General features: G+C 44.7%; 1 long non-coding RNA gene across 2 annotated transcripts; it reads right to left on the reverse strand.

The window, feature by feature from the left end:
- Positions 1–12,102: 12,102 nt before the first annotated feature.
- Positions 12,103–32,333, reverse strand: LOC120043055. Of its 2 annotated transcripts, none has more exons than XR_005476305.1 (3): positions 31,958–32,333; positions 30,299–30,437; positions 12,103–12,132 (listed from the first exon to the last, which is right to left on the reverse strand). It is a non-coding gene; the product is annotated as an uncharacterized LOC120043055 (long non-coding RNA). The 2 variants fall into 2 exon arrangements; XR_005476304.1 differs by lacking the exon at positions 12,103–12,132 and adding an exon at positions 29,902–29,952.
- Positions 32,334–72,089: the final 39,756 nt, after the last annotated feature.

Below are 72,089 nucleotides of genomic sequence, written 5' to 3' on the forward strand. Positions count from 1 at the left end.
TGGGTTGGTCTACTATTATCCTACTGAACAGTACAGCTTGGGTTGGTCTACTATTATCCTACTGACCAGTACAGCTTGGGTTGGTCTACTAGTATCTTACTGAACAGTACAGCTTGGGTTGGTCTACTATTATCCTACTGAACAGTACAGCCTGGGTTGGTCTACTATTATCCTACTGAACAGTACAGCTTGGGTTGGTCTACTATTATCCTACTGAACAGTACAGCTTGGGTTGGTCTACTATTATCCTACTGAACAGTACAGCTTGGGTTGGTCTACTATTATCCTACTGAACAGTACAGCTTGGGTTGGTCTACTATTATCCTACTGAACAGTACAGCTTGGGTTGGTCTACTATTATCCTACTGACCAGTACAGCTTGGGTTTGTCTACTTTTATCCTACTGAACAGTACAGCTTGGGTTGGTCTACTATTATCCTACTGAACAGTACAGCTTGGGTTGGTCTACTATTTTCCTACTGAACAGTACAGCTTGGGTTGGTCTACTATTATCCTACTGACCAGTACAGCTTGGGTTGGTCTACTAGTATCATACTGAACAGTACAGCTTGGGTTGGTCTACTATTATCCTACTGACCAGTACAGCTTGGGTTGGTCTACTATTATCCTACTGAACAGTACAGCTTGTGTTGGTCTACTATTATCCTACTGACCAGTACAGCTTGGGTTGGTCTACTATTATCCTACTGAACAGTACAGCTTGGGTTGGTCTACTATTATCCTACTGAACAGTACAGCTTGGGTTGGTCTACTATTATCCTACTGAACAGTACAGCTTGGTCTACTATTATCCTACTGAACAGTACAGCTTGGGTTGGTCTACTATTATCCTACTGAACAGTACAGCTTGGGTTGGTCTACTATTGTCCTACTGAACAGTACAGCTTGGGTTGGTCTACTATTATCCTACTGAACAGTACAGCTTGGGTTGGTCTACTATTATCCTACTGAACAATACAGCTTGGGTTGGCCTGTAACAAGTAATTAAAGAGTAAAACGTAATTAAAGAGCAGCAGTAAAATAACAATAGCAAGACTATATACAGGTGGGTGCCTGGCTCTCAAGAGAAGACAGGCTATGTGCACACAGCCCACAAAATGAGGTGGAAACTGAGATGCACTTCCTAACCTCCTGCCAAATGTATGACCAGTTCATTCATACTGTATGTTGTAGTCTGTCCAAGAGGGGAATCACACAGACTGATCTCAGTTAATTCATACTGTATGTTGTAGTCTGTCCAAGAGGAGAATCACACAGACTGATCTCAGTTAATTCATACTGTATGTTGTAGTCTGTCCAAGAGGAGAATCACACAGACTGATCTCAGTTAATTCATACTGTATGTTGTAGTCTGTCCAAGAGGGGAATCACACAGACTGATCTCAGTTAATTCATACTGTATGTTGTAGTCTGTCCAAGAGGAGAATCACACAGACTGATCTCAGTTAATTCATACTGTATGTTGTAGTCTGTCCAAGAGGAGAATCACACAGACTGATCTCAGTTCATTCATACTGTATGTTGTAGTCTGTCCAAGAGGAGAATCACACAGACTGATCTCAGTTAATTCATACTGTATGTTGTAGTCTGTCCAAGAGGAGAATCACACAGATTGATCTCAGTTAATTCATACTGTATGTTGTAGTCTGTCCAAGAGGGGAATCACACAGACTGATCTCAGTTAATTCATACTGTATGTTGTAGTCTGTCCAAGAGGGGAATCACACAGACTGATCTCAGTTAATTCATACTGTATGTTGTAGTCTGTCCAAGAGGGGAATCACACAGATTGATCTCAGTTAATTCATACTGTATGTTGTAGTCTGTCCAAGAGGGGAATCACACAGACTGATCTCAGTTAATTCATACTGTATGTTGTAGTCTGTCCAAGAGGGGAATCACACAGACTGATCTCAGTTAATTCATACTGTATGTTGTAGTCTGTCCAAGAGGGGAATCACACAGACTGATCTCAGTTAATTCATACTGTATGTTGTAGTCTGTCCAAGAGGGGAATCACACAGACTGAGCTCAGTTAATTCATACTGTATGTTGTAGTCTGTCCAAGAGGGGAATCACACAGACTGATCTCAGTTAATTCATACTGTATGTTGTAGTCTGTCCAAGAGGGGAATCACACAAGACTGACAGCCTGTAATTTTATTAAAAGCATTCAGTTGATTACATGGCAGTTTAGAGAGAAACATCATAACAATAATCTACATCATAATCAATAATCAATATCATAACATTTATAATCAATAACATCATTATCTATATACTACTAACAACATCATAACAATAATCTACATCCTAATCAATATCATAACATTTATAATCAATAACATCATTATCTATATACTACTAACAACATCATAACAATAATCTTCATCATAATCAATATCATAACATTTATAATCAATAACATCATGAGATGTAAACAACAACAAACCCCTTTATTTAAAAAAAATTCAAAACACAAAGAATGACCAGATGATTATAATAATACATGAACTAATAATGGAGACACTTCAAGATAAAGAATCTAAGAGACACTAAATAAGATAAAGAATCTAAGAGACACTAAATAAGATAAAGAATCTAAGAGACACTAAATAAGATAAAGAATCTAAGAGACACTAAATAAGATAAAGATTCTAAGAGACACTAAATAAGATAAAGAATCTAAGAGACACTAAATAAGATAAAGAATCTAAGAGACACTAAATAAGATAAAGAATCTAAGAGACACTAAATAAGATAAAGAATCTAAGAGACACTAAATAAGATAAAGAATCTAAGAGACACTAAATAAGATAAAGAATCTGAGAGACACTAAATAAGATAAAGATTCTAAGAGACACTAAATAAGATAAAGATTCTAAGAGACACTAAATAAGATAAAGAATCTAAGAGACACTAAATAAGATAAAGATTCTAAGAGACACTAAATAAGATAAAGAATCTAAGAGACAATAAATAAGATAAAGAATCTAAGAGACACTAAATAAGATAAAGAATCTAAGAGACACTAAATAAGATAAAGAATCTAAGAGACACTAAATAAGATAAAGAATCTAAGAGACACTAAATAAGATAAAGAATCTAAGAGACACTAAATAAGATAAAGATTCTAAGAGACACTAAATAAGATAAAGAATCTAAGAGACAATAAATAAGATAAAGAATCTAAGAGACACTAAATAAGATAAAGATTCTAAGAGACACTAAATAAGATAAAGAATCTAAGAGACAATAAATAAGATAAAGAATCTAAGAGACACTAAATAAGATAAAGAATCTAAGAGACACTAAATAAGATAAAGAATCTAAGAGACACTAAATAAGATAAAGAATCTAAGAGACACTAAATAAGATAAAGAATCTAAGAGACACTAAATAAGATAAAGAATCTAAGAGACACTAAATAAGATAAAGAATCTAAGAGACACTAAATAAGATAAAGAATCTAAGAGACACTAAGTAAGATAAATAATCTAATAGACACTAAATAAGATAAAGAATCTAAGAGACACTAAATAAGATAAAGAATCTAAGAGAACACTAAATAAGATAAAGATTCTAAGAGAACACTAAATAAGATAAAGATTCTAAGAGACACTAAATAAGATAAAGATTCTAATAGAACACTAAATAAGATAAAGAATCTAAGAGACAATAAATAAGATAAAGAATCTAAGAGACACTAAATAAGATAAAGAATCTAAGAGACACTAAATAAGATAAAGATTCTAAGAGACACTAAATAAGATAAAGAATCTAAGAGACACTAAATAAGATAAAGAATCTAAGAGACACTAAATAAGATAAAGAATCTAAGAGACACTAAATAAGATAAAGAATCTAAGAGACACTAAATAAGATAAAGAATCTAAGAGACACTAAATAAGATAAAGAATCTAAGAGACACTAAATAAGATAAAGAATCTAAGAGACACTAAATAAGATAAAGAATCTAAGAGACACTAAGTAAGATAAAGAATCTGAGAGACACTAAATAAGATAAAGAATCTAAGAGACACTAAATAAGATAAAGAATCTAAGAGAACACTAAATAAGATAAAGATTCTAAGAGAACACTAAATAAGATAAAGAATCTAAGAGACACTAAATAAGATAAAGACAAGAAGACAAAAGTAAAAGCAATACATTCTGGAACACAAAACAGACGTAATTGAGCTACTCACTTAAAATAATCAAACCCCCAAGTTTACCCAAAACCCCATGTTACCCAAAACCCCATGTTACCCAAAACCCCATGTTACCCAAAACCCATGTTACTAAAACCCCATGTTACCCAAACCCCATGTTACCAAAACCCCATGTTACCAAAACCCCATATTACCCAAAACCCCATGTTACCCAAAACCCCATATTACCCAAAACCCCATATTACCCAAAACCCCATGTTACCCAGAACCCCATGTTACCCAGAACCCCATGTTACCCAAAACCCCATATTACCCAGAACCCCATGTTACCCTGGTGGTAAAAACTAAACTAAAAGGAATAATGGTGGTTGCAGTCACTCATTTCAGATTTCTTCCAAGGTTCTAGAAAGATAAACTAATACTGAACTTGTTATTAAAATTAGAACCACTTCAGGTTTGTCACCACATTTTAAACACCAGTCCACTGCTGACCATCGATTTAAAACACAAAACTGATCTAAGATCAGCATGTAGGGTCAGCTTCATTCTACTCCTACTCCGTCCCCTGGGCTGCTCTCTCCTCTCCCGGTCCAGCTTCAGCTCTGGAGCTCAGAGAGACCATCTCCATGGCATTGACATCAAGATCCATGCTGCTCACCCTGTTCACTCTCTTCTGCCTCCTGGTGGGCTAGGGAGACACAGCACCAACAGATAGTCATTTACTCTGTAGTATCTCCATTCTCTCTCCCTCCCTTTTCTCCTCACCCTCTCCCTCTAGTTTAAATGACTTGTAACGTCTGAGTAAATGTCTTTACCTTGTAGTACAGGTAGGAGGTGGTGATGGCTGTTAGTAGGATCAGCAGCACTACAACGTGTCTGATGATGAAGGCTGGCAGAGGAGAGGCTGCAAACAGAAACACCTTTGATGAGGGGACTGATCATCATCACATAGATCTGTGGGAAATCTGTCAATGACAAAGTTAAGTCTGGTTCATGTTCAGTTACCTGTGATGGTGAGGGAGAGGAGCTCACTCTCAGAGGAGAAGTTATGAGAGAAAACATAATTGTCATAAACACAGCTGTAGTTCCCTTGGTGGGAGTCATCTGCAGCAGGGAAGAGGAAGGCAGCAGAGTGATTGACAGCTGGCTGGGTCTGGGTTCTGTTGGAGCCGGTGAACGTGAGGAGGAAGGAGCCTCCTGGGTACTGTGGCTGAGTGGAGCAGGTGATGGTGAAGCTGTAGCCCCTGAACATCTCGGGCCCCTGGTGGCCCCTGGAGACCCCTCCCATTGAGTCAGTCAGGGAGATATCAGGCTGGACCAGGAGATCTGTAACAGTAAAAGAGAAGAAGAAAAACCTCTTCAACTAGTTTCCTATAGATATGACAATAACATCAGCGTGTAACAGTGCCAGCCACCCTCCCTCACAGGGCAACATGAGTAGTGGGCCTACAGTCACTGAGACAACATATGTTGATATCAGGCTTAAGCAGGACATCTGGAACAAGAGGAGAGAAAAAGAAAACGTAGCTCCTCAACTACTTTCCTCATTTAGATATGACAATAACATGACATGTGACAGTGGTAGTGAGTAGAGACGTTCACTGAGAACACTCAAATACAAAAGCATTCTGGGATATTTAAGTTGTATTTGATTCCTACTTGACTAAGTGATCTATTTTGTAAAGCAGACTGACAAGTTAAACAGTCATCATGAGATGTGCAGAAGAAGTTGTATGAATGAAGGAAATCAGTTGAATATAATGATAATATGTTGATATGTCCTTAGCAGATCACTGTGAGTCCAGGAAGGAGATGTAATACATGGACTAGACTATGGGGATATTTTATATATGAATGCTTCCGCTAAGTGTTTGAGATCAATTGACACCCTTTACCATGTCACTCTGAGATTTATTTTCAACTGCAAAACCCTTGCGCACTTTGTATACCAGGACTGGCCTTCTCTAGTTCATCGTAGACTCAGTCACTTTGTATACCAGGGTTGGCTGGCCTTCTCTAGTTCATCGTAGGCTCAGTCACTGTGTATACCAGGGTTGGCTGGCCTTCTCTAGTTCATCGTAGGCTCAGTCACTTTGTATACCAGGGTTGACTGGCCTTCTCTAGTTCATCGTAGGCTCAGTCACTTTGTATACCAGGGTTGACTGGCCTTCTCTAGTTCATCGTAGGCTCAGTCACTTTGTATACCAGGGTTGACTGGCCTTCTCTAGTTCATCGTAGACTCCGTCACTTTGTATACCAGGGTTGACTGGCCTTCTCTAGTTCATCGTAGGCTCAGTCACTTTGTATACCAGGGCTGGCCATCTCTAGTTCATCATAGGCTCATTCACTTTGTATACCAGGGTTGGCTGGCCTTCTCTAGTTCATCGTAGGCTCAGTCACTTTGTATACCAGGGCTGGCCATCTCTAGTTCATCATAGGCTCATTCACTTTGTATACCAGGGTTGGCTGGCCTTCTCTAGTTCATCGTAGGCTCAGTCACTTTGTATACCAGGGCTGGCCATCTCTAGTTCATCATAGGCTCATTCACTTTGTATACCAGGGTTGACTGGCCTTCTCTAGTTCATCGTAGGCTCAGTCACTTTGTTTACCAGGGTTGACTGGCCTTCTCTAGTTCATCGTAGGCTCAGTCACTTTGTATACCAGGGTTGGCTGGCCTTCTCTAGTTCATCGTAGGCTCAGTCACTTTGTATACCAGGGTTGACTGGCCTTCTCTAGTTCATCGTAGGCTCAGTCACTTTGTATACCAGGGCTGGCCATCTCTAGTTCATCATAGGCTCATTCACTTTGTATACCAGGGTTGACTGGCCTTCTCTAGTTCATCATAGGCTCATTCACTTTGTATACCAGGGTTGACTGGCCTTCTCTAGTTCATCGTAGGCTCAGTCACTTTGTATACCAGGGTTGGTTGGCCTTCTCTAGTTCATCGTAGGCTCAGTCACTTTGTATACCAGGGTTGACTGGCCTTCTCTAGTTCATCGTAGACTCAGTCACTTTGTATACCAGGGTTGGTTGGCCTTCTCTAGTTCATCGAAGGCTCAGTCACTTTGTATACCAGGGCTGGCCTTCTCTAGTTCATCGTAGGCTCAGTCACTTTGTATACCAGGGCTGGCCTTCTCTAGTTCATCGTAGGCTCAGTCACTTTGTATACCAGGGCTGGCCTTCTCTAGTTCATCGTAGGCTCAGTCACTTTGTATACCAGGGTTGGCTGGCCTTCTCTAGTTCATCGTATGCTCAGTCACTTTGTATACCAGGGCTGGCCTTCTCTAGTTCATCGTATGCTCAGTCACTTTGTATACCAGGGTTGACTGGCCTTCTCTAGTTCATCGTAGGCTCAGTTACTTATATATTTTTTATTTATAAAGCCATTTTGGGTTTACTACCTTTTTATTTGGGCATTTTTATTGTTCAGAAATGTGGTGGGTACTCTCTTCGTTCGCTGGACTTTATCCTGCTAACTGTTCCAAATGTCGGAACTGAATTTGGTAAAAGGGCTTTTATGTACTCTGCGCCATCGTCTTGGAACACCTTACAAAATACTTTTGAACTGGAAGAACTTACCGATTGGTATTTTTAAATCACTGATGAATGATCTTGAGACTGATTCCCTGACCTGTCAATGTTTTTAATTTGCTGTTTTTGATTTTGTTACTCTTGTGAATTCTATGGTTTTTACTAGATTACTTGAAGTTTTTCATGTTGTCTGTCTGTCATTTTTGTAATGACTTGGTGCTGCCTATCTTGGCCAGGACGCTCTTGAAAAAGAGATTTTAAATCTCAATGAGCCCTTCCTGGTTAAATTAAATAAATAAAAATAAATGGACAAAAGTATGTGGAACTCAGCAGTGAGTTTTACAACAGAGGATTATTTTTACGCTCTACGTGGTTCAACACCCGGCGGTCCGTTCTGTGAGCTTGTGTTGTCTACCACTTCGCGGCTGAGCCGCTGTTGCTCCTAGACATGCCACATTAAGTCCCTGAGATCTTCAGTAAGTCCAATCTACTGGCAATGTTTGTCTATGGAGATTGCATGGCTGTGTGCTCAATTTTTTACACCTGTCAGCAATGGGTGTGGCTGAAATAGCTGAATCCACTAAAGTCCACATACTTTTGGCCATATAGTGTATCTTGTTATTACCTGAGCAGATCACTCTGAGTCCAGGACGGAGATAATACATTCTCCTACACTCCCTCAGTGAAGACTCAGACCCGGAACAGATGAATCCAAACCCTCTAGTGGTGTTTCCAGATGGTTCTGAAACAGTGGAGCCACAACCCAGCTGTCTACACACTACTGCAGCTACATCCTCCTGGTCCCTGTCCTCAGCTCCCACAGTCCTCCACTCTCCCTGGTCGTACCACTCCACTCCACCAGCACAGCGACTGCCTCCTCCCACCAGCCTCACATCATCAGGCTCTGTGAAAAGAAAAGAGAGAGACAGTAATCTTACTATTTTCTCACTAAAACACACCTACAGTGGGGAGAACAAGTATTTGAAACACTGCCGATTTTGCAGGTTTTCCTACTTACAAAGCATTTAGAGGTCTGTAATTTTTATCATAGGTGCACTTCAACTGTGAGAGACGGAATCTAAAACAAAAATCCAGAAAATCACATTGTATGATTTTTAAGTAATTAATTTGCATTTTATTGCATGACATAAGTATTTGATCACCTACCAACCAGTAAGAATTCCGGCTCTCACAGACCTGTTAGTTTTTCTTTAAGAAGCCCTCCTGTTCTCCACTCATTACCTATATGAACTGCACCTGTTTGAACTCATTACCTGTATAAAAGACACCTGTCCACACACTCAAACAGACTCCAACCTCTCCACAATGGCCAAGACAAGAGAGCTGTGTAAGGACATCAGGGATAAAATTGTAGACCTGCACAAGGCTGGGATGGGCTACAGGACAATAGGCAAGCAGCTTGGTGAGAAGGCAACAACTGTTGGCGCACTTATTAGAAAATGGAAGAAGTTCAAGATGACGGTCAATCACCCTCGGTCTGGGGCTCCATGCAAGATCTCACCTCGTGGGGCATCCATGATCATGAGGAAGGTGAGGGATCAGCCCAGAACTACACGGCAGGACCTGGTCAATGACCTGAAGAGAGCTGGGACCACAGTCTCAAAGAAAACCATTAGTAACACATTACGCCATCATGGATTAAAATCCTGTAGCGCATGTCCAGGCCCATCTGAAGTTTGCCAATGACCATCTGGATGATCCAGAGGAGGAATGGGAGAAGATCATGTGGTCTGATGAGACAAAAATAGAGCTTTTTGGTCTAAACTCCCCTCGCCGTGTTTGGAGGAAGAAGAAGGATGAGTACAACGGCAAGAACACAACCCCAACCGTGAAGCATGGAGGTGGAAACATCATTCTTTGGGGATGCTTTTTTGCAAAGGGGACAGGACGACTGCACCGTATTGAGGAGAGGATGGATGGGGCCATGTATCGCGAGATCTTGGCCAACAACCTCCTTCCCTCAGTAAGAGCATTGAAGATGGGTCGTGGCTGGGTCTTCCAGCATGACAACGACCCGAAACACACAGCCAGGGCAACTAAGGAGTTGTCACGGTTCTCTAAAGTAGAACCCAGAAGCAGACCAGGACAAGGAGAGTAAGACGAAGGTGAGTATTTATTTACAAGTTTAAATGTAGTGATAGAAAAATCCAAGTAGCGGAGCGGGCAGCGGAGGTGAGTTGATGGAATTGAGTAAGCAGATCCAAGGAAGTAACTGAAGTCACCGACGACCAGGTAGGGATGGGATGAGTGTTCCGGGTGAATGACTGTAGACAGAAAAAACGGAGGTAAGTTCAAGGCAAGCAAGACGTACAAAACAAACTCTATCAAACTGGAGGCTGATACGCTGGCACAACATACTGTTCATGGCTAACGATCCGACAGGGAATGGATGTCAGGTCAGCGCTTATGAAGTGGAGGGGTGATGATCAGGACCAGGTGTGCAGATAGCTGATGGGATACAGGTGCGGGTACTCAGAGATCCTCCAACTAGCTACGTCGCCCGGCAACCAGACAGGGTGCGTTCCAGGACACCGGAAAAAACACTCCAGGACAGAACACAGGCAAAAACAGACTCAGGAAGCGGGATTCGTGACAGGAGTGGCTCCGTAAGAAGCATCTCAAGGTCCTGGAGTGGCCTAGCCAGTCTCCAGACCTGAACCCAATAGAAAACCTTTGGAGGGAGCTGAAAGTCCGTATTGCCCAGCGACAGCCCCGAAACCAGAAGGATCTGGAGAAGGTCTGTATGGAGGAGTGGGCCAAAATCCCTGCTGCAGTGTGTGCAAACCTGGTCAAGAACTACAGGAAACTTATGATCTCTGTAATTGCAAACAAAGGTTCTGTTTTTCTGATGTATCAAATACTTATGTCATGCAATAAAATGCTAATTAATTAATTAAAAATCATACCATGTGATTTTCTGGATTTTTGTTTTAGATTCCGTCTCTCACAGTTGAAGTGTACCTATGATAAAAATGACAGACCTCTACATGCGTTGTAAGTAGGAAAACCTGTAAAATCGGCAGTGTATCAAATACTTGTTCTCGCAACTGTATATTGTCTCTCATATTCTTCACTCCAGGTGAGAAACAATGTTGATTGAGTGACAAACTGTTTCTTACCTGAGCAGGTGAGTCCAACAGCATTACCAGGTAGGCAGGTGTTGTTTTTTCTGTCTGAGGTGTCACAGTCCAGGAGAAGGGACTCATTGCCTTTACACTGGAACTCTTTATCCCAGGTCTGACCCTCACCTTCTCCATAGAGCCCCCCCTGTAGAGCTGCAGGAGCCCCACAGCCAAGCTCCCCACAGACTACCTCTGCATCCTGCCGGTCAAAGTCAGCTTCACACACTGAGGCCCAGGACTGATTGGACTTCACCTCCACTCTCCCAGAGCAGAGACCAGCTCCATCCACAAGCCGCACAGACTCTGGAGAAAAAGAGTTGGTTGAACATTCAGTCAGTTTTGTTGATGACACTGTCAAGGACTAAACACAAATATGTTGGATAAAAGATTGTAGTTTGCTATGTTTGATACTGTAAGAGGTAGAAATGGGTTCTTAGTCACTCAGGATAGGGTTGGGAATAATGCAGGCAGGAGACAGGAATAAGTTCACTTCACTTTATAGAAAATAAACAGCTGGACATCCAGCAGGCAGCTTCACTTCAGTACCATCTGAACTACAATGATCTGCCCATGAACATCTCCCATAAACCAATATGACAAACACAAATATAATGTTTAAATACATCTAACATCTCTCCCTCTATTTAAATGAAATAAAAAACACACGATACATGTTAATATTGTATAATGTACAAATAAATCTCTCAATATGACCAGTCTCTTACCTGAACAGATCACATGATGATAATATCTACCATCACAGTCACCAGGTCCTCCTATGTTGTCACACTGTCTAATAGTAGACTCATTTCCATCACATCTGCTAAATAGTCTGATTCCTCTTCTTCCCTCTTCAAATAGAGGTCCTCTAGATTCAGCTACAGGATTCCCACAGTCCAGCTCTCTACACACAACCTTAGCCTCTCTCATGCTCCACCACCCAGTACATAGACCCAACCACTCTCCTCTGGAGAAGACTTCCACTGTCCCAGAACAGGAAGTGGTTCCATTCACCAGTCTGACTGAGAGTTCAGCTGTAAACAGCAGAGAGGAAAACACAGTGGTGAGGACAGATGATGACAGTGATTCTGTTATTCTAACAGCAGTTCCATAAAACAGTACTTGTTTTTGGGTTTTAGAATGGTTTGTATGGACACATGAATTTCTCCATGTGGGATAATAAAGTTGACTAATATTGAACTACTATAATCACTGTAGATTTATACTCTACCTACCTGGTGGACTGACGCTTTGAGCCTGGAGATCTGAGGAGAAAGAGAGAGACAGAGGAGAAAGAGAGAGAGAGACAGAGAGAAACAAAGGAGAACGAGAGAGATAGAGACAGAGAGACAGAGAGAAACAAAGGAGAAAGGGAGGAGTCAGGGGAAGAGAGAGACAGAGGTTAAATGAACATCAACATGACCTTTCATGATGTGATGGGGAAGACAGGCTTATCGTTGGTATGGTGCAACAAACCCATGTGTACATACACTATATATACAAAAGTATGTGGACACCCTTTCAAATGTTGTCCCCATCTGGCCATGCTGCTGCTCCAGTTTCAACTGTTCTGCCTGCGGCTATGGAACCCTGACCTGTTCACCGGACGTGCTACCTGTACCAGACCTGCTGTTTTCAACTCTCTAGAGACAGCAGGAGCGGTAGAGATACTCTAAATGATCGGGTATGAAAAGCCAACTGACATTTACTCCTGACCTGTTGCACCCTCGACAACCACTGTGGTTATTATTATTTGACCCTGCTGGTCATCTATGAACATTTGAACATCTTGGGTTTTAGGTTTCTGTACAGCACTTTGTGACATCACCTGATGTAAGAAGTAAATAAATAAATGTGATTGATTAGTGATTGATTGTATGTGGACACCCCTTCAAATTAGTGGATTCTATTTCAGCCACACCCCTTCCTGACAGATGCAATCTCCATAGACAAACATTGGCAGTAGAATGGCCTGTTTGGGCTAGGTGTCAGCATTTTCACTTTTGGATGAAAAGCGTGCCCAGAGTAAACTGCCTCCTACTCAGTCCCAGATGCTAATATATGCATTTTATTATTAGTATTGAATATAAAACACTCTGAAGTTTCTATAACTGTTTGAATGATGTCTGTGAGTATAACAGAACTCATATGGCAGGCAAAAACCTGAGAAAAAATCCAAACAGGTAGTGGGAAATCTGAGGTTTGTAGTTTTTAAACTGAGCCCCTATTGAATATACAGTGGGATATTGGTTATGTTGCACTTCCTAGGGCTTCCACTAGATGTCAACCGTCTTTAGAACGTTGTTTGATGCTTCTACTATGAAGGGGGGCTGAATGAGAAGGGAATGAGTCAGAGGTCTGCCAGCAGCCTCGAGCTCAGTCATACGCATTCACATGAGAGGTAGCTCTCGTTCCATTGCTTTTCTACAGACAATGGAATTCTCCGGTTGGAACATTATTGAACATTTATGATAAAAACATCCTAAAGATTGATTCTATACATAGTTTGATATGTTTCTACGACCAGTAATATAACTTTTGGGAATTTTCGTCCAACCTATCCGCTGGTTTCGATTTGTTTACCAAACGCACGAACAAAAGAAGCTATTTGGACATAAATTATGGACTTTATCGAACTAAACAAACATTTATTGTGGAACTGGGATTCCTGGGAGTGAATTCTGATGAAGATCATCAAAGGTAAGTGAATATTTATAATGCTATTTTTGCAGATATTTCTTTTGGCTGGTTTGGGCTCTGAGCTCCGTACTCAGATTATTGCATGGTATGCTTTTTCCGTAAAGTTTTTTTGAAATCTGACACAGCAGTTGCATTAAAAAAGAAATTCTTTAGATTTTTATGTCAATTACACATGTATAAGAACTGTATGAACATACTTTTGTCAAATTTTATTATCATAATTTAAAAAATAATAATACTTGTCCATAAGGCATATGTTTTGTCTATTTGCAATATGATTTCATAGGAAGTCAAAAGTCAAAAGTCGAAAATTTGAACAAATTTGAAAAAAATTATCACCCCTTTAAAAAAGTGCTTTCTGGACCGTTTTTCGAAATTCTTTCGATTTTTATGTCAATTACACATGTATAAGAACTGTAAGAACATACTTTTGTCAATTTTTATTTTCATAATTATTAGATTTTTTTTTTTACTTGTCCATAAGGCATATGTTTTGTACATTTACAATATGATCTATAGGAAGTCAAAAGTCGAAAATGTGAAAAAATAATCAAAAACGTATCACCCCCTTAAAAAAGTGCTTTCTGGACCGTTTTTTGAAATTCTTTCAATTTTTTTGGTCAATTACACATGTATAAGTACTGTATGAACATATTTTGTCAAATTTTATTATCATACTTTTGGTTATGTTTTACTTGTCCATAAGGCATATGTTTTGTCCATTTGCATAATGATCTCATAGGAAGTCAAAAGTCCAAAATGTGATTTTTTTGTTCAAAAACGTATCACCCCATTAAAAAAGTGCTTTCTGGACCGTTTTTGAAATTCTTTCGATTTTTTTGTCAATTACACATGTATAAGAACTGTATGAACATACATTTGTCAAATTTTATTAACCTAATTTTTATTGTTTTTACTTGTCCATAAGGCATATGTTTGGCCATTTGCAATATGATTTCATAGGAAGTCAAAAGTCGAAAATAATGTTTTTTTTTTTTTTAAACGTCCAAAATGACAAGGGGCACGGATGGGGGGTGCTCTCTACCCAACCATTGACCCCTTGCTCCCCTAAAGGCATTGTAATCACCAGGTGCATGGTTGTCCATTTGCAATATGTTTTAATGGGCAGTTGCCACCTCTCCATCGCTCATTGGTGTTGATTTCAGAATGTCATTTTGGTGATGGTACATCACTGTTTAAACATATTGCAAATGTACAAAAGTCAACTAGCAAGTCAGTGTCCATCAGTCAATTAGATATTTTCAGACACCAAACTGATACCATCAGACACCTAACCCACTTTTTCCAACTCATTTAGAAGCCAACTATCACATATTTCAGAGCAGGCCCATAATTCACAGCGCCTTCAGTTTAAAACATAATAAAAACATAAAACACACAGTTACGTTCTAGCTGCGGGTCCAGTTCTGACATTATGTGTAGACCTATGTGAGGTGACCCCGCCCGAGTTTCGGCTCGATAGGTTATTCGGTGCCCGAGCAAGACCTTAATTGGTGCTGAAAATCCACTTTTTTTCCATGCCATGCTACGGGGTCCTTGAATGAGCTATCGGACAGAAACGTTGGGGTCCGTCTCTATGGGCCGAGCCGGTTTCAATGCACCTAGTCTTGCGACTCTGGGACTTTTCTAAATGTCATCATTTTCGTAATGGTCCAAATGAATTGAAGTTATTGCAAATGTACGAGACTGTTTATCGGTCTGAGAACCTTCTAGAGCCACATAAGTCACCGTGCACTATCGACATGAGCTCTATAACAGGTTTCTAAAGTTTCAGAGCTCTAGGTCTAACGGTTCTTTAACCTGTTGAGGACAGAGGGCGCTATTTTCACTTTGGGGGAAAATCGTGCCCAATTTAAACGGCCTCGTACTCAATTCTTGCTCGTACAATATCATATTATTATTACTATTGGATAGAAAATACTCTCTAGTTTCTAAAACCGTTTGAATTATATCTGTGAGTAAAACAGAACTAATTTTGCAGCAAACTTCCTGATCAGGAAGTGGAAAATCTGAAAACGACGCTCTGTTCTAGGGCCTGCCTATAAATGGGCTTGATATGTATTAGTATACATGCACGTCATACACCTTCCACTAGATTTCAAGAGGCAGTGAGAGAAGAAATGGAGTGTTTATCTTGGTCTGAGGTGGAATAAAACCTCTTGGCATGACGTGTCACTCATTTCCTGTTTTCTGTAAAGCGCGATGGGGGACCTTGGATTGCCTTCTGAAAAGCTGTCGTTATAGGCGACTACTATCTCCGGCTTTGATTTTATTTGATAAATGTGACAATATCATCGTAAAGTATGTTTTTTCAATATAGTTTTATTAGATTATTGACATTTATTTGGGACGTTAGGCGTGTTGCGTTGTGTGCCTTTGTTCAGGAAGGAGAGCTTCGCGCCACTTGGCTAGTGTGCTTGCTAATTCAAGAGGGAAAAAGAACGTTCTAAAACCAAACAACGATTGTTCTGGACAAAGGACCCCTTGTACAATATTCTGATGGAAGATCATCAAAAGTAGGACCCATTTTATGATGCTATTTCATATATCTGTCGAACTTGTGAACTATTAGTTTTGCGCCCAGGTTTTGGGCACTCTCTCGCCATAACGTAAGCCTTATGTCGTAATGAAGTTATTTTTAGAATTCTAACACGGCGATTGCATTAAGAACTAGTGTATCTATCATTTCCTATACAACATGTATTTTTTAGTAAAGGTTATGAATAGTTATTTGGTCAGAATAGGTGAGAGTCTAATAGAAATATCCGCACATTCTGGGAAAAAGATGCTACGTTAGCACAATGTATAACCACTGATTTCAGCTCTAAATATGCACATTTTCGAACAAAACATAAGTGTATGTATAACCTGATGTTATAGGACTGTCATCTGATGAAGGTTTATGAAGGTTAGTGAAAATTAATATCTTTTGCTGGTTTATTCGCTAACGCTAACGTGCTTATTGCTATCGCTAACGTGCCTTGATGAATGAATGCGGTAGTGTGGTAGGCTATTGTAGTAAGCTAATATAATGATATATTGTGTTTTCGCTGTAAAACACTTAAAAAATCAGAAAAATATTGGCTGGATTCACAAGATGTTTGTCTTTAATTTGCTGTACACCATCGATTTTTCAGAAATGTTTTATGATGAGTATTTAGGTATTTCACGTTGGTCTCAATAATTACTCTGGCTGCTTCGGTGCTATTTTTGACGGTAGCTGTGATGGTAGCTGCAATGTAAAACTGATTTATACCTCAAATATGCAACTTTTTCGAACAAAACATAGATTTATTGTGTAACATGTTATAGGACTGTCATCTGATGAAGTTGTTTCTTGGTTAGTTTGGTTGGATCTTGGTTAGTTATGTTGGTTTTGTGCATGCTACCTGTGCTGTGAAAAATGTCTGTCCTTTTTTGTATTTGGTGGTGAGCTAACATAAATATACGTGGTGTTTTCGCTGTAAAACATTTTAAAAATCGGACATGTTGGCTGGATTCACAAGATGTGTATCTTTCATTTGCTGTATTGGACTTGTTAATGTGTGAAAGTTAAATTTAAAAAAATATATATTTTTTGAATTTCGCGCTCTGGCTTTTCAGTGGAATGTGGGAGGAGTTCCGCTAGCGGAACCCCGGAGCCAGACAGGTTAATAGTTTGAACAAAAGTAACTATTGCAGGCACTGTCTGTCTCTAAGCCCACAGTATGTCACTCCATCCTTGCTGTGTGGGTGTGTGAGTTTTTCTTGGAAATCTGATGGGATTAATGACTGATTTACAGTTCATGAGGGTTGCCTAATCACACATATGAAGTTTTGGAAAGATCAGACTTTTTTAACCCTTCGAAACAGCCCCTTTGACCCCAATTATGGCACTTCCGGTTGGCACAGGAAGCTAAAAGTTAAAAACATATTCTCATTATGGTTGGCTTTTACAGAATCCTGAGTTTTAATTATTTACGTTAAGAACTGAAGGATTTACACAGGGTTGAATGCACTATTTCACTCAAACTGCAGGTTGGGTATGGCAAAACACTTTAGGGTGATTTTAACCACTTCCGGTTGCTCCAGGAAGCTTAGAATCAACACAGGTAGACCTCATAGTGGCCTGATGGATTGTCATTGAAGACAGGTTCATAAAGCATTCAAAACCCACATAGGCTTCAGGTTGAATTTAGAGGAGCAGGCAATGTATTCCTATGGGGAGAGATGTCATTGTAAACTCTGAGATAAAAAAAACCTGTTTTCACTGTTAAGGGTTAATGCCACACGGTCAAGGTTAGGCTTGCACAGATCGGGAGGACCTCAGGAACATTCCTGAGGTCAAATTGTGCTTCTAACCTTAACGGTTCTCTCTCCCTCTCTCAAAAGCAAAATACTTGAAATTTAGGTCCAGGCTTCATTTTGGGCCTTCTCTTGTCACTGTCGCTGCGCTCAGATCGAGCGAGCTTTGGTCAAGCGGGGCATGTCGTTGAACTCGGCACAGCCTAGAGATAATGGTAATGCCATTGCAGGCTCTGTGTGTCTTTAAGCACCGCACTTTGTCACTCCATCCTTGCTGTGTGTGTGTGTGTGTGTGTGTGTGTGTGTGTGTGTGTGTGTGTGTGTGTGTGTGTGTGTGTGTGTGTGTGTGTGTGTGTGTGTGTGTGTGAGAGAGAGAGAGAGCTTTTCTTTGACATCTGTTTGGAGAAATGACTTATTTACAGTTCATGAGGGTTGCCTAATCACACATATGAAGTTTTGAAAAGATCTGACCTTTTTAACCCTTCGAAACAGCACCTATGACACCATTTGAAGGCATTTCCGGTTGGCACAAGAAGCTATAAGTAAACACATATCTTGATTGGGGTAGGCTCTTACAGAATCCCGAGTTTCAAGTATTTTTGTTAAGAATTGTCTGATCTACACAGGGTTGAATGCAGTGATTTTCACAATTGCAGGTGAATGTATATCAAAACACTTTTAGGGTGAATTTAATCACTTCCGGTTGCTCCAGGAAGCTTAGAATCGACACAGGTAGACCTCATAGTGGCCTGATGGATTTTCATCAAAGACAGGTTCATAAGGCATTCATAACCCACATAGGCTTCAGGTTGAATTTAGAGGAGAAGGCAATGCATTCCTATGGGGAGAGATGTCATTGTTAACTGTGAGATTAAAAAAAAAACTGTTTTCACTGTTAAGGGTTAATGACACACGGTCAAGGTTAGGCTTGCACAGATCGGGAGGACCTCAGGAACATTCCTGACGTCAAATTGTGCTTCTAACCTTAACGGTTCTCTCTCTCTTTGTCTCCCAAAAGCAAAAGACTTGAAATTTAGGTCCAGGCTTCATTTTGGGCCTTCTCTTGTCACTGTCGCTGCGCTCAGACCGAGCGAGCTACGGTCAAGCGGGGCGTCTCGTTGAACTCGGCACGGCCTAGAGATAATGGTAATGTCATTGCAGGCTCTGTGTGTCTTTAAGCACCGCACTTTGTCACTCCATCCTTGCTGTGTGTGTGTGTGTGTGTGTGTGTGTGTGTGTGTGTGTGTGTGTGTGTGTGTGTGTGTGTGTGTGTGTGTGTGTGTGTGTGTGTGTGTGTGTGTGTGTGTATGTGAGAGAGCTTTTCTTTGACATCTGTTTGGAGAAATGACTGATTTACAGTTCATGAGGGTTGCCTTATCACACATATGAAGTTTTGAAAACTCACTTATTTAAATGAGTGTGTGTTATTTCAGAAAATCACAGACAATCACAGAATTCTCGCAGAACTTCATGTATGGTAGGGTACAGGCCGGTGCTGATGGACTACGATAGCACCCAGCAACAGTCAACAAAGAGCTATTTGAAAGTGTCATGTTTAAAACCAGCAAATCAATTTGTTTGGGGACAGACTTGGTAGAGACAACCGAGCACTGAAGGTGATCCTTGATAAAGATTGCCACTCCACCACCTTTGGAAGATTTGTCTTGCCGAAAAAATGTTATAACCAGAAAGGTTAACATCAGTATTCAAAATACTCTTCCTTAACCATGTCTCAGTAATGACCAACAGATCTGGATTGGAGCTGTGAACCCACATTTTCAATTGATCCATTTCAGGTAATAAGCTTTGAGTGTTAACATGCAGAAAAACAGGGTTTTACGAGAGCAGAAATCAGTGAAGCAGATATCAGAACACAAGTCAGAATTGGGGCTAGCAACAGCAGATGGGCCAGGGTGTACATGCATATTTCCAGACATCCTCAACAGTAATACAATCAAGGCACGGCATAGGACAGGGAGAGCTCTGCAGTGCTGATTTATGACATCTGAATGTGACATGCGAATGTGCATCACATGGTAACAAGATTATGTTGTATATTGTTTCATCAGCTAACAAGTTATGTACTAGACTGGTGGGGGTCGGGGAGAGAGTTGAGTTATATACTAGACTGGTGGGGGTCGGGGAGAGAGGTTAGTTATGTACTAGACTGGTGGGGGTCGGGAAGAGAGTTGAGTTATGTGCTAGAGTGGTGGGGGTCGGGGAGAGAGTTGAGTTATGTACTAGACTGGTGGGGGTCGGGGAGAGAGTTGAGTTATGTGCTAGACTGGTGGGGGTCAGGGAGAGAGTTGAGTTATGTACTAGACTGGTGGGGGTCGGGAAGAGAGTTGAGTTATGTACTAGACTGGTGGGGGTCAGGGAGAGAGTTGAGTTATGTACTAGACTGGTGGGGGTCGGGAAGAGAGTTGAGTTATGTACTAGACTGGTGGGGGTCGGGGAGAGAGTTGAGTTATGTACTAGAGTGGTGGGGGTCGGGAAGAGAGTTGAGTTATGTACTAGACTGGTGGGGGTCGGGAAGAGAGTTGAGTTATGTACTAGACTGGTGGGGGTCGGGAAGAGAGTTGAGTTATGTACGAGACTGGTGGGGGTCGGGGAGAGAGTTGAGTTATGTACTAGACTGGTGGGGGTCGGGGAGAGAGTTGAGTTATGTACTAGACTGGTGGGGGTCAAGGAGAGAGTTGAGTTATGTACTAGACTGGTGAGGGTCGGGGAGAGAGTTGAGTTATGTACTAGACTGGTGGGGGTCAGGGAGAGAGTTGAGTTATGTACTAGACTGGTGGGGGTCAGGGAGAGAGTTGAGTTATGTACTAGACTGGTGGAGATCTGGCGTCCAGGCGGCCCTGCAAGCAGCATTGGGTTCTGGGTAAAATCACTGGGGAAGCCAATCCAGATAAAAGCCATATTACAACCTATGTGTTGTGATAATTGTGTTGTTTGCTCTGTTAGTTTATATGCCTTGACACTGTGATATATGTCTAAAACTGAGATTGTAAGAAGACACAGTGGCAGGATATATTCAACCCTATTTTTGTTTCATCACAAAACCAGAGAGCAACATCTGTCCGGTGAAGTCCACAAAACATATTACCTGTAACAAACAGTTACATGACCTACAGCATGGTCAAGCAAGGTCATGTTTCTGACATTTTCTGACTACTAAACAACTATTGATTTAGAACCACAGAGTTACAGCAAGTCACAAAGACAACAGGAGCTGCCTCCACTATTCCAGCACCATTTCAACTTCAACATTTCAACATCATCAAATCACCTCTGCTTAGTCTAATACGGTGACAACTAAAAGATACCAAAAACAATTTAGTCCAATCAGACTGTCTGCCACAGTGAGCACCGTTTGAGCTATCAAAATAAAAATAAAAATTGACATACCAATTAGAACCTCACACAAAATATTCAAATTTACAATTGAACCAGTTGCCCTATATGGATGTAAACTGTGGTGTACACTAACCAACCAATTTTTTAATATGGACAATGTACAGACTCAGTGAGCATAGCCTTGCTATTGAGAGAGGTGGCCACAGGCAGAGAGAAGACAGGCGATGTTCCCAGTGCCACGAAATGAGGTGGAAACTGAGCTCTACTTCCTAACCTCCTGCCAAATGTACAACGATATAAGAGACACATATTTCCCTCAGATTACAAGGACCCCAAAATGATTTGAAAACAAATATAATATTGACAAGCTCCCGTATCTGTTAGGTGAAATACCACAGTGTGCAATCATGTCAGCAGAATGTGTGACCTGTTGTGATGAGAACAGGGTAACCAGTGGAGAACAAACACCACAGTAAATATAACCTAGGACTAGATTTATCACTTTAGTTCATTTCCCTTGACATTTGTACTTCTACTTTTTGTACACACATCTCACACTCTCCTACACACACCAGCTGACTGAGAGGGCCCTAGTGGAGCCATCTGGCTGAGAGGGCCCTAGTGGAGCCATCTGGCTGAGAGGGCCCTAGTGGAGCCATCTGACTGAGAGGGCCCTAGTGGAGCCATCTGACAGAGAGGGCCCTAGTGGAGCCATCTGATTGAGAGGGCCCTAGTGGAGCCATCTGGTTGAGAGGGCCCTAGTGGAGCCAGCTGGCTGAGAGGGCCCTAGTGGAGCCAGCTGGCTGAGAGGGCCCTAGTGGAGCCAGCTGGCTGAGAGGGCCCTAGTGGAGCCAGCTGACTGAGAGGGCCCTAGTGGAGCCAGCTGGCTGAGAGGGCCCTAGTGGAGTCCTTCCTTGACACTTTCTCTCCTCCACAATAATCCCCTCCCCTCCTCTCTCCCCTCCCCTTCTCTTTCTTTCTCTCTACTCCACACATTTCACCTCCCCTCCTCTGTCCCCTCCCCTTTTCTCTCACCTACCCTCCTCTGTCCCCTCCCCTCCTCTGTCCCCTCCCCTCCACTACTCTCTCCCCACCACTCCTCTCTACCTCCCTCTCACGCTGCTCATCTCTCTCTCTCTCCCTCTCACGCTGCTCATCTCTCTCTCTCTCTCTTTCATCTCTCTTTCTCTCTCTCTCTCTCTCTCTCTTGCGCATGTTCTCTCTCTCTCTCTCTTCTTGACGTATAGTGTTGGACCTGTTGATCTTGACTCAGCTCATAGACCTCTATCATCTACACCCCTCCCTTCTCCTACTCTAACATAACACCAATATAATATATACTCTCATTAATTTACATAGAGACAGATACAATCAATCATTGACACACTGAATATACAACAGTCAGATGCATGACACCATCACATCTTAACTGACATTAGTGCCTGTCCCCAGATGGACAGTTAGGCTACAGTAAAGTACATTTACAGGTGATCACATCATTGTCCTGCTTTGAGACACATTTTTACTGTCTGCTTCCAGTTGCATGTTATTTTACTAGCCCTGCAAATGGTAATATATCTTACAATATCAAAACATATCTCAGTAACTGTCACAAGTGTATATCAACATAACAGCCTCCTACCTGTGCTCCACAACAGGGACATCAGTATCACTGCAGGTATCATATCTGTCTCTAACTGGGGTCACTGTCATGAAGAGAGGACTGAAGTGTGGAAAATACTGCTTGGCTATATGACTTCTCTCTCATTACTTCCTGACTTCTATGATGTGACAAACTTTTAAGCAGATAAGATCAGTTAAACCCACCTACCTACAGGAAACACTGACATTAGAAAAACTCCACAGGAAACTGCTGACAGAGCAGCAAAGTTCACATAGTGTGTCCTATAATATCAGCTCTAACTTTCTACTGCTTGAGTTCACCTCTTATACAATATTGGCTTAATGTTCCAGCACATCAATATAAACAGTACCAGCACCCAAACTGAGTACTGATGAGGTCTCATGTTAGAGCAGGAGAAGGGGGGATGTGGTGTAGAAGCTAGAGGTCTATTACCCAAGTCAACTCAACAGGCCTGATGCTATATGTCAGGGTCAGGCTGGGCTGGGACAAGAGAGGAACAGGTTACTGGTTATGATGACATCACTGGTGAGAAGTCAGTGATAAAAATATATTCAGCTGGTTTAAATGTCAATCTATCTCCCCCTCCCCTGTCTCCTTCTACCAACCCAGTCTGTCAATAAGTCATATCTCTCTCTCTCATCTCTCTCTCCCTCCACCCCCGTCTCCTTCTACCAACCCAGTCTGTCAATAAGTCCTATCTCTCTCTCTCATCTCTCTCTCCCTCCACCCCTGTCTCCTTCTACCAACCCAGTCTGTCAATAAGTCCTATCTCTCTCTCTCATCTCTCTCTCCCTCCTCCCCTGTCTCCTTCTACCAACCCAGTCTGTCAATAAGTCCTATCTCTCTCATTGATCTCAACCTCCACCCCTGTCTCCCTCTACCAACCCAGTCTGTCAATAAGTCCTATCTCTCTCTCTCATCTCTCTCCCTCCTCCCCTGTCTCCTTCTACCAACCCAGTCTGTCAATAAGTCCTATCTCTCTCTCTCATCTCTCTCTCCCTCCTCCCCTGTCTCCTTCTACCAACCCAGTCTGTCAATAAGTCCTATCTCTCTCTCATCTCTCTCTCCCTCCTCCCCTGTCTCCTTCTACCAACCCAGTCTGTCAATAAGTCCTATCTCTCTCTCTCATCTCTCTCTCCCTCCTCCCCTGTCTCCTTCTACCAACCCAGTCTGTCAGTAAGTCCTATCTCTCTCTCTCATCTATCTCTCCCTCCTCTCTTGTCTCATTCTACCAACCCAGTCTGTCAATAAGTCCTATCTCTCTCTCTCATCTATCTCTCCCTCCTCCCCTGTCTCCTTCTACCAACCCAGTCTGTCAATAAGTCCTATCTCTCTCATCTATCTCTCCCTCCTCCCCTGTCTCCTTCTCCCAACCCAGTCTGTCAAAAAGTCCTTTCTCTCTCTCTCTCATCTCTCTCTCCCTCCACCCCTGTCTCCTTCTACCAACCCAGTCTGTCAATAAGTCCTATCTCTCTCTCTCATCTCTCTCTCCCTCCTCCCCTGTCTCCTTCTACCAACCCAGTCTGTCAATAAGTCCTATCTCTCTCTCTCATCTCTCTCTCCCTCCACCCCTGTCTCCTTCTACCAACCCAGTCTGTCAATAAGTCCTATCTCTCTCTCTCATCTCTCTCTCCCTCCTCCCCTGTCTCCTTCTACCAACCCAGTCTGTCAGTAAGTCCTATCTCTCTCTCTCATCTATCTCTCCCTCCTCTCTTGTCTCATTCTACCAACCCAGTCTGTCAGTAAGTCCTATCTCTCTCTCTCATCTCTCTCCCTCCTCTCTTGTCTCCTTCTACCAACCCAGTCTGTCAATAAGTCCTATCTCTCTCTCTCATCTCTCTCTCCCTCCACCCCTGTCTCCTTCTACCAACCCAGTCTGTCAATAAGTCCTATCTCTCTCTCTAAACTCTCTCTCCCTCCTCCCGTCTCCTTCTACCAACCCAGTCTGTCAATAAGTCCTATCTGTCTCTCTCATCTCTCTCTCCCTCCCCTGTCTCCTTCTACCAACCCAGTCTGTCAATAAGTCCTATCTCTCTCTCTCATCTCTCTCCCTCCTCCCCTGTCTCCTTCTACCAACCCAGTCTGTCAATAAGTCCTATCTCTCTCTCTCATCTCTCTCTCCCTCCACCCCTGTCTCCTTCTACCAACCCAGTCTGTCAATAAGTCCTATCTCTCTCTCTCATCTCTCTCTCCCTCCCCTGTCTCCTTCTACCAACCCAGTCTGTCAATAAGTCCTATCTCTCTCTCTCATCTCTCTCCCTCCTCCCCTGTCTCCTTCTACCAACCCAGTCTGTCAATAAGTCCTATCTCTCTCTCTCATCTCTCTCTCCCTCCACCCCTGTCTCCTTCTACCAACCCAGTCTGTCAATAAGTCCTATCTCTCTCTCTCATCTCTCTCTCCCTCCACCCCTGTCTCCTTCTACCAACCCAGTCTGTCAATAAGTCCTATCTCTCTCTCTCATCTCTCTCTCCCTCCACCCTTGTCTCCTTCTACCAACCCAGTCTGTCAATAAGTCCTATCTCTCTCTCTCATCTCTCTCTCCCTCCTCCCATCTCCTTCTACCGACCCAGTCTCTCAGTAAGAACTAAACTCAGCAAAAAAAGAAACGTGAGACAAAACCGCGACTCGTCAGTGAAGAGCACTTTTGCCAGTCCTGTCTGGTTCAGCGACGGTGGGTTTGTGCCCATAGGCGACGTTGTTGCCGGTGATGTCTGGTGAGGACATGCGTTACAACAGGCCTACAAGCCCTCAGTTCAGCCTTTCTCAGCCTATTGTGGACAGTCTGAGCACTGATGGAGGGATTGTGCATTCCTGGTGTAACTCGGGCAGTTGTTGTTGCCATCCTGTACCTGTCCCGCAGGTGTGATGTTCGGATGTACCGATCCTGTGCAGGTGTTGTTACACGTGGTCTGCCACTACGAGGATGATCAGCTGTCCGTCCTGTCTCCCTGCAGCGCTGTCTTAGGCGTCTCACAGTACGGACATTGCAATTTATTGCCCTGGCCACATCTGCAGTCCTCATGCCTCCTTGCAGAATGCCTAAGGGACGTTCAGGAAGATGAGCAGGGACCCTGGGCATTTTTCTTTTGGTGTTTTTCACAGTCAGTTGAAAGGCCTCTTTAGTGTCCTAAGTTTTCATAACTGTGACCTTAATTGCCTACCATCTGTAAGTTGTTAGTGTCTTAAAGACCGTTACATAGGTGCATGTTCATTAATTGCTTATGGTTCACTGAACAAGCATGGGAAACAGTGTTTATACCCTTTACAATGAAGATCTGTGTAGTTATTTGGATTTTTACGAATTATCTTTGAAAGACAGGGTCCTGAAAAAGGGGCATTTATTTTTTTGCTGAGTTTCTCTCTCCCATCTCTCATCCTCCTCCTTTGTCTCCTTCTCACAACCCAGTCTGTCAGTAAGTCCTATCATTCTCTCTCTCATCCTCCTCCCTTGTCTCCTTCTCCCAACCCAGTCTGCTAGTAAGTTCTATCATTCTCTCTCATCCTCCTCCCTTGTCTCCTTCTCCCAAACCAGTCTGTCAGTAAGTCCTATCATTTTCTCTCTCTCTCATCCTCCTCCTGTGTCTCCTTCTCACAACCCAGTCTGTCAGTAAGTCCTATCATTTTCTCTCTCTCTCATCCTCCTCCTGTGTCTCCTTCTCCCAACCCAGTCTGTCAGTATGTCCTCTCTCATCTCTCTCTCTCTCCTCTCCCTCCCCCTTCTGAGAAATACTGCTAGGCTATATGACTTTTATATCATTACTTCCTGACTTCTATGATGTGACAAACTTTTAAGCAGATAAGATCAGTTAAACCCACCTACATACAGGAAACACTGACATTAGAAAAACTCCACAGGAAACTGCTGACAGAGCAGCAAAGTTACACATAGTGTGTCCTATAATATCACCTCTTATAGAATATTGGCTTAATGTTCCAGCACCTCAATATAAACAGTACCAGCACCCAAAATGAGTACTGATGAGGTCTTATGTTAGAGCAAGAGAAGGGGGGGGGTGTGGTGTAGAAGCTGGATTTAAATGTTTGTCTCTCTCTCTCTCTCTCCTCCCCTGTCTCCTCCAAAACCCAGTCTGTCAGTGAGTAAGTCATATCTCTCTCATCTCTCTCTCCCTCCCTCCTCCCCCAGTTTCTCTCTTCCTCCTTCTCCCCCCTCTTCGACAGATCTGATGCTGTATGTCAGGTTGGGGTCAGGTTGGGGTCAGGGTTGGGGTCATTGTTGGGGTCAGGGTTGGGGTCAGGTCAGCCTACAGCTGTGTCTGTAAACAACGACCCTATATGGAAGTAAATGACTACAAACTACATTCAAGTCTTGAGTTTATTCAAGTAGAATAAGAAAAGGACAAAACAACATCAAGGTGTATCTGTTAGAAATCATCACAACATCACATCAACTCACAAGTATCACAGTAGGATAGAAATTAACACTTGGTAGAATATATAACTTAAACATCCATGGTGGTGACATTAACACTTGGTAGAATATATAACTTAAACATCCATGGTGGTGACATTAACACTTGGTAGAATATATAACTTAAACATCCATGGTGGTGACATTAACACTTGGTAGACTATATAACTTAAACATCCATGGTGGTGACATTAACACTTGGTAGAATATATAACTTAAACATCCATGGTGGAGACATTAACACTTGGTAGAATATATAACTTAAATATCCATGGTGGTGACATTAACACTTGGTAGAATATATAACTTAAACATCCATGGTGGTGACATTAACACTTGGTAGACTATATAACTTAAACCTCCATGGTGGTGACATTAACACTTGGTAGACTATATAACTTAAACATCCATGGTGGTGACATTAACACTTGGTAGACTATATAACTTAAACATCCATGGTGGTGACATTAACACTTGGTAGAATATATAACTTACACATCCATGGTGGTGACATTAACACTTGGTAGACTATATAACTTAAACATCCATGGTGGTGACATTAACACTTGGTAGAATATATAACTTAAACATCCATGGTGGTGACATTAACACTTGGTAGACTATATAACTTAAACATCCATGGTGGTGACATTAACACTTGGTAGAATATATAACTTAAACATCCATGGTGGTGACATTAACACTTGGTAGACTATATAACTTAAACATCCATGGTGGTGACATTAACACTTGGTAGAATATATACCTTAAACATCCATGGTGGTGACATTAACACTTGGTAGACTATATAACTTAAACATCCATGGTGGTGACATTAACACTTGGTAGAATATATACCTTAAACATCCATGGTGGTGACATTAACACTTGGTAGAATATATAACTTAAACATCCATGGTGGTGACATTAACACTTGGTAGAATATATAACTTAAACATCCATGGTGGTGACATTAACACTTGGTAGACTATATAACTTAAACATCCATGGTGGTGACATTAACACTTGGTAGACTATATAACTTAAACATCCATGGTGGTGACATTAACACTTGGTAGACTATATAACTTAAACATCCATGGTGGTGACATTAACACTTGGTAGACTATATAACTTAAACATATTGGTTGTTCCTGTTGGGTAGCAACTTCACCAGCTTGTTGTTGTTGTCATGGTTGTTCCTGTTGGGTAGCAACTTCACCAGCTTGTTGTTGTTGTTGTTGTCATGGTTGTTCCTGTTGGGTAGCAACTTCACCAGCTTGTTGTTGTTGTTGTTGTCAGGTTTGTTCCTGTTGGGTAGCAACTTCACCAGCTTGTTGTTGTTGTCATGGTTGTTCCTGTTGGGTAGCAACTTCACCAGCTTGTTGTTGTTGTCATGGTTGTTCCTGTTGGGTAGCAACTTCACCAGCTTGTTGTTGTTGTCATGGTTGTTCCTGTTGGGTAGCAACTTCACCAGCTTGTTGTTGTTGTTGTCATGGTTGTTCCTGTTGGGTAGCAACTTCACCAGCTTGTTGTTGTTGTTGTCATGGTTGTTCCTGTTGGGTAGCAACTTCACCAGCTTGTTGTTGTTGTTGTTGTCAGGGTTGTTCCTGTTGGGTAGCAACTTCACCAGCTTGTTGTCGTTGTTGTCATGGTTGTTCCTGTTGGGTAGCAACTTCACCAGCTTGTTGTTGTTGTCAGGGTAGTTCCTGTTGGGTAGCAACTTCACCAGCTTGTTGTTGTTGTCATGGTTGTTCCTGTTGGGTAGCAACTTCACCAGCTTGTTGTTGTTGTCAGGGTAGTTCCTGTTGGGTAGCAACTTCACCAGCTTGTTGTTGTTGTCATGGTTGTTCCTGTTGGGTAGCAACTTCACCAGCTTGTTGTTGTTGTCAGGGTAGTTCCTGTTGGGTAGCAACTTCACCAGCTTGTTGTTGTTGTCATGGTTGTTCCTGTTGGGTAGCAACTTCACCAGCTTGTTGTTGTTGTCATGGTTGTTCCTGTTGGGTAGCAACTTCACCAGCTTGTTGTTGTTGTTGTTGTCATGGTTGTTCCTGTTGGGTTGCAACTTCACCAGCTTGTTGTTGTTGTTGTTGTCAGGTTTGTTCCTGTTGGGTAGCAACTTCACCAGCTTGTTGTTGTTGTCATGGTTGTTCCTGTTGGGTAGCAACTTCACCAGCTTGTTGTTGTTGTCATGGTTGTTCCTGTTGGGTAGCAACTTCACCAGCTTGTTGTTGTTGTTGTTGTCAGGGTTGTTCCTGTTGGGTAGCAACTTCACCAGCTTGTTGTCGTTGTTGTCATGGTTGTTCCTGTTGGGTAGCAACTTCACCAGCTTGTTGTTGTTGTCAGGTTTGTTCCTGTTGGGTAGCAACTTCACCAGCTTTTTGTTGTTGTCATGGTTGTTCCTGTTGGGTAGCAACTTAACCAACTTGTTGTTGTTGTCATGGTTGTTCCTGTTGGGTAGCAACTTAACCAACTTGTTGTTGTTGTCATGGTTGTTCCTGTTGGGTAGCAACTTCACCAGCTTGTTGTTGTTGTCAGGTTTGTTCCTGTTGGGTAGCAACTTCACCAGCTTGTTGTTGTTGTTGTCGTCATGGTTGTTCCTGTTGGGTAGCAACTTCACCAGCTTGTTGTTGTTGTCATGGTTGTTCCTGTTGTTTAGCAACTTCACCAGCTTGTTGTTGTTGTCACGTCCTGACCTTAGTTCCTTTTTATGTCTCTATTTTGGTTTGGTCAGGGCCTGAGTTAGGGTGGGCATACTATGTTTTTCATTCTATGTTTTGTTCTGTGTGTTGTATTTCTATGTGTTTGGCCTGGTATGGTTCCCAATCAGAGGCAGCTGTCAATTGTTATCTCTGATTGAGAACCATACTTAGGTAGCCTGTTCCCACCTGTGTTTGTGTTGTTTTCTGTTTTGTGTATTGCACCTTGCGGAACTGTTCGTCTGTTGTTTTTGTACAAGTGTTCATATTTATTAAACGTATTCTGAATACTTACCACGCTGCACCTTGGTCCTCTTCTCCTTATCCCGGCGACATTCGTTACAGTTGTTGTTTTTCTGAAGCATCTTGTGTGATGTAGGTCTTGAGGGTAGAGGGTGAGAGAAGATGGATTCTATTCATATGCTGTCCAGCTTCTGAGAACATATTGTGCTAGAATGGAGAGGAGATCAGTAAACAACAGAATATATGGTGCTAGAATGGAGAGGAGATCAGTAAACAACAGAACGTATGGTGCTAGAATGGAGAGGAGATCAGTAAACAACAGAACGTATGGTGCTAGAATGGAGAGGAGATCAGTAAACAACAGAATGTATGGTGCTAGAATGGAGAGGAGATCAGTAAACAACACAACGTATGGTGCTAGAATGGAGAGGAGATCAGTAAACAACAGAATGTATGGTGCTAGAATGGAGAGGGGAGGAGGTCAATAAACAACAGAACGTATGGTGCTAGAATGGAGAGGAGATCAGTAAACAACAGAACGTATGGTGCTAGAATGGAGAGGAGATCAGTAAACAACAGAACGTATGGTGCTAGAATGGAGAGAAGATCAGTAAACAACATATTTCGATTCTCTTCACAACTAGACAGTACATTTGACTCATGTTGGTTCCATGAAGAACCCTCTGTTAAATGGAACCCAAAAGGGTTCTACCTGGAACTAAAAGGGTTCTTCAAAGGGTTCTCCTATGGGGACAGTGGAAGAATCCTTCTAGGTTCTAGATAGCACCTTTTATTTAAGAGTGTAGGCCTATATTCAAATTCCCGAGCTGCCCCTGAACAAGGCAGTTAACCCACTGTTCCTAGACCGTCATTGAAAATTTGAATTTGTTCTTAACTGACTTGCCTTGTTAAATAAAGGTTAAAACATAAATAAAACAACTAGACAGTTAAATTACATTTGACCTTAAAGTAAAATTGTATATATACTTACCTATATAGACACACTTCCCATGGTTTGACAGTAAAAAACTAGCTACAAAGACTATTTTCCTGACTGTGTCTACTGATGGCCTCTAACAGCAGAATAAAATCAGTGGGATATTTAACCAGCACTGAAACAGAGTAGGTTGCTAGTTGACTATGTGTTGGAAATTGTTTCAATGCTGCCGTCTACAGATCTAATGTATTGTAATACCACATGTACCAATACAGTAGAATTGACAGTGACACTGTGTAATGATACAATGACCCTCCATCCAATGTTCTGCTGCTGTTGTGCAACATTGTGACACCACTGACATGTTTACAGGTTGCCATGCCGACGAAAGAGAAGGTGTTTTCATTCTGTAATAAGGCCTTCACTTCAGTCTGGATGGCTGGTTGACTGCAGACAGGTTACACAGTATCAGCGTAGGTGTTAGGCTGTTTCTGCTCTCCTCCCAACTACTAATGGAATTGTCCTGCCAATGCAACATATGAAAATGTATCCACTCACTACTGTAAGTCTCTCTGGATAAGAGCGTCTGCTAAATGACTCACATGTTCAATGTAATGTTCAGTTTGACAATATCAATGGAATAGACCAAAGCAGAGCCATGTATTTAGATATGAATACATGACTCTGGGCAAAAACACAAACAGATCTGGGACCTGCCAGGCTACACAGTTGACATCATAGGGAAACCCGACTAGCTTCTGGTCCAATACTTACTGACTCGGAGTAGGGCGACATAGAGGAGAAAGTTCCTGACCGAAGACACCACATCTTCCTCTTCATCTCTTCCGGGTCCATCTTCGGCCCGAGTCCCTCCATTTCCAGCATCTTTAGTTAATTATCTGGCGGTGATGTGATCTGATTAGCGGCTGTCTGTCAACCAATAGCCTACTATGCTGTGTTATTAGCTAGAGCTAGACAGTCTGAGTACACTACATCCTGAATGGCCACGAATATGTGTGTCTGAAATGAACCTTTAAGTTCAGTTGGAGCTGAAACGACGGACATATATCTCGATTGAGGATAATGTCAGTATTTAGCTACGTTATTAGCTGTTTTGCTCACCAAAGGTGTAACAAAGTGAAACAGTAGATCTCAAAGCCTCAGTTCCGGGAGAGTAGTGGGTGAAACCATTCACCTCAGGAAAAGGGGTGATGTAAATATTTATGTTTCCTTTCATTATGTGTTACTGAATTCATAAAAATATTTGCTGCCATTGTAGTAAGGTTGATAATACGAGAGGTCTTCGGACTTACCATTTTTGTATTATTTTCATTGAAAGAACAACTAGTGGGTTTTGAGTGCTTCTCCCCTATTTGGGAAGTTGGTCTGCCGGCTCCTCAGTCTGAGAGATATTCTGAGAGCAGGTTCGAGTCCTCTTCCTCTGTACATAAAAACTGTTTAAAACTGTATAACACAATAGTGGTTTTGGAAAACTGGTTCATATATCCTAAAGTCAATAGCGAATGTGGCTATGTATATTTTTATTTTGCCGTTCATGAATTGAAGACCTATTTCAGCCAGTTAACTAAGTTTTTGCTGTCTTAGCTAGCCGTGTTAATGACGAGCTAATAACTATAAGCTAGTAGGGCTTCTAATGCATTAAAGTTTGAATTGCTGACTCCTGCATTTTCCATTGTTCTCACTTTTACCAGTGCTCAGGGCCTAACCATGAATATCAGCCTGAAATGTGTGTGTGTTAAAAGGAGAGAAGCAACAAATGTATCAGTAGTGTGAAGCTGTACTGTGTGACCGAGACTGTGCTAATCTTAGAGAGACACAGGAGGGGGGTTAATCAGGAGACTGCTGACTATGGTGTATAATAGACAATAATAACCCAATACTATAACACATGTGATTGAATATTGTTGCAACTGTTGGCCTTGGAGCCTGGGTGTCTGTGTGTGTGTGTGCTGGAAGTAACAGTTAGCTCAGATAAGAGTGCTGGGAAGCTGTGGTTAGCCTTGAGCGAGAACAGTGGCCATTGTATAACAGGTGTGAATAGCTCAGACAATATTACAGAACTGTCTGACCTCAGTCTTTGGGGTGAAGGAGCGTAATCTACACAGCAACAGCGTCGGGACATCACATGCGCTAAGGGGCCAGGACTGGCTTAAGGCGCCAACACCAACGATAGGCTGGGTGAGTCTAAACCACGCCCAGTCTCTACTCTGACAGGCTGGCTCGGAAGCGGGAACTATCTCTGTCATGAGTATATATTATAATATCTTTGTCAGGAACAAGTGTCTTCTCTGTTTTTCATCCTGCGTGATGTTACAGTGAACCTGTATATACGGAAATTGCATTTGCCATTTATTACTTAGTTAATAAAAAGTACATAGCATACAATTAGTGACTCATTGTCATACTTGTCCTTATACCAGATTGAATTGACGCAACCCTAACACCAGCAGGTGATTTACTAGCAGGTGACTTATTGAAATATTAAGTGAATGTTTATTTTCTTACTACCTTAAAACGTTTATATAAAAGGGTTGTGCTCTGTGTTTATGGATTAATATCACTTCACATTGAGGGTGTTGTAGCGACCCGCACAGACAGCGGTGTGTTAGGCTATTAGTGGGTTGTGTTGTACCAGTGTTCGCGGGGTCCGACATGCTAATCAACCTGCTAAGTGTCAATCACGGGAATGCCTGGTGGTTGGCGGAGTGGCGTGGAGGGGGGTTGGGCAGGGGGATGGAGCATTGGAAGTTAAGACCAGGTTTAGCCATTGTTCTTTCCCTTACGCCTGACCTTCACAAGAGAAGGTCACGTTTGGCGTGGGCTACGGCCAAACAGTAGCCTGTGTAAAGTTGGGTTAATCAACTCAATCCTCTGTCTGGACATTTGTTCCTTTATGATCTAGTCAGTATGTATCACTAAGGTTACTGTTGCTCCTATCTAACAGATATCTTGTGTCCTACCTCACCATGTATCACTACTGTTGCTCCTATCTAACAGATATCTTGTGTCCTACCTAACCATGTATCACTACTGTTGCTCCTATCTAACAGATCTTGTGTCCTATCTAACCATGTGTCACTACTGTTGCTCCTATCTAACAGATATCTTGTGTCCTATCTAACCATGTATCACTACTGTTGCTCCTATCTAACAGATATCTTGTGTCCTACCTAACCAGTGAACGTGTGACTGTGACCGTCCTCTCAGTGCCTGTCATCACTATTTGATTTATTTTACTGCAGGTATACTTTTCTGTATTTTTTTTGTTATTTTCTAAACACATCGCATGTATACTAAACAATCACTTTGTCGATTCAGTCTGAGAGCAGTGAACATGTGACTGTCCTGTCAATGTCTGTCATCACTGTTTGATATCTTTTACTGCAGATAAAAACTGAGTCAACCTGAAGTGTGGGTGTCCGTGTGCCTTTCTTCTGGGGGGCTATGTGAAGTTGGTTACACCAGGTGTCTGTACTATATAAACACTACTAATCCAACAATAGTGCTAGGTGCCTGTACTACAGAAACACTGCTAATCCAACAATAGTGCTAGGTGCCTGTATTACAGGAACACTGCTAATCAAACAATAGTGCTAGGTGCCTGTACTACAGAAACACTGCTAATCCAACAATAGTGCTAGGTGCCTGTACTACAGAAACACTGCTAATCCAACAATAGTGCTAGGTGCCTGCACACTTGAATTAAAGGGGAATTACTCTCAAAAATGTAAATTTCTTCGATTTTCCTCACACCTCAAACGTGGTCTCCTGATGTGGTTTAAGCATTGTTATGGATTTAGAACATACAATTGTATTGTTTTTCTGTTTAAAAAAGTCTGACTTTGAGAACAAAAACCTGAGAAAAAAAAAGAGAAATTCTGAAACCTGTGAATTTCTGACTCAGTTTCTGTTTCAATAATAGTAATACTATTATCCTACTGAACAGTACAGCTTGGGTTGGTCTACTATTATCCTACTGAACAGTACAGCTTGGGTTGGTCTACTATTATCCTACTGAACAGTACAGCTTGGGTTGGTCTACTATTATCCTACTGAACAGTACAGCTTGGGTTGGTCTACTATTATCCTACTGAACAGTACAGCTTGGGTTGGTCTACTATTATCCTACTGAACAGTACAGCTTGGGTAGGTCTACTATTATCCTACTGAACAGTACAGCTTGGGTAGGTCTACTATTATCCTACTGAACAGTACAGCTTGGGTTGGTCTACTATTATCCTACTGAACAGTACAGCTTGGGTTGGTCTACTATTATCCTACTGAACAGTACAGCTTGGGTTGGTCTACTATTATCCTACTGAACAGTACAGCTTGGGTTGGTCTACTATTATGCTACTGAACAGTACAGCTTGGGTTGGCCTACTATTATCCTACTGAACAGTACAGCTTGGGTTGGTCTACTATTATCCTACTGAACAGTACAGCTTGGGTTGGTCTACTATTATCCTACTGACCAGTACAGCTTGGGTTGGTCTACTATTATCCTACTGGGCAGTACAGGTTAGATTATCCTACTATTATCCTACTGAACAGTACAGGTTAGGTTGGCCTACTATTATCCTACTGAACAGTACAGCTTGGGTTGGTCTACTATTATCCTACTGACCAGTACAGCTTGGGAAGTCTACTATTATCCTACTGAACAGTACAGCTTGGGTTGGTCTACTATTATCCTTCTGAACTGTACAGCTTGGGTTGGTCTACTATTATCCTAGTGAACAGTACAGCTTGGGTTGGTTGACTATTATCCTACTGAACAGTACAGCTTGGGTTGGCCTACTATTATCCTACTGAACAGTACAGCTTGGGTTGGTTGACTATTATCCTACTGAACAGTACAGCTTGGGTTGGTCTACTATTATCCTACTGAACAGTACAGCTTGGGTTGGCCTACTATTATCCTTCTGAACTGTACAGCTTGGGTTGGTCTACTATTATCCTACTGAACAGTACAGCTTGGGTTGGCCTACTATTATCCTACTGAACAGTACAGCTTGGGTTGGTTGACTATTATCCTACTGAACAGTACAGCTTGGGTTGGTCTACTATTATCCTACTGAACAGTACAGCTTGGGTTGGTCTACTATTATCATACTGAACAGTACAGCTTGGGTTGGTCTACTATTATCCTACTGAACAGTACAGCTTGGGTTGGTCTACTATTATCCTACTGACCAGTACAGCTTGGGTTGGTCTACTATTATCCTACTGAACAGTACAGCTTGGGTTGGCCTGACTGTGAAAGACCAATATGGGATTCATCATTTTAGGTCATTCAGAGTGTATATCACTGTTTCTCATGCTTTTCACACAGGGTGCCTTTCCTTCTCTGGGCCGTTTGGAAAATGTTTTACTAAATTAGAGTACTGTGTACCCACTTCTCCAGGCACCACTACACCACTGACCTACACAACAGCTTTCAACATACCAGTATTTAGTTTGGAAACTTTCAAAAGAAATGCTGGTCTAAATAACACAATATCAAAATATGTAAATTTATCCATTTATTTGTTTAAAAAGTGGTTGCAATGCTGTGAAAAAGTGTTGTACTCCACTACAGCAGTAAAATAATCGCTATTCTCAAAGTTGAGCTTGTCTGTGCAGGGGGACTCTTATTTAGAAGAAAATAATCTTCTGTTGTGCTGCCAGCATATTATCCTGCTGCTAGCAGAACAGTAATATAAGAGTTTAACCTCAAATATTTGTACAGTGTTCTGCGAGGTACAAACTGCAGAGATCTCTTTATAGAGCCAAATCAATAAGAGGTTATTTCCACAAGGCGGCGACAAATGCCAGTTATTATTCCAGAATAGAGCACCACAGAATTTATTGGCTCCCTTTGCCAAGTGGTCAATTTGGAGTACCTCCGGCCTGGGCCAAGGGTGCGTCCCAAAAGTATTTACTGCTTCCTGACATGTGCACTCGTTCACTACTCCCCATAAAGTGTAAAAGCATTGGATTGGTGAAGGCGTAGGTTATAGCACGAGTTTCCAAAATAATCAATTCTTGTCAAATCCTGTCCTTGAGGGCAGTGATCAAGTGCACACTTTGGGAGGAAGGAGAGATTATTGGGGTACAGCCCAGGTGTGCAGACGTTTCCCCAGCCCAGGTATGCAGACATTCCCCCAGTCCAGGTATGCAGACGTTTCCCCAGCCCAGGTATGCAGACGTTTCCCCAGCCCAGGTATGCAGACGTTTCCCCAGCCCAGGTATGCAGACGTTTCCCCAGCCCAGCACCACTTCAACAAATACCTATCAATCAATATATCATCAAATCCTTTATGATTAGACAATTTTACTTCAGGCGTTTCACTGGTGGTCTGGAACAAAATCCTGCAAACCCTGTATCTCTCCAGGGTTGGTGGGTGACTGTATCTCTCCAGGGTTGGTGGGTGACTGTATCTCTCCAGGGTTGGTGGGTGACTGTATCTCTCCAGGGTTGGTGGGTGACTGTATCTCTCCAGGGTTGGTGGGTGACTGTATCTCTCCAGGGTTGGTGGGTGACTGTATCTCTCCAGGGTTGGTGGGTGACTGTATCTCTCCAGGGTTGGTGGGTGACTGTATCTCTCCAGGGTTGGTGGGTGACTGTATCTCTCCAGGGTTGGTGGGTGACTGCTGGACCCTGACCAGACATGGAGTAGTTGGCTCTGCATTTACACACACAGCACACCCACCTATCACCATCAATCACCACACACACACACACACACACACACACACACATAGTCTATGTGGAGGATAAATAACTACACACCAGGACAACAATACATCATCGTCTATGTGGAGGATAAATAACTACACACCAGGACAACAATACATCATAGTCTATGGAGGATAAATAACTACACACCAGGACAACAATACATCATAGTCTATGTGGAGGATAAATAACTACACACCAGGACAACAATACATCATAGTCTATGTGGAGGATAAATAACTACACACCAGGACAACAATACATCATAGTCTATGGAGGATAAATAACTACACACCAGGACAACAATACATCATAGTCTATGTGGAGGATAAATAACTACACACCAGGACAACAATACATCAGTCTATGGAGGATAAATAACTACACACCAGGACAACAATACATCATAGTCTATGGAGGATAAATAACTACACACCAGGACAACAATACATCATAGTCTATGGAGGATAAATAACTACACACCAGGACAACAATACATCATAGTCTATGGAGGATAAATAACTACACACCAGGACAACAATACATCATAGTCTATGTGGAGGATAAATAACTACACACCAGGACAACAATACATCATAGTCTATGGAGGGTAAATAACTACACACCAGGACAACAATACATCATAGTCTATGGAGGATAAATAACTACACACCAGGACAACAATACATCATAGTCTATGTGGAGGATAAATAACTACACACCAGGACAACAATACATCATAGTCTATGGAGGATAAATAACTACACACCAGGACAACAATACATCATAGTCTATGTGGAGGATAAATAACTACACACCAGAACAACAATACATGATAGTCTATGTGGAGGATAAATATCAAAATGGATTTCTCTTCTCTCTTTCTGTTTGTTTGAATTAGCATGTGTTATTATTAGCCCCTCATCTGTGTGTGTGTGAGAGAGAGAGAGAGACAGAAAGACAGAAAGAGCGAGAGACACAGAGACAGACAGACAGACAGAAGAGTCCCCTAAGCAAGCTGGACCTGGTGCTCTGTTCACAAACACAAACAGACCCCACAGAGCCCCAGGACAGCAAACATATTAGACCCAACCAAATCATGAGTTAACAAAAAATATAATTACTTGACACATTGAAAAGAATTAACAAAAAAAAGAGCAAACTAGAATGCTATTTAGCCCTAAACAAAGAGTACACAGAATACCACTGACCCAAACTCAAGAAAAGCTTTGACTATGTACAGACTCAGTGAGTTAGCCTTGCTATTGAGAAAGACCGCCGTAGGCAGACCTCAAATCAAATCGTATTAGTTACGAGCCCTTAACCAACAATTCAGTTAAAAAAAAATATGGATAAGAATAAGAAATAAAAGTAACAAGTAATTAAAGAGCAGCAGTAAAATAACAATAGCAAGACTATATACAGGTGGGTACCTGGCTCTCAAGAGAAGACAGGCTATGTGCACACAGCCCACAAAATGAGGTGGAAACTGAGATGCAAATCCTAACCTCCTGCCAAATGTTTGACCAGTTAATTCATACTGTATGTTGTAGTCTAAGAGGGGAATCACACAGACTGATCTCAGTTAATTCATACTGTATGTTGTAGTCTGTCCAAGAGGGGAATCACACAGACTGATCTCAGTTAATTCATACTGTATGTTGTAGTCTGTCCAAGAGGGGGATCACACAGACTGATCTCAGTTAATTCATACTGTATGTTGTAGTCTGTCCAAGAGGGGAATCACACAGACTGATCTCAGTTAATTCATACTGTATGTTGTAGTCTGTCCAAGAGGGGAATCACACAGACTGATCTCAGTTAATTCATACTGTATGATGTAGTCTGTCTAATAATTAAATCACACAAGACTGACAGCCTGTAATTTTATTAAAAGCATTCAGTTGATTACATGGCAGTTTAGAGAGCAACATCATAACAATAATCAATATCATAACATTTATAATCAATAACATCATTATCTATATACTACTAACAACATCATAACAATAATCTACATCATAATCAATATCATAACATTTATAATCAATAACATCATGAGAGGTAAACAACAACAACAAACCCCTTTATTAAAAAATGTTTCAAAATACAAAGAATGAACAGATGATTATAATAATACATGAACTAATAATGGAGACACTTCAAGATAAAGAATCTAAGAGACACTAAATAAGATAAAGAATCTAAGAGACACTAAATAAGATAAAGAATCTAAGAGACACTTGAAGATAAAGAATCAAAGAGACACTAAATAAACCCCATGTTACCAAAACCCCATGTAACCCAAAACCCCATGTTACCCAAAACCCCAGTTACCCCAAACCCCATGTTACCCAAAACCCCATGTTACCCCAAACCCCATGTTACCCAAAACCCCATGTTACCCAAAACCCCATGTTACCCCAAACCCCATGTTACCCAAAACCCCATGTTACCCAAAACCCCATGTAACCCCAAACCCCATGTTACCCAAAACCCCATGTTACCCAAAACCCCAGTTACCCAAAACCCCAGTTACCCCAAACCCCATGTTACCCAAAACCCCATGTTACCCAAAACCCCATGTTACCAAAACCCCATGTTACCCCAAACCCCATGTTACCCAAAACCCCATGTTACCCAAAACCCCATGTTACCCAGAACCCCATGTTACCCAGAACCCCATGTTACCCAGAACCCCATGTTTTTCTGGTGGTAAAAACCAAACTAAAAGGAATAATGGTGGTTGCAGTCACTCCTTTTAGATTTCTTCCAAGGTTCTAGAAAGATAAACTAATTCTGTTATTAAACTGTTACTAAACTTGTTATTAAAATATTAGAACCACTTCAAGTTTGTCACCACATTTTAAACACCAGTCCACTGCTGACCATCGATTTAAAACACAAAACTGACCTAAGATCAGCATGTAGGGTCAGCTTCATTCTACTCCTACTCCGTCCCCTGGGCTGCTCTCTCCTCTCCCGGTCCAGCTTCAGCTTTGGAGCTCAGAGAGACCGTCTCCATGGCATTGACATCAAGATCCATGCTGCTCACCCTGTTCACTCTCTTCTGCCTCCTGGTGGGCTAGGGAGACACAGCACCAACAGTCAGACATTTACTCTCTAGTATCTCCATTCTCCCTCCCTCCCTCTCCCTCTCACCCTCTCCCTCTAGTTTAAATGACTTGTAACATCTGAGTAAATGTCTTTACCTTGTAGTACAGGTATAAGGTAGTGATGGCTGTCAGTAGGAGCAGCAGCACTACAACGTGTCTGATGATGAAGGCTGGCAGAGGAGAGGCTGCAAACAGAAACACCTTTGATGAGGGGACTGATCATCATCACATAGATCTGTGGGAAATCTGTCAATGACAAAGTTATAAGTCTGGTTCATGTTCAGTTACCTGTGATGGTGAGGGAGAGGAGCTCACTCTCAGAGGAGAAGTTATGAGAGAAAACATAATTGTCATAAACACATCTGTAGTTCCCTTGGTGGGAGTCATCTGCAGCAGGGAAGAGGAAGGCAGCAGAGTGATTGACAGCCGGCTGGATCTGAGTTCTGTTGGAGCCGGTGAACGTGAGAAGGAAGGAGCCTCCTGGGTACTGTGGCTGAGTGGAGCAGGTGATGGTGAAGCTGTAGCCCCTGAACATCTCGGGCCCCTGGTGGCTCCTGGAGACCCCTCCCATTGAGTCAGTCAGGGAGATATCAGGCTGGACCAGGAGATCTGTCACAATAAAAGAGAAGAAGAAAAACCTCTTCAACTAGTTTCCTATAGATATGACAATAACATCAGCATGTAACAGTGCTAGCCAACCTCCCTCACAGGGCAACATGAGTAGTGGGCCTACAGTCACTGAGACAACATATGTTGATATCAGGCTTAAGCAGGACATCTGGAACAAGAGGAGAGAAAAAGAAAACGTAGCTCCTCAACTACTTTCCTCATTTAGATATGACAATAACATGACATGTGACAGTGGTAGTGAGTAGAGACGTTCACTGAGATAACACTCAAATACAAAAGCATTCTGGGATATTTAAGTTGTATTTGATTCCTACTTGACTGAGTGATCTATTTAGCAAAGCAGACTGACAAGTTAAACAGTCATCATGAGAGGTGCAGAGGAAGGTTCTGTTGAAGGAAGGAAGGAAATCAGTTGAATATAATTATAATATGTTGATATTTCCTGAGCAGATCACTGTGAGTCCAGGAAGGAGATATAATACATGGACAAAAGTATGTGGAACTCAGCAGTGAGTTTTACAACAGAGGATTATTTTTACGCTCTACGTGGTTCAACACTCGGCGGTCCGTTCTGTCAGCTTGTGTTGTCTACCACTTCACGGCTGAGCCGTTGTTGCTCCTAGACGTGACACGTTAAGTCACTGAGATCTTCAGTAAGTCCAATCTACTGGCAATGTTTGTCTATGGAGATTGCATGGCTGTGTGCTCATTTCAGCTACACATTGCTGTGTGGCTGAAATATCAGAATCCACAAATGCCCACATACATTTGATCATCTAGTGTATCTTGTTATTACCTGAGCAGATCACTGTGAGTCCAGTACGGATATAATAGCTTCTTCTGCACTCCCTCAGTGAAGACTCAGACCCAGAACAGTAAACTCCATTCCCTCTAGTGGTGTATCCAGGTGGTACTGAAACAATGGAGCCACAACCCAGCTGTCTGCACACTACTGCAGCTATAGCCTCCTGGTTCCAGTCAGTTCCCACAGTCCTCCACTCTCCCTGGTCGTACCGCTCCACTCCACCAGCACAGCGACTGCCTCCTCCCACCAGCCTCACATCATCAGGCTCTGAGAAAAGAAAAGAGAGAGACAGTAATCTTACTATTTTCTCACTAAAACACACCTATATTGTCTCTCATATTCTTCACTCCAGGTGAGAAACAATGTTGATTTAGAGACAAACTGTTTCTTACCTGAGCAGGTGAGTCCAACAGCATTACCAGGTAGGCAGGTGTTGTTTTTTCTGTCTGAGGTGTCACAGTCCAGGAGAAGGGACTCATTGCCTTTACACTGGAACTCTTTATCCCAGGTGTGACCCTCACCTCCTCCATAGAGCCCCCCCTGTAGAGCTGCAGGAGCCCCACAGCCAAGCTCCCCACAGACTACCTCTGCATCCTGCCGGTCAAAGTCAGCTTCACACACTGAGGCCCAGGACTGATTGGACTTCACCTCCACTCTCCCAGAGCAGAAACCAGCTCCATCCACAAGCCGCACAGACTCTGGAGAAAAAGAGTTGGTTGAACATTCAATCAGTTTTGTTGATGACACTGTCAAGGACTAAACACAAATATGTTGGATAAAAGATTGTAGTTTGCTATGTTTGATACTGTAAGAGGTAGAAATGGGTTCTTAGTCACTCAGGATCGGGTTGGGAATAATGCAGGCAGGAGACAGGAATAAGTTCACTTCACTTTATAGAAAATAAACAGCTGGACATCCATCAGGCAGCTTCACTTCAGTACCATCTGAACTACAAGGCCTGATGCTATATGTCAGGGTCAGGCTGGGCTGGGCCAAGAGACGAACAGGTTACTGGTTATGATGACATCACTGGTGAGAAGTCAGTGATAAAAAGATATTCTCTCTCTCATCTCTCTGTCTTCCTCTCCTCCTCCCTCATTCTCTCTGTGACAGTGGTAGTGAGTAGAGACATTCACTGAGATAACACTCAAATGCAAATGCATTCTGGGATATTTAAGTTGTATTTAATTTCTACTTGACTGAGTGATCTATTTAGTAAAGCAGACTTACAAGTCAAACAGTCATCATGAGAGGTGCAGAGGAAGTTGTATGAATGAAGGAAATCAGTTGAATATAATTATAATATGTTGATATTTCCTGAGCAGATCACTGTGAGTCCAGGAAGGAGATATAATACATGGACAAAAGTATGTGGAACTCAGCAGTGAGTTTTACAACAGAGGATTATTTTTACTCTCTACGTGGTTCAACACTCGGCGGTCCGTTCTGTGAGCTTGTGTTGTCTACCACTTCACGGCTGAGCCGTTGTTGCTCCTAGACGTGCCACGTTGAAAGTCACTGAGATCTTCAGTAAGGACATTTTACTGACTGTGTTTGTCTATGGAGATTGCATGGTTGTGTGCTTGATTTTATACACCTGTCAGCAACAGGTGTGACTGAAATAGCCGAATCCACTAAAGTCCACTTACTTTTGGCCATATAGTGTGTCTTGTTATTACCTGAGCAGATCACTGTGAGTCCAGGAAGGAGATCATAACTTCTTCTACACTCCCTCAGTGAAGACTCAGACCCAGAACAGTAAACTCCAAACCCTCTAGTGGTGTTTCCAGGTAGTACTGAAACAGTGGAGCCACAACCCAGCTGTCTACACACTACTGCAGCTACATCCTCCTGGTCCCTGTCCTCAGTTCCCACAGTCCTCCACTCTCCCTGGTCGTACAGCTCCACTCCACCAGCACAGCGACTGCCTCCTCCCACCAGCCTCACATCATCAGGCTCTGAGAAAAGAAAAGAGAGAGACAGTAATCTTACTATTTTCTCACTAAAACACACCTATATTGTCTCTCATATTCTTCACTCCAGGTGAGAAACAATGTTGATTGAGTGACAAACTGTTTCTTACCTGAGCAGGTGAGTCCAACAGCATTACCAGGTAGGCAGGTGTTGTGTTTTCTGTCTGAGGTGTCACAGTCCAGGAGAAGGGACTCTTTGCCTTTACACTGGAACTCTTTATCCCAGGTGTGACCCTCACCTCCTCCATAGAGCCCCCCCTGTAGAGCTGCAGGAGCCCCACAGCCAAGCTCCCCACAGACTACCTCTGCATCCTGCCGGTCAAAGTCAGCTTCACACACTGAGGCCCAGGACTGATTGGACTTCACCTCTACTCTCCCAGAGCAGAGACCAGCTCCATCCACAAGCCGCACAGACTCTGGAGAAAAAGAGTTGGTTGAACATTCAATCAGTTTTGTTGATGACATTGTCAAGGACTAAACACAAATATGTTGGATAAAAGATTGTAGTTTGCTATGTTTGATACTGTAAGAGGTAGAAATGGGTTCTTAGTCACTCAGGATAGGGTTGGGAATAATGCAGGCAGGAGACAGGAATAAGTTCACTTCACTTTATAGAAAATAAACAGCTGGACATCCATCAGGCAGCTTCACTTCAGTACCATCTGAACTACAATGATCTGCCCATGAACATCTCCCATAAACCAATATGACAAACACAAATATAATGTTTAAATACATCTGACATCTCTCCCTCCATTTAAATGAAATAAAAACACATAAAACATGATACATGGTAATATTGTATAATGTACAAATAAATCTCTCAATATGACCAGTCTCTTACCTGAACAGATCACATTATGATAATATCCACCATCACAGTAACCAGGTTCTCCTCTGATGCCACAATGTCTAATAGAATTCTCATTTCCATAGCAACTACGAAATAGTATGACTCTTCTTCTTCCATCTTCAATCAGAGGTCCTCTAGATTCAGCTACAGGATTCCCACAGTCCAGCTCTCTACACACAACCTTAACCTCTATCATCATTCTCCACCACCCAGTACATACACCTGACCACTCTCCTCTGTAGAAGACTTCCACTGTCCCAGAACAGGAAGTGGTTCCATCCACCAGTCTGACTGAGTATTCAGCTGTAAACAGCAGAGAGGAAAACACAGTGGTGAGGACAGATGATGACAGTGATTCTGTTATTCTAACAGCAGTAATGCTTTGTGGTTGACAAGTATTAGTAGTTCCATAAAACACTACTTGTTATTGGGGTTTAGAATGGTTTGTATGGACACATGAATTTCTCCATGTGGGATAATAAAGTTGACTAATATTGAACTGCTATAATCACTGTAGATTTATACTCTACCTACCTGGTGGACTGACGCTTTGAGCCTGGAGATCTGAGGAGAAAGAGAGAGACAGAGAGATAGAGAGAAACAAAGGAGAAAGGGAGGAGTCAGAGGAAGAGAGAGACAGAGGAGAAAGGGAGGAGTCAGAGGAAGAGAGAGACAGAGGAGAAAGGGAGGAGTCAGAGGAAGAGAGAGACAGAGGAGAAAGGGAGGAGTCAGAGGAAGAGAGAGACAGAGGTTAAATGAACATCAACATGACCTTTCATGATGTGATGGGAAGACAGGCTTATCGTTGGTATGGTGCAACAACACCCATGTGTACATACACTATATATACAAAAGTATGTGGACACCCCTTCAAATTAGTGGATTCTATTTCAGCCACACCCCTTCCTGATAGATGTATTAAATCAAGCACACAGCCATGCAATCTCCACAGACAAACATTGGCAGTAGAATGGCCTTAATGAAGAGCTCAGTGACTTTCAACATGGCAACATCATAGGATGCCACTTTTCCAAGTCAGACGATCAAATTTCATAATCCCCCAAATCCTCTTCTCCCTTCTTCTCTCCTCTCCTCTCCTCTCCCTCACTTCTTCTCTTCTCCTCTTCTCGTCTACTCCTCTCCACCCACTCTTCACCTCCCACTCTCTTCTCCCTCTATTCTCATCTCTTCCCCCCCTCTTCTCCCCCTCTCTCTTCTCCTCCCCCTTTCCTCTCCTCTTCTCCCCCTCGCTTCTACTCTTCTCCCCCTCGCTTCTAATCTTCTCACCCACTTCTCCCCCTCTCTTCTTCTCTTCTCACCCCATTCTTCTCCTCTTCTCTTCCCCCCTCTCCTCTTACATTTACATTTAAGTCATTTAGCAGACGCTCTTATCCAGAGCGACTTACAAGTTGGTGCATTCACCTTATGATGTCCAGTGGAACAACCACTTTACAATAGTGCATCTAACTCTTTTAAGGGGGAGGGGGGGGTTAGGAGGATTACTTTATCCTATCCTAGGTATTCCTTAAAGAGGTGGGGTTTCAGGTGTCTCCGGAAGGTGGTGATTGATTCCGCTGACCTGGCGTCGTGGGGGAGTTTGTTCCACCATTGGGGTGCCAGAGCAGCGAACAGTTTTGACTGGGCTGAGCGGGAGCTGTACTTCCTCAGAGGTAGGGAGGCGAGCAGGCCAGAGGTGGATGAACGCAGTGCCCTTGTTTGGGTGTAGGGCCTGATCAGAGCCTGAAGGTACGGAGGTGCCGTTCCCCTCACAGCTCCGTAGGCAAGCACCATGGTCTTGTAGCGGATGCGAGCCTCAACTGGAAGCCAGTGGAGAGAGCGGAGGAGCGGGGTGACGTGAGAGAACTTGGGAAGGTTGAACACCAGACGGGCTGCGGCGTTCTGGATGAGTTGTAGGGGTTTAATCGCACAGGCAGGGAGCCCAGCCAACAGCGAGTTGCAGTAATCCAGACGGGAGATGACAAGTGCCTGGATTAGGACCTGCGCCGCTTCCTGTGTGAGGCAGGGTCGTACTCTGCGAATGTTGTAGAGCATGAACCTACAGGAACGGGTCACCGCCTTGATGTTGGTTGAGAACGACAGGGTGTTGTCCAGGATCACGCCAAGGTTCTTAGCGCTCTGGGAGGAGGACACAATGGAGTTGTCAACCGTGATGGCGAGATCATGGAACGGGCAGTCCTTCCCCGGGAGGAAGAGCAGCTCCGTCTTGCCGAGGTTCAGCTTGAGGTGGTGATCCGTCATCCACACTGATATGTCTGCCAGACATGCAGAGATGCGATTCGCCACCTGGTTATCAGAAGGGGGAAAGGAGAAGATTAATTGTGTGTCGTCTGCATAGCAATGATAGGAGAGACCATGTGAGGATATGACAGAGCCAAGTGACTTGGTGTATAGCGAGAATAGGAGAGGGCCTAGAACAGAGCCCTGGGGGACACCAGTGGTGAGAGCACGTGGTGCGGAGACAGATTCTCGCCACGCCACCTGGTAGGAGCGACCTGTCAGGTAGGACGCAATCCAAGCGTGGGCCGCGCCGGAGATGCCCAACTCGGAGAGGGTGGAGAGGAGGATCTGATGGTTCACCGTATCAAAGGCAGCCGATAGGTCTAGAAGGATGAGAGCAGAGGAGAGAGAGTTAGCTTTAGCAGTGCGGAGCGCCTCCGTGACACAGAGAAGAGCAGTCTCAGTTGAATGACTAGTCTTGAAACCTGACTGATTTGGATCAAGAAGGTCATTCTGAGAGAGATAGCAGGAGAGCTGGCCAAGGACGGCACGTTCAAGAGTTTTGGAGAGAAAAGAAAGAAGGGATACTGGTCTGTAGTTGTTGACATCAGAGGGATCGAGTGTAGGTTTTTTCAGAAGGGGTGCAACTCTCGCTCTCTTGAAGGCGGAAGGGACGTAGCCAGCGGTCAAGGATGAGTTGATGAGCGAGGTGAGGTAAGGGAGAAGGTCTCCGGAAATGGTCTGGAGAAGAGAGGAGGGGATAGGGTCAAGCGGGCAGGTTGTTGGGCGGCCGGCCGTCACAAGACGCGAGATTTCATCTGGAGAGAGAGGGGAGAAAGAGGTCAAAGCACAGGGTAGGACAGTGTGAGCAGAACCAGCGGTGTCGTTTGACTTAGCAAACGAGGATCGGATGTCGTCGACCTTCTTTTCAAAATGGTTGACGAAGTCATCCGCAGAGAGGGAGGAGGGGGGGGGGGGGAGGGGGAGGAGGATTCAGGAGGGAGGAGAAGGTGGCAAAGAGCTTCCTAGGGTTAGAGGCAGATGCTTGGAATTTAGAGTGGTAGAAAGTGGCTTTAGCAGCAGAGACAGAAGAGGAGAATGTAGAGAGGAGGGAGTGAAAGGATGCCAGGTCCGCAGGGAGGCGAGTTTTCCTCCATTTCCGCTCGGCTGCCCGGAGCCCTGTTCTGTGAGCTCGCAATGAGTCGTCGAGCCACGGAGCAGGAGGGGAGGACCGAGCCGGCCTGGAGGATAGGGGACATAGAGAGTCAAAGGATGTAGAAAGGGAGGAGAGGAGGGTTGAGGAGGCAGAATCAGGAGATAGGTTGGAGAAGGTTTGAGCAGAGGGAAGAGATGATAGGATGGAAGAGGAGAGAGTAGCGGGGGAGAGAGAGCGAAGGTTGGGACGGCGCGATACCATCCGAGTAGGGGCAGTGTGGGAAGTGTTGGATGAGAGCGAGAGGGAAAAGGATACAAGGTAGTGGTCAGAGACTTGGAGGGGAGTTGCAATGAGATTAGTGGAAGAACAGCATCTAGTAAAGATGAGGTCAAGCGTATTGCCTGCCTTGTGAGTAGGGGGGGAAGGTGAGAGGGTGAGGTCAAAAGAGGAGAGGAGTGGAAAGAAGGAGGCAGAGAGGAATGAGTCAAAGGTAGACGTGGGGAGGTTAAAGTCACCCAGAACTGTGAGAGGTGAGCCATCCTCAGGAAAGGAGCTTATCAAGGCGTCAAGCTCATTGATGAACTCTCCAAGGGAACCTGGGGGACGATAAATGATAAGGATGTTAAGCTTGAAAGGGCTGGTAACTGTGACAGCATGGTATTCAAAGGAGGCGATAGACAGATGGGTCAGGGGAGAAAGAGAGAATGTCCACTTGGGAGAGATGAGGATCCCAGTGCCACCACCCCGCTGACCAGAAGCTCTCGGGGTGTGCGAGAACACGTGGGCAGACGAGGAGAGAGCAGTAGGAGTAGCAGTGTTATCTGTGGTAATCCATGTTTCCGTCAGTGCCAAGAAGTCGAGGGACTGGAGGGAAGCATAGGCTGAGATGAACTCTGCCTTGTTGGCCGCAGATCGGCAGTTCCAGAGGCTGCCGGAGACCTGGAACTCCACGTGGGTCGTGCGCGCTGGGACCACCAGGCAGCGGCCACGCGGTGTGAAGCGTTTGTATGGTCTGTGCAGAGAGGAGAGAAGAGGGATAGACAGACACATAGTTGACAGGCTACAGAAGAGGCTACGCTAATGCAAAGGAGATTGGAATGACAAGTGGACTACACGTCTCGAATGTTCAGAAAGTTAAACTTACGTTGCAAGAAATCTTATTGACTAAAAATGATACAGTGCTGCTGAAGTAGGCTAGCTAGCAATGGCTGCGTTGTTGACTTAGTTTGAAAGTGTAGCTGGCTAGGTAGCCTCGGTAACTGGCTAGGTAACCTCGACAATTACTCAAAAACTACACAATTATCTTGACAGCAAAGACAACTATGTAGCTAGCTAACACTACACTAACCAAGTCGTTCCGTTGTAATGTAATAGTCTCTACAGTGCTGCTATTCGGTAGACGGTAGACGTTGGCTAGCTGGCTAGCTAGCAGTGTTTCCTACGTTAAGAGGGACGACAAATAGCTGGCTAGCTAACCTCGGTAAATTACGATAATTACTCTAAACTACACAATTATCTTGGATACGAAGACAGCAAAGACAACTATGTAGCTAGCTAACACTACACTAATCAAGTCGTTCCGTTGAATGTAATAGTTTCTACAGTGCTGCTATTCGGTAGACATTGGCTAGCTGTTGGCTAGCTAGCAGTGTTTCCTACGTTAAGGACGACAAATAGCTGGCTAGCTAACCTCGGTAAATTAAGATAATCACTCTAAAACTACACACTCTAAACTACACAATTATCTTGGATACGAAGACAGCAAAGACAACTATGTAGCTAGCTAACACTACACTAATCAAGTCGTTCCGTTGAGTGTAATAGTTTCTACAGTGCTGCTATTCGGTAGACGGTGGACGTTTGCTAGCTGGCTAGCTGGCTAGCTGCTGGCCAGATAGCAGTGTTGACTACGTTAGGACGACGAATTACGATAATTACGCAATTATCTTTGATACAAAGACGGCTATGTAGCTAGCTAAGAAGAAATTGCTAAGATCAGACAAATCAAACCGTTGTACTATAATGAAATGTAATGAAAAGTTATACTACCTGCGGAGCGAAGTGCGAGATGCGACCGCTCGCTCCAACCCGGAAGTGTCTACCCAGTGTCTCCCTCTTCCCTCTCCTCTCCTCCCCCCTTCTTCCCCTCCCTCTCTCTTCTAATCCTCACCTCCCCCTCTCCTCTTCTCCCCCTTTTCTCTTCTGCCACTCTCTCCTCTTCTCCCCCCCTCTTCTCCTCTCCTCTTCTCCCCCTCTCCTTCCCCTCTCCCCTTCTCCCCCTGTCCTCTTCTCCTCTCACTTTTCTTCTCCCCCTCTCTTCTCCACTTCTCCCCCTCTCCTCTCCTCTTCTCCCCCTCTCCTTCCCCTCTCCCCTCTCCACTTCTCCCTCTCTCCTCTTCTCTTCTCCCCCTCTCCTTCCCCTCTCTCCTCTCCTCTTCTCCCCCTCTCCTTCCCCTCTCCCCTCTCCTCTTCTCCTCTCACTTTTCTTCTCCCCCTCTCTTCTCCTCTTCTCCCCCTCTCTTCTCCTCTTCTCCCTCTCTTCTCTCCTCCCCCTCTCTTCTCCACTTCTCCCCCTCTCTTCTACACCCTCCTCTCTTCCCCTCCCCCCTCTACTTTCCCCCCCTCTCCTCTTCTCTCCTCTTATCCCCCTCCCATCTCCACCTCTATCCTTCTTCTCCCCCTCTTCTCCCCATCTCTTGTCCTCTTACCCCCATCTCCTCTTCTCTTTCCCCCCATCTCGTGTCCTCTTACCCCCATCTCTTCTCCTCTTTCCCCCCTCTCTTCTCCTCTTTCCCCCATCTCTTCTCCCCATTTCTTCTCCTCTTAACCCCATCTCTTCTCCTCTTACCCCATCTCTTCTCCTCTTTCCCCCATCTCTTCTCCTCTTCTCCCTCTCTCTCTTCTCTTCTCTCCCTCTCTTCTTCCCATCTCTTCTCCTCTTTCCCCCATCTCTTCTCCTCTTCTCCCTCTCTCTCTTCTCTTCTCTCCCTCTCTTCTTCCCATCTCTTCTCCTCTTCCCCCCATCTCTTCTCCTCTCCTCTTCTCTCCCTTCTCCTCCTCTTCTCCACCTCTAATCTTCTCTTCTATCCCTCTCTTCTCCTCATTCCCCCATCTCTTCTCCTCTTTCCCCGCTCTCTTCTCCTCTCCTCTCTTCAATTCTCCGCTTCTCACCCTCTCCTCTTCTCCCCCTCCTTCTCCCCTCCCCTCTTCTCCCCCTCTTCTCTTCTCCACCTCTCCTCTTCTCCCCCTCTCCTCTTCTCCCCCTCTCCTCTTCTCCCCTCCCCCACTTCTGCCCCTCTCTTCTCCTCTTTTGACACTCTATTCTCCTCTTCTTCCCCTCTCATTCTCCCTCCACTCCTCTCCTCTTCTCCCCATCTCCACTTCTCACAATCTCCTCTTCTCCCCCTCTCCTCTCCCTCCCCTCTCTCCTCCCCTCTCTTCTCTTCTCCCTCCCTTCTCTTCTCCCCCTCTTCTCATCTCTTCTCCTATTTCCCCATCTCTTCTCCTATTTCCCCCCTCTCTTCTCCTCTTCTGCCCCTCTATCCTCTCCTCTTCTCCCTTCTCCTCTTCTCCCCCTCTCCTCTTCTCCCCCTCTCCTCTTCTACACCTTTCTCACCCTCTCTTCTCCTCTCCCTCCCCCTTTCCTCCTCTCTTCTCTTTCTTCTCTTCTTCTCCCCCTCCAGTCTCCTCTTCTGCCCCTCCCTTCTCCACCCCCTTCTCCTCTCCTCTACACTCCTCCCCCTCTCCCAGCTCCCTCTCTCTTCTCCTCTTCTCCCTCTCTTCTCTCCTCCCCCTCTCCTCTACACCCTCCTCTATTCCCCTCCCCCCTCTACTCTTCTCCCCTCTCTCTCCTCTTTCCCCCCTCTCTTCTCCCCATCTCTTCTCCTCTTCTCCCCATCTCTTCTCATCTTTCCCCGCTCTCTTCTCCTCTCCTCTCTTCAATTCTCCTCTTCTCCCCCTCCTTCTCCTCTCCCTCTCCCTTCTCTTCCTCTCTCTACTCCACCTTTCTTCTAATCTTCTCCCCTCTCCTCTTCTGCACCTCTCCTCTTCTCCCCCATCTCATCTACTCTTCTCCCCATCCCCCCTCTCCACACCTCCCCCTCTCTTCTCCTCTTTTCCCCCTCTTTCCCCCCCCTCTTCTCTTCTCCACCTCTCCTTTTCTCCCCTCTCCTTTTCTCCCCTCCCATCTCCTCTTCTCCCCTCCCCCCTCCTCTTCTCCCCTCCCCTCTCCTCCACTCCCCTCTCCTCTTCTCCAACCCTCTCCTCTCCTCTTCTCCCCCTCTCCTCTCCTCCCCTCCCCTCTCCTCTTCTCTCCTTCCCCACTTCTGCCCCTCTCCTCTTCTCCCCTTCCCCACTTCTGCACCTCTCTTCTCCTCTTTTGACACTCTATTCTCCTCTTCTCCCCCTCTCATTCTCCCTCCCCTCCTCTCCTTTTCTTCCCTTCCCCACTTCTCCCCCTCTCTTCTCCTCTTGTCCCCCTCTCCCCCCCTCTTCTCTTCTCCACCTCTCCACTTCTCACAATCTCCTCTTCTCTCCCCTCCTCTCTTGTCTTCCCTCTCCTTTCCTCCCCCTCTCTTCTCCTCTTCTCCAACTCCGCCCTTCTCTTCTCCTCATCTCTTCTCCAATTTCCCCCATCTCTTCTCCTCTTCTCCCCCCTCTTCTCTTCTACCCCTCTACTCTCTTCTTCTCCCCCTCTCCTCTTCCCTCCCTTTCCTTTTCTCCGTCTCTCTTCTCCACTTCTCCCCCCTTCTCCCCTCCCCCTCTCCTCTTCTCCACCATTCCTCTTCTCCCCTTCACATCTTATCCAACCCTTGCCTCTCCTCTTCTCCCCTTCCCCACTTCTGCCCCTCTCTTCTCCTCTTTTGACACTCTATTCTCCTCTTCTTCCCCTCTCATTCTCCCTCCACTCCACTCCACTCCTCTTCTATTCTCCCCATCTCCACTTCTCACAATCTCCTCTTCTCACAATCTCCTCTTCTCCCCCTCCCCTCTCCCCTTTCCTCCTCTCTTCTCTTTTTTCTCCTCTTCTCCCCCTCCCTTCTCCTCTTCTCCCAATCTTCTCTTCTCTTCTCCTCTTGTCACCCTCTTGTCTTTACCCCCTCCCCTCTCCTCTCCACTTCCTTCCTCTCTCCTCCCCCTCTCCTCTTCCTTTCTTCTGCTCTACTCCCCCTATCCTCTCCCCCTCTTTTCTCCTCTTCTCCTTCCCCTCTCCTCTCCTCTTCACCCCCTCTCTTCTCCTCTTCTCTCCAGTCTATATTCTCCTCTTCTCTCCAGTCTTCTCTTCTCCCCCCTCTCGTCTTCTCCCCCTCTTCTCACCCTCTTGTCTTTACCCCCTCCCCCCTCAACATGGATCTAGTTCAATCAGACGTGTCTCACCTCAACATGGATCTAGTCCAATCAGACGTGTCTCACCTCAACATGGATCTAGTCCAATCAGACGCGTCTCACCTCAACATGGATCTAGTCCAATCAGACGTGTCTCACCTCAACATGGATCTAGTCCAATCAGACGTGTCTCACCTCAACATGGATCTAGTCCAATCAGACGTGTCTCACCTCAACATGGATCTAGTCCAATCAGACAGGTCTCACCTCAACATGGATCTAGTCCAATCAGACAGGTCTCACCTCAACATGGATCTAGTCCAATCAGACGTGTCTCACCTCAACATGGATCTAGTCCAATCAGACGTGTCTCACCTCAACATGGATCTAGTCCAATCAGACACGTCTCACCTCAACATGGATCTAGTCCAATCAGACGTGTCTCACCTCAACATGGATCTAGTCCAATCAGACGTGTCTCACCTCAACATGGATCTAGTCCAATCAGACGTGTCTCACCTCAACATGGATCTAGTCCAATCAGACACGTCTCACCTCAACATGGATCTAGTCCAATCAGACGCGTCTCACCTCAACATGGATCTAGTCCAATCAGACGCGTCTCACCTCAACATGGATCTAGTCCAATCAGACGCGTCTCACCTCAACATGGATCTAGTCCAATCAGACGTGTCTCACCTCAACATGGATCTAGGCCAATCAGACGCGTCACACCTCAACATGGATCTAGTCCAAACAGACGCGTCTCACCTCAACATGGATCTAGTCCAATCAGACGCGTCTCACCTCAACATGGATCAAGTCCAATCAGACGAGTCTCACCTCAACATGGATCTAGTCCAATCAGACGAGTCTCACCTCAACATGGATCTAGTCCAATCAGACGTCGCTCGCCTCAACATGGATCTAGTCCAATCAGACGTCGCTCACCTCAACATGGATCTAGTCCAATCAGACGTCGCTCGCCTCAACATGGATCTAGTCCAATCAGACGTGTCTCACCTCAACATGGATCTAGTCCAATCAGACGTGTCACCTCAACATGGATCTAGTCCAATCAGACGTGTCTCACCTCAACATGGATCTAGTCCAATCAGACGTGTCTCGCCTCAACATGGATCTAGTCCAATCAGACGTCTCACCTCAACATGGATCTAGTCCAATCAGACGTGTCTCGCCTCAACATGGATCTAGTCCAATCAGACGTGTCTCACCTCAACATGGATCTAGTCCAATCAGACGTGTCTCACCTCAACATGGATCTAGTCCAATCAGACGTGTCTCACCTCAACATGGATCTAGTCCAATCAGACGTGTCTCACCTCAACATGGATCTAGTCCAATCAGACGTGTCTCACCTCAACATGAATCTAGTCCAATCAGACGTGTCTCGCCTCAACATGGATCTAGTCCAATCAGACGTGTCTCACTTCAACATGGATCTAGTCCAATCAGACGTGTCTCACCTCAACATGAATCTAGTCCAATCAGACGTGTCTCGCCTCAACATGGATCTAGTCCAATCAGACGTGTCTCACCTCAACATGGATCTTGTCCAATCAGACGTGTCTCGCCTCAACATGGATCTAGTCCAATCAGACGTGTCTCACCTCAACATGGATCTTGTCCAATCAGACGTGTTCACACTGATATTGATCTAATAGGCAACATTGACTTTTTTAATGCAACAGAATAAACACTAAAAAACACATTACATTTCAATAGGTGCAATAACTTATCTCTGTACACTATTCTGATTAGATACTATTTAATGCTGAGTTTGGACACAGGTTTTTATAGGAACACTAAGGCACCTGGACCACATATTGAGATGTGCCTTTGGTTAAGTAAATCAGCTGTAACATAAGGTGACAGTTGTAGGACTGTTAACAAAGTAGCTGAATTGTCAAAGACCGTAGCCTGAGGTCACCCAAAGAAAAGTAATCCAGAACTTTCTCTTGTAAAGAATTACAAATCTACCACTTTCATATAAACCCCTCGATACACAGCAGAACATCTACACTGAATCCATCCACCAAACATCCTGATTTGTTTTAATCAACACTTTTTATGACACTAAAATAACCTTCAACTACAGTATATATGAAGGGATTATTGTCATTGTTACATTATATAGGTACAGTAAGTTATATTCTTCCATTTTAAATAACAGGCTCTCCCACCATCTAGAATCATCAGGTCTGCTTGCAGATGAACAGAATGTCTTGGAAAGACAGACCTTTAGACCTCATAGGCCTGTCCAATACATTGTTGATTTTTATTATTTATACTTTCCTTACAAGTTGGGATTTAAATTGATGGACACACCATGATGTCTCAGTGAAAATGTATTATATATATTTATTATAAAACAATTTAGAAAACGTCACTCAAATCCTGTTAAATGTATATAGAGGTATTAGTCTCATGCTACAGTATATAAATGATATTGTTCCATTTTAAACAGCCTAACAGGCTCTCCCACCATCTCTAATGATCTGGTCTGCTTGATGATGAACTAAATGTAGACCACAGCATGATTATTATATGACTACCACATCTCTGTACCCCCACACACACAATCCATGTTTGGTAGATGCTCTTTTCATTGACAATTTAACCCTTAGCCTACCATTTCTGCGGCCGTGTGGAAATCTGTAACATCCGATCAGTTTGGCCTGCAAACTGTGGAAAGATGAGAGACTCAGGAACACGATGATGTTCTCCGTTTTGCTCTACGACCCCATAAGCATCGTCTGAAGTCATACAGTCCATCTGCCAACTTCTGTCTGTAGTGTCAGAACCGTTTGGACTTCACACTAACATGACCCCACTATGGAAAGGTGAGTCTCTCAGGAACACGTACAGGTTGGTTTGATCTAGGACACACTAACATGACCCCACTATGGAAAGGTGAGTCTCTCAGGAACACATACAGGTTGGTTTGATCTAGGACACACTAACATGACCCCACTATGGAAAGGTGAGTCTCTCAGGAACACATACAGGTTGGTTTGATCTAGGACACACTAACATGACCCCACTATGGAAAGGTGAGTCTCTCAGGAACACATACAGGTTGGTTTGATCTAGGACACACTAACATGACCCCACTATGGAAAGGTGAGTCTCTCAGGAACACGTACAGGTTGGTTTGATCTAGGACACACTAACATGACCCCACTATGGAAAGGTGAGTCTCTCAGGAACACGTACAGGTTGGTTTGATCTAGGACACACTAACATGACCCCACTATGGAAAGGTGAGTCTCTCAGGAACACATACAGGTTGTATTGATCTAGGACACACTAACATGACCCCACTATGGAAAGGTGAGTCTCTCAGGAACACGTACAGGTTGGTTTGATCTAGGACACACTAACATGACCCCACTATGGAAAGGTGAGTCTCTCAGGAACACATACAGGTTGGTTTGATCTAGGACACACTAACATGACCCCACTATGGAAAGGTGAGTCTCTCAGGAACACGTACAGGTTGGTTTGATCTAGGACACACTAACATGACCCCACTATGGAAAGGTGAGTCTCTCAGGAACACATACAGGTTGGTTTGATCTAGGACACACTAACATGACCCCACTATGGAAAGGTGAGTCTCTCAGGAACACATACAGGTTGGTTTGATCTAGGACACACTAACATGACCCCACTATGGAAAGGTGAGTCTCTCAGGAACACATACAGGTTGGTTTGATCTAGGACACACTAACATGACCCCACTATGGAAAGATGAGTCTCTCAGGAACACATACTGGTTGTCTTGATCTAGGACACACTAACATGACCCCACTATGGAAAGGTGAGTCTCTCAGGAACACGTACAGGTTGTATTGATCTAGGACACACTAACATGACCCCACTATGGAAGGTGAGTCTCTCAGGAACACGTACAGGTTGTATTGATCTAGGACACACTAACATGACCCCACTATGGAAAGGTGAGTCTCTCAGGAACACGTACAGGTTGTATTGATCTAGGACACACTAACATGACCCCACTATGGAAAGGTGAGTCTCTCAGGAACACGTACAGGTTGGTTTGATCTAGGACACACTAACATGACCCCACTATGGAAAGGTGAGTCTCTCAGGAACACATACAGGTTGTATTGATCTAGGACACACTAACATGACCCCACTATGGAAGGTGAGTCTCTCAGGAACACGTACAGGTTGTATTGATCTAGGACACACTAACATGACCCCACTATGGAAAGGTGAGTCTCTCAGGAACACGTACAGGTTGTATTGATCTAGGACACACTAACATGACCCCACTATGGAAAGGTGAGTCTCTCAGGAACACATACAGGTTGTATTGATCTAGGACACACTAACATGACCCCACTATGGAAAGGTGAGTCTCTCAGGAACACGTACAGGTTGTATTGATCTAGGACACACTAACATGACCCCACTATGGAAAGGTGAGTCTCTCAGGAACACGTACAGGTTGTATTGATCTAGGACACACTAACATGACCCCACTATGGAAAGGTGAGTCTCTCAGGAACACGTACAGGTTGGTTTGATCTAGGACACACTAACATGACCCCACTATGGAAAGGTGAGTCTCTCAGGAACACATACAGGTTGGTTTGATCTAGGACACACTAACATGACCCCACTATGGAAAGGTGAGTCTCTCAGGAACACGTACAGGTTGGTTTGATCTAGGACACACTAACATGACCCCACTATGGAAAGGTGAGTCTCTCAGGAACACATACAGGTTGTATTGATCTAGGACACACTAACATGACCCCACTATGGAAAGGTGAGTCTCTCAGGAACACGTACAGGTTGGTTTGATCTAGGACACACTAACATGACCCCACTATGGAAAGGTGAGTCTCTCAGGAACACGTACAGGTTGTATTGATCTAGGACACACTAACATGACCCCACTATGGAAAGGTGAGTCTCTCAGGAACACATACAGGTTGGTTTGATCTAGGACACACTAACATGACCCCACTATGGAAAGGTGAGTCTCTCAGGAACACGTACAGGTTGGTTTGATCTAGGACACACTAACATGACCCCACTATGGAAAGGTGAGTCTCTCAGGAACACATACAGGTTGGTTTGATCTAGGACACACTAACATGACCCCACTAAGGAAAGGTGAGTCTCTCAGGAACACGTACAGGTTGGTTTGATCTAGGACACACTAACATGACCCCACTATGGAAAGGTGAGTCTCTCAGGAACACGTACAGGTTGTATTGATCTAGGACACACTAACATGACCCCACTATGGAAAGGTGAGTCTCTCAGGAACACATACAGGTTGGTTTGATCTAGGACACACTAACATGACCCCACTATGGAAAGGTGAGTCTCTCAGGAACACATACAGGTTGGTTTGATCTAGGACACACTAACATGACCCCACTATGGAAAGGTGAGTCTCTCAGGAACACATACAGGTTGGTTTGATCTAGGACACACTAACATGACCCCACTATGGAAAGGTGAGTCTCTCAGGAACACATACAGGTTGGTTTGATCTAGGACACACTAACATGACCCCACTATGGAAAGGTGAGTCTCTCAGGAACACATACAGGTTGGTTTGATCTAGGACACACTAACATGACCCCACTATGGAAAGGTGAGTCTCTCAGGAACACATACAGGTTGGTTTGATCTAGGACACACTAACATGACCCCACTATGGAAAGGTGAGTCACTCAGGAACACGTACAGGTTGTATTGATCTAGGACACACTAACATGACCCCACTATGGAAAGGTGAGTCTCTCAGGAACACATACAGGTTGTATTGATCTAGGACACACTAACATGACCCCACTATGGAAAGGTGAGTCTCTCAGGAACACGTACAGGTTGTATTGATCTAGGACACACTAACATGACCCCACTATGGAAAGGTGAGTCTCTCAGGAACACGTACAGGTTGTATTGATCTAGGACACACTAACATGACCCCACTATGGAAAGGTGAGTCTCTCAGGAACACGTACAGGTTGTATTGATCTAGGACACAATAACATGACCCTACTATGGAAAGGTGAGTCTCTCAGGAACACATACAGGTTGTATTGATCTAGGACGCCCACAAGCTTTACAAGACTCGTCTGAAGGTCTCCTGGTACCAGTTTAACACATTTATTGAAGTAGATATGGAGATAGTTTAGTTCCAAACAATAAGGGGTGAAATACATGTAAAATATTAATAATGAGTTTCCTGATCTTTTTCCCACAAAATATAAAAATCCCAAGACTATTTGGCCCTAAACAGACATTACATGGTGACAGACTATCTGATAGAAAACTGAGAAAAAAATGTACAATATACAAATGAAGTGAGCATAGCCTTGCTATTGAGAAAGGATTGAAACAGGCAGAGAGAAGACTGGCTATGTGCCCACTGCCACAAAATGAGGTGGAAACTGAGCTGTACTTTCTAACCTCCTGAGCTGTACTTTCTAACGATATAAGAGACACATATTTCCCTCAGATTACAAAGACCCCAACATTTTTTTAAAACAAATATAATATTGACTAGCTCTCGTATCTGGTAGGTGAAATACCACAGTGTGCAATCATGTCAGCAGAATGTGTGACCTGTTGTGATGAGAACAGGGTAACCAGTGGAGAACAAACACCACAGTAAATAAAACCTAGGACTAGATTTATCACTTTAGTTAATTTCCCTTGACATTTGTACTTCTACTTTTTGTACACACATCTCACACTCTCCTACACACACCAGCTGACTGAGAGGGCCCTAGTGGAGCCGGCTGGCTGAGAGGGCCCTAGTGGAACCAGGTGGCTGAGCGGGTCCTAGTGGAACCAGCTGGTTGAGAGGGCACTAGTGTAGCCAGCTGGTTGAGAGGGCACTAGTGTAGCCAGCTGGTTGAGAGGGCCCTAGTGTAACCAGCTGGTTGAGAGGGCCCTAGTGGTACCAGGGAACCGGTGCAGAGTCAATGTGCGGGTCACCGGTGTCAAGGTTATTGAGGTAATATGTACATGTAGGTAGAGTTATTAAAGTGACTATACATAGATAATAACAGAGAGTAGCAGCAGCGTAGGCGAAGGGGGGGATAATGCAAATAGTCTGGGTAGCCATTTGATTAGATGTTCAGGAGTCTTATGGCTTGGGTGTAGAAGATGTTTAGAAGCCTCTTGGACCTAGACTTGGTGCTCCGGAACCGCTTGCCGTGCGGTAGAAGAGAGAACAGTCTATGACTAGGGTGACTGGAGACTTTGACCATTTTTATGGCCTTCCTCTGACACCGCCTGGTATAGAGGTCCTGGATGGCAGGAAGCTTGACCCAGTGATGTACTGGGCCGTACGCACTACCCTCTATAGTGTCATGCGGTCAGAGGTCGATCCGTTGCCATACCAGGCAGTGATGCAACCCGTCAGGATGCTCTCGATGGTGCAGCTGTAGAACCTTTTGAGGATCTGAGGACCCATGCCAAATTTTTTCAGTCTCCTTTTGTCGTGCCTTCTTCACGACTGTCTTCGTGTGTTTGGACCATGTTAGGATGTTGGTGATGTGGACACCAAGGAACTTGAAGCTCTCAACCTGCTCCACTACAGCCCCGTTGATGAGAATGGGGGCGTGCTCGGTCCTCCATTTCCTGTCTTTCACAATCATCTCCTTTGTCTTGATCACGTTGAGGGAGAGTTTGTTGTCCTGGCACCACACGGCCAGGTCTCTGACCTCCTCCCTATAGGCTGTCGCACTATTGTCAGTGATCAGGCCTACCACTGTTGTGTCATCGGCAAACTTAATGGTGTTGGAGTCATGCCTCGGCGTGCAGTCATGAGTGAACAGGGAGTACAGGAGGGGACTGAGCACACAGCCCCCGTGTTGAGGATCAGCGTGGCGGATGTATTGTTACCTAACCTTACCACCTGGTGGCGGCCCGTCAGGAAGTCCAGGATCCAGTTGCAGAGGGAGGTGTTCAGTCCCAGGGTCCTTAGCTTAGTGATGAGCTTTGAGGGCACTATGGTGTTAAACGCTGAGCTGTAGTCAATGAATAGCATTCTCACATAGGTGTTCCTTTTGTCCAGGTGGGAAAGGACAGTGTGGAGTGGTCTGATTGAAACATGTGGTGGATCTAATTTAATACATTTGCTTCTGTCTGTTTTTTAAATAATTAAATTCAAAGGTCAGGGTCAAGCTGAGCAGGACCAAGAGTGGAAGAGTGGAAAAGGTTACTGGTTGTGATGACATCACTGGTGAGAAGTCAGTTATGAAAAGATATTGAGTTGACTGCATGTTATTCTGTCAGCCCATCTCTGTTGACATCTCCCTCTCTCTCCATATCCCCTCCCCTCCTCCTCTGTCCCATAGACACATCAAGTAGTTTGGGTGTGTAGAAATACAGCTAAACCTAGGGTATGGCTAAATGGGATGTGTAGAAATACAGCTAAACCTAGGGTATGGCTAAATGGGATGTGTATAAATACAGCTAAACCTAGGGTATGGCTAAATGGGATATGTATAAATACAGATAAACCTAGGGTATGGCTAAATGGGGTGTGTAGAAATACAGCTAAACCTAGGGTATGGCTAAATGGGGTGTGTAGAAATACAGCTAAACCTAGGGTATGGCTAAATGGGATGTGTAGAAATACAGCTAAACCTAAGGTCTGGCTAAATGGGGTGTGTAGAAATACAGCTAAACCTAGGGTATGGCTAAATGGGGTGTGTAGAAATACAGCTAAACCTAGGGTATGGCTAAATGGGGTGTGTAGAAATACAGCTAAACCTAGGGTATGGCTAAATGGGGTGTGTATAAATACAGCTAAACCTAGGGTATGGCTAAATGGGATGTGTAGAAATACAGCTAAACCTAGGGTATGGCTAAATGGGGTGTGTAGAAATACAGCTAAACCTAGGGTATGGCTAAATGGGGTGTTTAGAATCCCTCCACCAGTTGAAGCTAATTTACTGTCCTATAAACTCTTACATACTATTTGGAGAACAGCAAAAACTAACAGAAATGCCCCCAGACATTAACTATTTAACTGTACTAGAATGCTTAAAAGACCGCAAAATGTTTTATATCGGTTATCGGTATCGTTTCTTTTTGGCAAGGAAAATATTGGATATCTGTATCGGCCAAAAATGTAATATCGGTGCATCCCTAATAATAAGGTTGGTAACAAGATGGAACATCGTTGTGGAAATCTGTTGCAGCTCAAGTCGACTACAAAATCCACAATGCAATGCTCTCTGTATGGGCTGGCTGGTATCTAAATCTATCTACACACAATAATACCAAAGACAATATCAGCATGTGAAGTAGCTAACTAGATGTTAAATCACCTAAACAAACTGCACTATCAATGTAGGAGTTTACAATCTCACCATATTCAACCTGCAGATCGATGTGTCTCACAGAGTGGAGTTTAAATCACAACGGCAGATATACTTTTGAGGAGATGGGAAACCATGACGATACTACGTCATTGGCCCACGCGGTGCATTCTGGGCGATTCTAGGACAGGGATCGCTCTCCTTCACGGAGTGAATGGGAGTCTACTGGGCGCTGCCTCAAAAACCTAACATTTACACGAATTTAGTCAACAAGAAGTACAACATTACTAATCTTTTCCGAGATGTGAGGTAATTAACTTGCTATCTGTAGTATCGTATAGCTTTGGAATCGTAGCATTACATACTTTCGAAGAAAATAGGCACATTTCTCGCCATAAAGTATACTGACGATTATTTTAACAACCACGTGACGCAGCATGACAACCTGAACGTGATATGTCAACAGTCTGCTGGGAAGGGCGTTATACATTGTTCCATTAAATTGGATTCCTATCTCTTTTCTATAATATCTCTGGCAAAGGCACCACGCAATGCATCCTGGACTAAAGAGGCAGACAAATAGGAGAAACGTGTTAGACCCTCCGTTAAATGACCTGTTTCTCAAGGCAGGAACATCACAAAAATATGATCAATGGCTCATTCAACGTTTCTGTCCAGTAGCCAGCTAAAAATATTACGCTTGTGGGCAGTTAAACATTTTGGGGGCACAGTTGAGTAGCATTAAATGCTTATATGGAAATAATTACAGTCACGCAGATCTTTAGAAATTGTAGGATCAATTGTAAATTTGCACTCATTACAAACGTTGTCGACCCCCTGCTATAATGTAAATGAAGTCACCCTTGTGGAGCGGTTCCTATTGTGTACTATGACAGTGTCATTGTCTCATGTGCTTCCCAACAAAATTGTTGCTCTGCATTCAGAGATGTTCCTTATGATGTGTGCACCCAGCTCATTTTGTATTTGCCTGTCTGCATTATTCACCAGGGAAAGGAAACATTCTGTGAATACTGAAGCATTGCATCAACAAGGTGGCTCTGATAATATTGAAACATTGTATAAATGAACAAGGCGGCTCAGAGAAACTGAAACATTTAGTATCAACAAGACAACTCTGAGAATATTCATATTGCAACATAGTAGTCAACACGGAGGCAGCAGGGCCAGTTTGTCTGTCTGATATTATTGTGTTGCCTACGCAGCATCTGGGTGCTCATTATATACTAAAAACAGCCCTACATCCACACTATAGATAAATAACGTAGCAATATTTAATGACGTTATGCAGCAATATTGATCTGTTCATCTTTTAATTCAGGAAGATGGACATGCAACACTGATGAGTGAGAGGTGGAAATGTATTATACCAGAGGTAGGTAGACTACAGGTAGGGATTAGGATGCAGACAGAGAAACACTGATGGAGTGAGAGGTGGAAATGCATTATACCAGAGGTAGGTAGACTACAGGTAGGGATTAGGATGCAGACAGAGTAACACTGATGGAGTGAGAGGTGGAAATGCATTATACCAGAGGTGGGTAGACTACAGGTAGGGGATTAGGATGCAGACAGAGTAACACTGATGGAGTGAGAGGTGGAAATGCATTATACCAGAGGTAGGTAGACTACAGGTAGGGATTAGGATGCAGACAGAGCAACACTGATGGAGTGAGAGGTGGAAATGCATTATACCAGAGGTAGGTAGACTACAGGTAGGGATTAGGATGCAGACAGAGCAACACTGATGGAGTGAGAGGTGGAAATGCATTATACCAGAGGTAGGTAGACTACAGGTAGGGATTAGGATGCAGACAGAGCAACACTGATGGAGTGAGAGGTGGAAATGCATTATACCAGAGGTAGGTAGACTACAGGTAGGAATTAGGATGCAGACAGAGTAACACTGATGGAGTGAGAGGTGGAAATGCATTATACCAGAGGTAGGTAGACTACAGGTAGGGATTAGGATGCAGACAGAGCAACACTGATGGAGTGAGAGGTGGAAATGCATTATACCAGAGGTAGGTAGACTACAGGTAGGGATTAGGATGCAGACAGAGGATGATGATGTAGACCTATAGGTAAGAAGTTAATGTTGGGCTCCCTACAGAAGGCTATATCAAACCACTGATACAGTACTGGACAACTAGTGGGTGTGGCGTACAGCAGGTCAGCCACCAGGGGGAGACTCGTCGAGGCCTGGTGACAGACAGAGTATACATCTCGAGCCGATGGCTCCATCTGCTGGACGTGCCAGGTCTCGACGGGCTCTCCGGCCAGGACTAATTGTGGCTGACTGGGAGTTGGTGAGTAATCAGGGGCTGGTTGCTCAACAGCTGTGCAAGGCCCATAAAGCTGCCAGAAGGGCAGCACACAGAGAGAGTGGGGGAGGAAAGGACTCCCGTATAGTTGGGGACGGTTGCAGAGGTATGAGGCGGGAGTTCAGTTTTTGTGCTGGACAGGATACAGCAAGACCCGGAGCGTAGAAGACGGTATCCCGGAGAGGGTCTCATGGGGGAGACCTATCTTTATCTTTTTGATTTATTATTTAAATAAACACCCTTGAAACCGAGCTAATCCTACTCTGTTCGTGTCTGATCTGGGTAAACGTCTTGACCAAACCCCCTGGTCTACCACAGGGGGAAAATGGTTTTCCAAAAAGTTTAAAAATCTAATTACATTCATGTATTTTTCTCGGGGCGCCGCAGCACCCTCATAATGCTTACTCCCCTCAGCTATGCTCTGTCCCCTCCCCTCCTATCTCTCTCCTCTGCCCTCCCCACCCCCTACTTCCCTCAGCTATGCTCTGTCCCCTCCCCTCCTATCTCTCTCCTCTGCCCTCCCCACTCCCTCCTTCCCTCAGCTATACTCTGTCCCCTCCCCTCCTTTCTCTCTCCTCTGCCCTCCCCACCCCCTACTTCCCTCAGCTATGCTCTGTCCCCTCCCCTCCTATCTCTCTGCTGTGTCCCCTCCCCTACTTCCCTCAGCTATGCTCTGTCCCCTCCCCTCCTATCTCTCTCCTCTGCCCTCCCCACTCCCTCCTTCCCTCAGCTATGCTCTGTCCCCTCCCCTCCTATCTCTCTGCTGTGTCCCCTCCCCTACTTCCCTCAGCTATGCTCTGTCCCCTCCCCTCCTATCTCTCTCCTCTGCCCTCCCCACTCCCTCCTTCCCTCAGCTATACTCTGTCCCCTCCCCTCCTTTCTCTCTCCTCTGCCCTCCCCACTCCCTCCTTCCCTCAGCTATACTCTGTCCCCTCCCCTCCTTTCTCTCTCCTCTGCCCTCCCCACTCCCTCCTTCCCTCAGCTATGCTCTGTCCCCTCCCCTCCTATCTCTCTGCTGTGTCCCCTCCCCTACTTCCCTCAGCTATGCTCTGTCCCCTCCCCTCCTATCTCTCTCCTCTGCCCTCCCCTCCCCTACTCCCCTCAGCTATGCTCTGTCCCCTCCCCTCCTATCTCTCCTCTGCCCTCCCCTCCCCTACTCCCCTCAGCTATGCTCTGTCCCCTCCCCTCCTATCTCTCCTCTGCCCTCCCCTCCCCTACTCCCCTCAGCTATGCTCTGTCCCCTCCCCTCCTATCTCTCTCCTCTGCCCTCCCCTCCCCTACTTCCCTCAGCTATGCTCTGTCCCCTCCTATCTCTCTCCTCTGCCCTCCCCTCCCCTACTCCCCTCAGCTATGCTCTGTCCCCTCCCCTCCTATCTCTCTCCTCTGCCCTCCCCTCCCCTACTTCCCTCAGCTATGCTCTGTCCCCTCCCCTCCTATCTCTCTCCTCTGCCCTCCCCTCCCCTACTCCCCTCGGCTATGCTCTGTCCCCTCCCCTCCTATCTCTCTCCTCTGCCCTCCCCTCCCCTACTCCCCTCAGCTATGCTCTGTCCACTCCCCTCCTATCTCTCTCCTCTGCCCTCCCCACCCCCTACTTCCCTCGGCTATGCTCTGTCCCCTCCCCTCCTATCTCTCTGCTCTGTCCCCTCCCCTCCCCCTACTTCCCTCGGCTATGCTCTGTCCCCTCCCCTCCTATCTCTCTCCTCTGCCCTCCCCACCCCCTACTTCCCTCGGCTATGCTCTGTCCCCTCCCCTCCTATCTCTCTGCTCTGTCCCCTCCCCTCCCCCTACTTCCCTCGGCTATGCTCTGTCCCCTCCCCTCCTATCTCTCTCCTCTGCCCTCCCCACACCCTACTTCCCTCGGCTATGCTCTGTCCCCTCCCCTCCTATCTCTCTCCTCTGCCCTCCCCACCCCCTACTTCCCTCAGCTATGCTCTGTCCCCTCCCCTCCCCTCCTCTCCTCTGCCCTCCCCACCCCCTACTTCCCTCAGCTATACTCTGTCCCCTCCCCTCCTCTCTCTCCTCTGCCCTCCCCACCCCCTACTTCCCTCAGCTATACTCTGACTCCTCCCCTCCTATCTCTCTCCTCTGCCCTCCCCACCCCCTACTTCCCTCGGCTATGCTCTGTCCCCTTCCCTCCTATCTCTCTCCTCTGCTCTCCCCACCCCCTACTCCCCTCAGCTATGCTCTGTCCCCTCCCCTCCTATCTCTCTCCTCTGCCCTCCCCACCCCCTACTTCCCTCGGCTATGCTCTGTCCCCTCCCCTCCTATCTCTCTGCTCTGTCCCCTCCCCTCCCCCTACTTCCCTCGGCTATGCTCTGTCCCCTCCCCTCCTATCTCTCTCCTCTGCCCTCCCCACCCCCTACTTCCCTCGGCTATGCTCTGTCCCCTCCCCTCCTATCTCTCTCCTCTCCTCTGCCCTCCCCACCCCCTACTTCCCTCGGCTATACTCTGTCCCCTCCCCTCCTATCTCTCTCCTCTGCCCTCCCCACCCCCTACTTCCCTCAGCTATACTCTGTCCCCTTCCCTCCTATCTCTCTCCTCTGCCCTCCCCACCCCCTACTTCCCTCAGCTATGCTCTGTCCCCTTCCCTCCTATCTCTCTCCTCTGCCCTCCCCACCCCCTACTTCCCTCAGCTATGCTCTGTCCCCTCCCCTCCTATCTCTCTCCTCTGCCCTCCCCACCCCCTACTTCCCTCAGCTATACTCTGTCCCCTTCCCTCCTATCTCTCTCCTCTGCCCTCCCCACCCCCTCTTCCCTCAGCTATGCTCTGTCCCCTCCCCTCCTATCTCTCTGCTCTGCCCTCCCCTCCCCTACTCCCCTCAGTTATGCTCTGTCCCCTCCCCTCCTATCTCTCTGCTCTGCCCTCCCCTCCCCTACTCCCCTCAGCTATGCTCTGTCCCCTCCCCTCCTCTCTCTCTCCTCTGCCCTCCCCACCCCCTACTCCCCTAGGCTATGCTCTGTCCCCTCCCCTCCTATCTCTTGTTCTCTCTCTCTTCCTGCCATGTAGCATCAGGCCTGTTGAGCTTGACTCAGGTCACAGACCTCTGGCATCGACACCCCCCCCCTTCTCCTGCTCTAACATAAGACCAATATTAAATAGATACATAAAATATACTCTCATTCATTTACATGGAGTCAGATACAATCAATCATTGACACACTGAATATACAACAGTCAGATGCATGACACCATCACAACTTAACTGACATTAGTGCCTGTCCCCAGATGGACAGTTAGGCTACAGTAAGGTACATTTACAGGTGATCACATCATTGTCCTGCTTTGAGACACATTTTTACTGTCTGCTTCCAGTTGCATGTTATTTTACTAGCCCTGCAAATGGTAATATATCTTACAATATCAAAACATATCTCAGTAACTGTCACAAGTGTCTATCAACATAACAGCCTCCTACCTGTGCTCCAGAACAGGGTCATCAGTACCACTGCAGGTATCATATCTGCCTCTAACTGGGGCTCCACTGAGCGAAACAAGTCTACTGTCATGAAGAGAGGACTGAAGAGTGGAAAATACTGCTAGGCTTTATGACTTCTATCTCATTACTTCCTGACTTCTATGATGTGACAAACTTTTAAGCAGATAAGATCAGTTAAACCCACCTACCTACAGGAAACACTGACATTAGAAAAACTCCACAGGAAACTGCTGGCAGAGCAGTAAAGTTTCACATAGCGTCTGCTATACTATCAACTCTAACTTTCTACTGCTGGAGTTCACCTTTTATAAAGGTTTACTGGACATCTTGAATAGGGTCTGGATGCCTTATATTGAAAACAGTACAACAAAAGGAGTCTGTTTTGAAAAGATGCCCACTTCATGTTTTCAATAGCTGCTGGGTTGTTCAGTCCTGTCCTGGGGGTCTGCTGTCCTGTGGGTTGTCACTATGGCCTTGACCTAATATACCTGAAACCAACAATGAATGTTTCACTAAGACCCTAAAGCTGAGTGGGATGTGTTGGGTTGGGACTCTGCAGGGCAGTGGACACATAGGGACAGGACAGGGAGACCCAGCTATATTGTGTGGATGTTATAGAGCTCTACAGTACTACTAGGTCATATGAGATGAATGATATGGAGGATGTAATGTAGTGTATATTGTGTGGATGTTAAAGAGCTCTACAGTACTACTAGGTCATATGAGATGAATTATATGGAGGATGTAATGTAGTGTATATTGTGTGGATGTTAAAGAGCTCTACAGTACTACTAGGTCATATGAGATGAATTATATGGAGGATGTAATGTAGTGTATATTGTGTGGATGTTAAAGAGCTCTACAGTACTACTAGGTCATATGAGATGAATTGTGATGTTTCTGTGTTAATGTACGTTTAGGTGTTTCCAATCCTTTCCCTTGGGATAAATACGTAATCAAAAAGTAGGAATGAAATTGTGTTGGAGAGAGAGTTGAGTTATGTACTAGACTGGTGGGGGTCAGGGAAAGAGTTGAGTTATGTACTAAACTGGCGGGAGTCAGGGAGAGAGTTGAGTTATGTACTAAACTGGCGGGGGTCAGGGAGAGAGTTGAGTTATGTACTAGACTAGTGGGGGTCAGGGAGAGAGTTGAGTTATGTACTAGACTGGTGGGGGTCGGGGAGGGAGTTGAGTTATGTACTAGACTGGTGGGGGTCAGGGAGAGAGTTGAGTTATGTACTAGACTGGTGGGGGTCGGGGAGAGAGTTGAGTTATGTACTAGACTGGTGGGGGTCGGGGAGGGAGTTGAGTTATGTACTAGACTGGTGGGGGTCGGGGAGAGAGTTGAGTTATGTACTAGACTGGTGGGGGTCGGGGAGAGAGTTGAGTTATGTACTAGACTAGTGGGGGTCGGGGAGAGAGTTGAGTTATGTACTAGACTGGTGGGGGTCGGGGAGGGAGTTGAGTTATGTACTAGACTGGTGGGGGTCAGGGAGAGAGTTGAGTTATGTACTAGACTAGTGGGGGTCGGGGAGAGAGTTGAGTTATGTACTAGACTGGTGGGGGTCGGGGAGAGAGTTGAGTTATGTACTAGACTAGTGGGGGTCGGGGAGAGAGTTGAGTTATGTACTAGACTGGTGGGGGTCGGGGAGGGAGTTGAGTTATGTACTAGACTGGTGGGGGTCAGGGAGAGAGTTGAGTTATGTACTAGACTAGTGGGGGTCGGGGAGAGAGTTGAGTTATGTACTAGACTGGTGGGGGTCGGGGAGGGAGTTGAGTTATGTACTAGACTGGTGGGGGTCGGGGAGAGAGTTGAGTTATGTACTAGACTGGTGGGGGTCAGGGAGAGAGTTGAGTTAAGTACTAGACTGGTGGGGGTCAGGGAGAGAGTTGAGTTATGTACTAGACTGGTGGGGGTCAGGGAGAGAGTTGAGTTATGTACTAGACTGGTGGGGGTCGGGGAGGGAGTTGAGTTATGTACTAGACTGGTGGGGGTCAGGGAGAGAGTTGAGTTATGTACTAGACTAGTGGGGGTCAGGGAGAGAGTTGAGTTATGTACTAGACTGGTGGGGGTCGGGGAGGGAGTTGAGTTATGTACTAGACTGGTGGGGGTCAGGGAGAGAGTTGAGTTATGTACTAGACTAGTGGGGGTCAGGGAGAGAGTTGAGTTATGTACTAGACTGGTGGGGGTCAGGGAGAGAGTTGAGTTATGTACTAGACTGGTGGGGGTCAGGGAGAGAGATGAGTTATGTACTAGACTAGTGGGGGTCAGGGAGAGAGTTGAGTTATGTACTAGACTAGTGGGGGTCAGTGAGAGAGTTGAGTTATGTACTAGACTGGTGGGGGTCAGGGAGAGAGATGAGTTATGTACTAGACTAATGGGGGTCAGTGAGAGAGTTGAGTTATGTACTAGACTGGTGGGGGTCAGGGAGAGAGATGAGTTATGTACTAGACTAGTGGGGGTCAGTGAGAGAGTTGAGTTATGTACTAGACTAGTGGGGGTCAGGGAGAGAGTTGAGTTATGTACTAGACTGGTGGGGGTCGGGGAGAGAGTTGAGTTATGTACTAGACTGGTGGGGGTCGGGGAGAGAGTTGAGTTATGTACTAGACTAGTGGGGGTCAGGGAGAGAGTTGAGTTATGTACTAGACTGGTGGGGGTCGGGGAGAGAGTTGAGTTATGTACTAGACTGGTGGGGGTCGGGGAGAGAGTTGAGTTATGTACTAGACTAGTGGGGGTCAGGGAGAGAGTTGAGTTATGTACTAGACTGGTGGGGGTCGGGGAGAGAGTTGAGTTATGTACTAGACTGGTGGGGGTCGGGAGAGAGTTGAGTTATGTACTAGACTAGTGGGGGTCGGGGAGAGTTGAGTTATGTACTAGACTAGTGGGGGTCGGGGAGAGTTGAGTTATGTACTAGACTGGTGGGGGTCGGGGGGGGAGTT

Source organism: Salvelinus namaycush, unplaced genomic scaffold (genome assembly GCF_016432855.1).
Source record: "Salvelinus namaycush isolate Seneca unplaced genomic scaffold, SaNama_1.0 Scaffold85, whole genome shotgun sequence".
NCBI lineage: Eukaryota > Metazoa > Chordata > Actinopteri > Salmoniformes > Salmonidae > Salvelinus > Salvelinus namaycush.